Source organism: Adiantum capillus-veneris, chromosome 6, assembly GCF_014529385.1.
Source record: "Adiantum capillus-veneris isolate H3 chromosome 6, ASM1452938v2, whole genome shotgun sequence".
NCBI lineage: Eukaryota > Viridiplantae > Streptophyta > Polypodiopsida > Polypodiales > Pteridaceae > Adiantum > Adiantum capillus-veneris.
The window spans coordinates 165,346,448-165,418,536 of record NC_140936.1 but is presented as its reverse complement, the minus strand read 5'-3'; the positions used below and the strand labels follow the sequence as shown (position 1 = coordinate 165,418,536).

The 72,089-nt window shown below is 41.4% G+C and overlaps 1 protein-coding gene across 2 annotated transcripts; it reads left to right on the top strand.

Moving 5' to 3' along the window:
* Positions 1-30,471: 30,471 nt before the first annotated feature.
* LOC147456653 (mucin-like protein) lies at positions 30,472-58,350 on the top strand. Of its 2 annotated transcripts, none has more exons than XM_086515086.1 (3): positions 30,472-31,091; positions 57,667-57,820; positions 57,909-58,191. In XM_086515086.1, the coding sequence occupies exons 1-3, from the start codon at positions 30,634-30,636 to the stop codon at positions 57,948-57,950; spliced, it is 654 nt and encodes a 217-aa protein (XP_086371212.1). In that variant the 5' UTR covers positions 30,472-30,633; the 3' UTR covers positions 57,951-58,191. The 2 variants fall into 2 exon arrangements, with proteins under 2 accessions (XP_086371212.1, XP_086371210.1); XM_086515084.1 differs by having other exon boundaries at positions 30,480-31,091; positions 57,901-58,350.
* Positions 58,351-72,089: the final 13,739 nt, after the last annotated feature.

Here is a 72,089-nt window from a genome sequence, read left to right as displayed (position 1 = left end):
CCCCCCCTCTCATACTTGGTCCACCTCTCTCTCTCTCTCTCTCTCTCTCTCTCTCTCTCTCTCTCTCTCTCTCTCTTTGTATTATTTTATTATTTTATTATTTCATTTGGACATGTGTCATCTTTTCCCTCTTTGAGAGAAAGAACTTAATTATTTATTTTTATGTATCTAAATTCTCATTGGACATCATGCAAATCATGAGAGCCACATGTGGAGGATCATCATTTGAACATGTGTCTTTTAAGCTTACTAAATCATTTGTTTGAAATGATTACTTCAAGGACATAGTCAATCAAGCAAGCATGCTTCTTTTATGCTTCTTAAGTCATTTGTTTTGAATTGAATACTTCAAGCCTTAGTCAATCAAGCATGGACGTTTTTGCCTCTTGAGAATTTATCTCTGAATTTAACATTTCAAAAACCTTAGTCATTTAAGCATAAAAATCACCTCAAGCTTTGAGCAAGGTTCCCACAACCACTTTAAGCGTCTTAGAACCTTATGCTTGGGTACGATTCCCACCTCGAGGTTAGCCCTAGCTTGCGTAAGGTCAAAGGACAACTTTTGGAGGTCTTTAATGAAGCTAACCCTAAGGTCTTTTAAGCTCCATTAGATGCATGTTGCTCTTTGATAGACTACCTCCGTTTAGACCCCTTTTAAGATGTAACTATCTCTCCTCTTGGTCCCTTGCTGAGGTAAATCTAGAAGCACTTATTGCACATTTCTCTTTGATAGACCGCCTCCTTTTGGACCCCCTAGTAAGATGCAGCCATTTCTCCTTTCGATCCCCTGTTGAGATAGGTCTAGAAGCACATATATATATACACTAACTCTTGTTCCCCTTTTATCTTCATGTATTAAGTGATCAGTTCAATATGAGAAAATCATTTGGTAAAGTTAGATATTATATTTTATGACATTAATTCTCTCTTAAAATCATAGTCCTCCTCCACTATGAGGTAGAGAAGATAAAGCCTAATCATTAGTCCATGCTTCTTAGCGGGTAGAGGATCCCTTTTTACCCTACGACATCATTCCAAAATTGATGACTAATCCATTTGGTGCTCGGGAGACTTAGCTGCCGTAAGCATGTCTGCTCTTTAATCCATATCATACTTCCAAAGTAAAGTGACAAGTTCTATTGGGTGTTTGGGAGACGTCGTCACCACAAACATGATCCTAAGCATGCATACTTCTTAAATTTTGTGCACAATAAAAGAAAGAGAATGAGTTATAAGACAAAAACGTTGTTCATTTAAATGCATTTTCATTTTCTTACTCTAGTGTAGCATTGTAAGCATTGACAAGGTTCATATTATCCTTAAGCTAGGTTCCTTATCCATCTAGCATCTTTAAAAGGATAATTCTTAAACTTAACAGACATCATTGGATAATCTTACCGTTTCTTAGTACCTTGTCTTCGTGTTTCAAAGAATCGATTCGGGCTGTAACACCTCTTCTTGATCTTCGATCTCTAGCGGGTCCTCCATTATTGGTTCTTTTTGCGGATCTCCATTGTAAGGCTTGAATAGGCTCACATGGTTAACATTGTGGATGGCCAATGGTTGGGCAACTTTAATTGATAAGCCATCTCATTGATTGGCTTAAGAATTAAAAAAGGATCATAGTATCTTTTTGCTAGTTTAGCATAATACTCTTGGTGGCCCGTAATAATCTTACCCGTAGTATGCCTTAGATGAGCCTTGAGAAGCATAAGGATTGGTTGGGAGGTAAGCTTCTCTTTGAGCTTGTCAAAAGCATTTTGTTCTTTAGTAGTCCATGAGTACTTAACGTTCTTCCTTGTTAAGTCACGCAATGGTCCTACTATTTGAGAGAATTTTGCTATGAAGCATCTATAGTATGCACACATACCGATAAAGCTTCTTAGCTCATGTAGATTCCTTGGATTAGGCCATGCTTTTATTACCTCCAACTTTGATGGATTCCTACATATACCATCTTGAGAGATAATGTGACCTAAATATTGAATCTCTTGTAGGAAAAATTCACTTTTCTTTTGATTAATGAAAAGCGTATTCTTTCTCACAACTTGAAAATTTACCTGGAGGTGTCACTTGTAATCCTCAAGAGAATTTGAGTGGCCTAAAGATTTTTGTCCATCGTGAGTTTGAATGTGGTTGGAGCATTTGTCATGCCAAAACTTGCAAATAGATCTTCTACCTACGGCATGGGAAATCCTTTTTTTTTTTCAAAAATAGTGATCCTATTTAGTGCTCTATAGTTGATACACATGTGATATGTGCCATCTTTCTTTTGCACTAAAAGCATTGGTAAACATAATGGAGAGGAGCTAGGCCTCACCATCCCTTTTTCCACAATTTCATGCAATTGCCTCATGATCTCCTCTTGTTGAGGAGGTTTATTAGGCGGTGAGCTTCCTAGTAGAAGCTCTATTGCATGGTCATCATCCTCTCGTTTTGGAGGTAGCTCACTAGGGATGTCATCATTGAAAACATCTTGGAATCCACTTTGGAAATTAGAAAACTCTAATTCCTCTTGATTCCCTTTATTGCTACTTGTGAAAATATTGCAGTCATTTACGAATTCTCTAATAAAAATCATATACGCAAAAATAGAGCATTTCATTGACTTATCAAAAGCAAGCGTATTTACCAAGGAGATGATGTTCCTTGACTCATTAGCATCTATGTACGTGCTCTTTTCCCTGTAGGTGAACTAGATTCTCCTTTCAAGGGACTTCATGTTGGCAGCCATGCGATTGAACCATGGTGTCCCTAGGATAACATCCTCATGTTGGAGAGGAGAGATAAAACAAATCTTCTTTGTTGACATAGCTTTAGACATGAAGCCTCAAATTCCCAATCAAGGGAGTAATGGAGGCTTGTTATCCCTTGAAAGTTGTGTCAGCAGCAGTTACAGTATCTCCCATCTCAAAATCTTGAATGCCCAACTTGGTGGCCAACTCGGTTGATATAAAGTTGTGAGTAGAGCCATGGTCAAACAAGATGAAGGCTTCATGCTTCCTTACTTTTCCCCAAGCGTAGGAGAGGAATAAGCCTTTGCAATGAGTATCCTCTTTTGGAGCTTCCACCATGGAAGCTCTGGGAGTGTCATTGAGTACATGTCTTTTGGGGCAAGAATGATAACCATGTCTTTGCTCCCACACTTAAAGCATTTATGGTCTTTACGAAAGGCCTCCAATTCTTTAGGAGAGAGCTTATTTTTACCTTTTTAAGCTCCTTTCTCCTTGGCCTTGTTGTTATTGGTGTTTGTGTTTCCTTGGGAAGAGTTTTGAGCATTGTTCTTTCCTCTAGCTTCATTTCGATCCTTGTTTTCCATTGGCTTGAAATTTCTTCTCGCCCCTTGTTGGAAATCGCGATCCTTGAAGCAACCATAGTCTGGTGGATGACTTCGGTGGTAGTTCTAGGCCGTTGTGAGTTTACATACTCGGTCATTTCTTCAGGTAATACCACACAAAATTGTTGCTTTTGTGCGATGAAGTCTATCCTTTGAAAGATTGTAGCTTTGAGATGTAAATCCCAAAACTTGTTTACGTATTTGTGGATAGACTCGTTAAAGAGTAGCTTCAAACTCTGCCATTTGGTAAGCACTGTGTCCTTTGCATCGCTTGCAAGGAATTGCTTCATGATGGAAACTCATAGAGTTTTCCATGTCTTTGGGGCCTCGCCGTTGCCATGAAGGCTAGCCCACCATTGACGAGTAAATTTCTGGGAGTGCATAGATACATGGTGTGTAACTTGGGGGACTCCGTGAAGCCCTCGTCTCCAAAGGTCTCATCAAATTGTTGGATGAAGGCCAATACTTTGTTGGTGGCACCAAAGGTGCCATCATAGGTGAGAAAAGAGATACTCTTTCCTCCCTCTTTGAATTTCTTGAGCTTTTGGGACTTTGGCATGCATGGTAAGTTTTGCGATGTCCTCTCCTCTTGTATTCTCCAGGAGAATAACTATTGCTTTCGCCGAAAGAGGAGTAAGGTGAAGAAGAAGGAGAATAGGGGTACCTCTTTTTTGCCTTTTTCTTACTTTGTTTCCTCTCTTCCCTTTCAAAGTAATGAGGAGAAGGACTATGGGTTGATCGTTTCCTCTTGGGAGGAGTTGGCGATAGTCTAGACCACCATCTTCATGGAACCACATCTTTAGAGGAACTTAGGGATTCACTTCTTTCTCATTCTTTGGATTCCTCCTCTCTTATGGGAGAGAGTATTCTTTTGGGAGTCTCATCAATAGACCTCCTAAACTCTCTCTCCTCTTGGGGAGGAAGGAAAATCCCATAAGCACGAAGTTGTCGGGTAACTTCGGCTTGCGAAGTAGGGTTGCCCATAGCTTAATGCAACCTAGTAACAAGATAACTGATAAACATGGGGACATCATCATTAGCACCTTCATGTGAAAAATCAAAGTATCAATGTTCATTCTTCTCTCCTGGTTATTGTCAGACATGCTAATTATACTTATGTATTTACTTAGTGTATTCTTTGGCAATTCAAAACCTTAGTTGCTACTCCTCTTAGCCTTTGAAAATAAGCACTTAAGTATCTACACCCACAACTCGAATTGGTTCATTATAGAGAATAGTGGAGTGAGTCTAACATAGCATAAATTGGTTAATTATAGAGAATAGTGGAGTGAGTCTAACATAGCATAATTGCCGAGGGATAGCTCCTTTTGAACTTCTTATGGCTCAATAATGATAAAGCCGTAGGCAAGTCTAAAAAGACCCCATTATTAAGACCAAAGCTCCCAAAGTGTGCACCATAGCCCACGTAATGGGCTCAACAAAACCGATAATAGATCCCACTCCCACTTACCCTAATATAATTAACAAAATCAACCCTTAATAGGCTACTTAAGAACCTCTCTTGTTAAGCAAGAAAAGAGAAACCAAATGCTCTGATACCAGTGTAATTTAAATGGCCTATGAACTTTGAGAATAGTGAAATTAAGAGAATTAAGGTGAGCATTTTCGTGAAATCACTTTGAGAATGTAGAGGGTGAACTTAATAGATGGTAGCAACATAAACATAGTACTTAATTAACTTGTCACGAGCAATACTTTTGCAAGAGAGAGAGTATTAGAGAACATGTCAATAGTTGAGGACCGGATTTTCTTGGAGCCGGCGGTCCCCCCTCCAAAAGGCATTTCTATTATAGATTCTCCCATCAAGAGAGACTTTGTTACAATACAATCTTTGTGTTCCTTGTGACCTTGGTGATGCTATGAAGATGGAAAGCTGCATGTATCACGAGCTTAACATAACCTTTCCAAAAAGCATTAACTATCCCAAGCCTCGGTCCCAAGGCCTCAAACACCTTCGAAGGTGGAGAGAGCTAGCGGAGATGAGGGTAGGGAAGAGGAAGAAGAAACATTACATAGGAGAAAGAAATAGTTCCTAACTTATCATCACTCTTCTTGCTTAGCATAGCATAGCATAATAGCATAGTAATGAAGATGAAGAAGATGGCAAGCTTAACCATTGAAGCATGGCTCTTGGTAGGATTTTCATTCCATAGCCAAGAGTGTTGGTGTAGGATCTCCACTTCTCCACAAGCTTGGAGAAGGAGATGGAGCTCTTGTATTTTGCACTCTACCCAATGAGAGAATCGGAGCTATTGGTTTCTCTTTTCTTGATTAAGAAGAGAGTTCCTTAAGTTGTCCATGAAAGGTTGGAGTTGTTCATTGGAAGAGGGTAAGTGGAACAAGGATTTATTACCGGTTGGAATGAACAAAGTTCGAGGTACACCATTGGCAACTATAGACTTAATAATTGTAAAGGGAATGGCCTATGAACTTTGAGAATAGCGGAATTAAGAGAATTAAAGTGAGCATTTTTGTGAAATCACTTTGAGAACATAGAGGGTGAACTTAATTGACGGTATCAACATAAACATAGTACTTAATTAACTTGGCATGAACAATACTTTTGCAAGAGAGAGAGTATTAGAGAACATGACAATAGTTGAGGACCGGATTTACTTGGAGCCGGTCCCCCCTCCAAAAGGCGTTTGTATTATAGATTCTCCCATCGAGAGAGACTTGTTACAATACAATCTTTGTGTTCCTTGTAACCTTGGTGATGCTATGAAGATGAAAAGCTTCATGCATCACGAGCTTAACATAAACTTTGCAAAAAGCATTAACTATCCCAAGCCTCAGTCCTAAGGCCTCAAACACCTTCGAAGGTGGAGAGAGCTAGCGGGGAATGAGGGTAGGGAAGAGGAAGAAGAAACATTCCATAGGAGAAAGAAATAGTTCCTCACTTATCATCATTCTTCTTGCTTAGCATATCATGATAGCATAGTAATGAAGATGAAGAAGATGGAAAGCTTAACCATTGAAGCATGGCTCTTGGCTGAATTTGCATTCCATAGCCAAGAGTGTTGGTGTACGCTCTCCACTTCTCCACAAGCTTCCACAAGCTTGGAGAAGGAGATGGAGCTCTTGCACTTTGCACTCCACACAATGAGAGAATGTGTGTGTGTGTGTGTGTGTGTGTGTGTGTGTGTGTGTGTGTGTGTGGCAGAGTATACCCTCCCTCTCATGCCTTGTCCACCTCTCTCTCTCTCTCTCTCTCTCTCTCTCTCTCTCTCTCTCTCTCATTATTCTATTATTTCATTTGGACATGTATCCTCTTTTTCCTCTTTGAGAGAAAGAACTTAATTATTTATTTTTATGTATCTAAACTCTCATTTTTATTTTTATTTATTCTTTGAGAGAAAGAACTTAATTATTTATTTTTATGTATCTAAACTCTCATTGGACCCCTTTAAAACCTAACCAATAGCATTCAAGCACATAATGAGAGCCACATGTGGAGGATCATTTGAACATGTGTCTTTTATGCTTACTAAGTCATTTGGATGAATTGAATACTTCAAGGACTTGGTCAATCAAGCATGGACCTTCATGCCACATGTAGAGGATCATTTGAACATGTGTCTTTTATGCTCTTGCACTTTGCACTCCACACAATGAGAGAATGTGGAGCTCTTGCACTTTGCACTCCACACAATGAGAGAATGTGTGTGTGTGTGTGTGTGTGGCAGAGTATACCCTCCCTCTCATGCCTTGTCCACCTCTCTCTCTCTCTCTCTCTCTCTCTCATTATTCTATTATTTCATTTGGACATGTATCCTCTTTTTCCTCTTTGAGAGAAAGAACTTAATTATTTATTTTTATGTATTTAAACTCTCATTGGACCCCTTTAAAACCTAACCAATAGCATTCAAGCACATAATGAGAGCCACATGTGGAGGATCATTTGAACATGTGTCTTTTATGCTTACTAAGTCATTTGGTTGAATTGAATACTTCAAGGACTTGGTCAATCAAGCAAGCATGCGTCTTTTATGCTTCTTAAGTCATTTGTTTTGAATTGAATACTTCAAGCCTTAGTCAATCAAGCATGGACCTTCATGCCTCTTGAGAATTTATCTTTGAATTTAACATTTCAAAAACCTTAGTCATTTAAGCATAAAAATCACTTCAAGATTTGAGCAAGGTTCCCACAACCACTTTAAGCGTCTTAGCACCTTATGCTTTGGTATGATTAATCCCACCTCGAGGTTAGCCCTAGCTTACGTAAGGTCAAAGGACAACTTTTGGAGGTCTTTAATGAAGCTAACCCTAAGGTCTTTTAAGCTCCATTAGATGCATGTTGCTCTTTGATAAACTACCTCCGTTTGGACCCCTTTTAAGATGTAACCATCTCTCCTCTTGGTCCCTTGCTGAGGTAAATCTAGAAGCACTTATTGCACATTGCTCTTTGGTAGACCATCTCCTTTTGGACCCCTATTGAGATGCAACCATTTCTCCTTTCGGTCCCCTGTTGAGATAAGTTTAGAAGCACATATATATATACACTAACTCTTGTTCCTCTTTTATCTTACCATATTAAGTAATCAGTTTAATATGAGAAAATCATTTGGTAAAGTTAGATACTATATTTTATGACATTACCTCTCTTGAAATCACCCTATAAGGAGGTTTTGACAAAAGCGTTTATGTACTTCACCGGTTGCCCACTTTGGACAAGAGAGGCAAAGTCAAACCTCCTTATAGGACCCCTTTGAGAGTCCAAATTTTTCCTATTGGGTTTTGCACATAAAGGTGCTAATAATGATGTCCCCGTGTTTGTGAATTATCTTTTCACTACGTGCAACAAGCCATGGACAACCCCGCTTTACAAGCCGACTTCGAACCCATGGGATTCTCCAAACTCCCCAAGAAGAAAGAGATCTTAGGAGTCCTCTTGTTGAGACTCCCAAAAGAAGACTCTCTCCAGTGAGAGAAGAGGAGGAATCATACAAAACAAAAAGAAGTGAATCTTCAAACCCTTTGGAAGATGTGGCTCCGCAAAGAGTATGGTCCTGGCGATCTCCAATTCCTCCCAAGAGGAAAAGGTCATCATATAGTCCTTCCCCTCGCAATTTCGAGAAGGAAGAGAGGAATCAAAAGACGGATAGGGAGAGAAAGAGGTCACCCTCTTCTCCATCTTCATCATCTTCATCATCTTCCTCCTCTTCCAATGAAAGCATTGGCTTATCTCCTAATGAGTTCAAAAGGAGAGGACATCAAAAGTCCTACGTTGCTTGGAAAAAAGGTCCTACAAGCTTAATAAGTTCAAAGACGGAGAAAAGAGCATCTCTTTTCTCACCTATGATGGAACTTTTGGCACCACAGACAAAGTCTTGGTCTTTATCCAACAATTCACAGCCTTTGGAGATGAGGGCTTCATGGAGTCCTCTAAGCTACGACACGTAGCCATGCATTTTCAACAATGGTGGGCTTTGTCTACGAGGTAATGGCAAAGCTCCAAAGACATGGAAAACTCTAAGAGTTTCCATAATGAAGCAGTTTCTCGCAAGAGATTCCAAAGACAAAGTCCTACCAAAAGGTGAAGCTTGAAGCTATCTCCCAATGAGTCTATTCACAAGTATGTGGACAAGTTTTGGGATTTACATCTCAAAACTACAGTCTACTAAAAGATAAACTTTGGAGAACAAAAACAACATTTTTGTGATGGGCTACCTGAATACATGGCCAAGTATGTCAACTCTCAAAGGTCTAGGACCATCACTGAAGTCATCCACGATACTATGGTTGCTTCACGAATTAATTTTCAACAAGAGGCTAGGAGGAATTCTAAGCCCATGGAAACTAGAGATTGAAAAGAGCCTAGAGGGAAGAACAATGCTCAAAACTCTTCCCAAGGCAACTCTATCTACAACAACAAAATCAAGGAGAAAGGAGTCTACAAAGGTAAGAATAAACTCTCTCCTAAAGAGTTAGAGCATGTTTGCAAATACAACAAATGTTTCAAGTGCGGGGATCAGGGACATGGCTATCGCACCTACCCCAAAAGAAATGCACGCAATGAGCCACCTAGGGCTTCTACAGTTGAAGCTCCAAAAGAGGATACTCATTGCAAAGGATCATCCCTTGCCTATGCTAGGGGAAAGGTAAGGAAAAATGATACCGTTATCCTTCTTTAGCTTAGCTCTGTTCACAACTTCATATCAACGGAGTTGGCCACTATGTTACGCATACAATCTTTTGAGATGAGAGACACTATGACGCTATCGATAGAGCTTTCAAGGGACAACACACCTCTGTTACACCTTTGATTGGGAAATTGAGGCTTCATGTGCAAAGATACATCGACAAAGAGGACTTTTTCATCTCCCCTCTCCAACATGAGGATGTTATCTTAGGGGCACCATGGTTCAACCGCATGGTTGCCAATATGAAGTTCCCTAAAAGGAGAACGTATTTCAACTACAAGGGAAAGAACATGTACATTTACCTTAATGAGTAGGGTCATACTATACCCCTGATAAATAGGCCTGCTTTTGATAAGTCAATGAAAAGCTCAATTTTCTTACATGGTATTTGTTAAAGAGTCCATAAATGATCCTAATATTTTATCAAATCAAAGTGGTAGGAATCAAGAGGAATTAGAATAGTCTAATTTCCTAAATGGATTCCAAGATGTTTCTATTGATGACATCCTAGGGAGATGCCTCCAAAATGAGGGGATGATGACCATACAATAGAGCTTCTACTTGGGAGCCCACCGCCCAATAAGCCTCCCTATTGAGTTTCACAAGCTCAACAAGAGGAGATCATGAGGCAAATACATGAACTGGTTGAGAAATGGATGGTGAGGACTAGCTTCTCTCCTTTCTGTTCACCAGTTCTTCTAGTGAAAAAGAAAGATGGCACATACCGCATGTGTGTTGACTATAGGGGACTAAATAGGATCACTATCAAAAACAGATTTCCTATGTCGCGGGTAGAAGATATATTTGATAAGTTACAAGGGTCAACCTACCTCATTAGTGTTGACCTTAAAAGTGGCTATCATCAAATAAGGATAGTCAATGAAGATTTTTGTGAGAAAATTTTTAGGCCCTAACACAAGTTCATTGGAGTATTTTTTGATGATATCATCATCTACTCCAATTCTCTCGAGGAGCATAAACAACATCTCTAGGTAATCTTGAATAAACTTTTCATTAATCAAAAGAAGAGTGAATTTTTCTTGCAAGAGATTCAATACCTAGGCCATATTATCTCTTGAAATGGCATCCGTATGGATCCAATCAAGCTAGAGGTAATAAAAGGATGGCCTAATCCACGGAATCTACATGAGTTGTGAAGCTTTATCGGTATGTGTGCATACTATAGACGCTTCATAGAGAAATTCTCGCAAATAGCAGTACCATTACATGACTTAACAAAAAAGAACGTAAGTAGACGTGGATTGCAAAAGAGAAAAATGCTTTTGAATGCCTTGGAGCAGTTTTGTTTCAAGAAGGCCATGCCATAGCATACAAGAGTTGAAGATTCAATTCCGATGAGCGAGTATTGGGCATATACAAAAGGGAGCTATTAGTTGTTCTGCATGCCTTTGACACATGGAAGAATTATCTTTTGGGGACTCCATTCATCCTACGAATGGATCACCAAAGTCTTAAGTACTGCATGACGCAAACCAAGCTCTCCAACAAACATATGAGGTGGTCAAAATTTCTTTTGCAATTTAACTTTCATATTGCTCGCATTGCTGACAAGAACAATCAAGTGGCTAATACACTATCACGACAACCAAGGCTAAATGCGGTGTCTATAGTAACTCACAATGATCTATCTTTCATGATAGATGAGTATGCTAATGACCCATCGATTTCAAGAACGTCATTTCAGCCCTTTCCTTTGGGAAGAAAGAGGAACCATTCACCTTGCAAGATGGTTATCTCCTCTCTGGCAATAGGCTATGTGCTATTGACTCACTTCGTGAGAAAGTAATGTACAATCCCATGCTCCTCCTTATGCAGGGCATAGAGGGATTCAACCAACTCTTCCGGGAGTAGAGACCTACTTCTATTGGACCACTATGAAAGTAGACATACAAGAGTATGTTTCAAATTGTGTAGTGTGTCAAAAGACAAAGTATGATAGAGGGAAGGAACCTGGATTACTTAAGCCATTGTCAATTCCTAATTCACCATGGGAGAGCATATCCATAGATTTTATCTTTGGATTGCCCAAGTCTATCCATGGGAATACAAGAATATAGACAATAGTCAACAGATTTAACAAACATGCACATTTTATACCTATCAAAAAGACTATTAAGGCACATCAAATGGCAACTCTCTTCATATCTCAGATTTTCAAGTATCATGGCTTGCCAACATCCGTAGTGTTAGATAGAGATCCTAGAATGACCATTAATTTTTGGAAGGGTCTCTTTGAGAATCTAAGTACAAGGTTAAATTTCTCTTCGGCCTATCACCCACAAATGGATGGCCAAAGTGAAATAGCATTAAACCTTACAATTGTCGATCTACTAAAAACCTATGTTACAAAACCAGATCAACACTCACAATGGAAGAAGTACCTACCCCTTGTAGAGTATGCATACAACAACATTGTACATACTTCTACGGAAAGGCACCTCTCGAGGTGAGAGAGGGAAGATCTAAAAGTCCCTTGCTACTTAAAGTACATGGGAAGATCTTTGTTGTTGATGAGCATAGCCGTGATTTGCAAGAATCTTTTTGAGAGATTAAAGAGGCTATATCCATCTCACAACAAAGACAAAAGGCTGCTGTTGACAAGCACCAAAGAGCCTTAACCTTTAAGAAAAATGATTGGGTCTTGCTAAAATTCCCCAAGGCTTGTCTAAGGCAAACTATAAGCAAAATCCTACGAGCCACCAAACGTATTATGCTAAGTTAGCAAAAAGACTATGGTCCTTTTCAAATCCTTAAACCAATCAATGAGATGGCCGATCAATTAAAGTTTCCCAATCATTGGCTCATACACAATGCTTTTCATGTGAGACTACTTAAGCCTTACAAAGGAGAGCCATCAATAGAACCAATAATTGAGAACCCACTAGTGACCAAAGATAAAGAAGAGGTGCTCAAACTTGAATCCATTCGACATAAAGACAAGGTACTAAGACATGGTAAGATTATTTGATGATATCTTATTAAGTTCAAAAAATATCCTTTTGAAGATGCTAGATGGATGCAAGGAACACATCTTAAGGATAATATGAACCTTGTCAATGCTTACAATGCTACATTAGAGTAAGCAAATGTAAATGCTTTTTAAACAAACAATGTTTTTGTCTTATAAGACTAGTTCTCTTTTTATTGTGCACAAATTTAAGTAGTATGCATTCTTAGAATCATGTTTGTGATGACGACGTCTCCAAACACCGAGTAGAAATTGTCACTCTACTCTGGGAGTATGATATGGACTAAAGAGCAGACATGCTTGCGACAACCAAGTCTCTCAAGCACCAAATGGATTAGTCATCCATTCTCAAATGATGTAGTACGGTAAAAAGGGATCCTCTACTCGCTAAGAAATATAGACTAATGACTAAGGCTTTATCTTTTCTACCTCCTAGACGAAGACGAGTATGGTTTCAAGAGAGAGGTAATGTCATAAAATCCAATATCCACCTATCCTAAATGTTTTTCTCATATTGAACTGATCATTTAATGTGGGAAATGAATGGGAACAAGAGTTAGAATATAGATATGTGCTTTTAGACCTATCTCAATACGAGACCAAAGGGAGAGAAGACTACATCTCATTGAGGGTCCAAAAAAGGATATGGTCTACTAAAGAGAAATGAGAAGATAATAGAACTTAAAAGACCTTAGGGTTAGCTTCATTAAAGACCTCCAAAGGTTAGTGCTAAAATTCCTTAGGTCTAGGACCTTTAGGTACTTTAGACCTTAGGCAAGCTAGGCATGTGTTTGAGCTAACTAAGGTGCTTGAGGTGCTTAATGACTAAGGTGCTTGCGGTGCTTAATGACTGAGGTGCTTGATAACCAAGGTGCTTGAGGTGTTCAAGTCAAACATAGGAGCGGGCGAGCCCTAAAGGTAGGGGTTGGGAGAGAACATTCTCACGCATGCTCAAGGCATGCCCAAGACTCAAGAGGTATAAAGGACACATGTCAAGCCCCTAACCATGTTTCCCTCATAGTGTGCCTGAATCCTATTGGATGGCCTTTAGGGAGGTCCAATGAGAATTTAGATGAAAATAAATAATCAACTAAGCTCTCTCTCTCAAAGGTGGAGATAAGGACATTTGTCCAAATGCTACCTCTATTGCTAGTTATGACCAAAGCCTGTGATTGGCTAGGTCTTGGCATGGGCCGATGGGGTGAAAGCTAGTGCTAGGCAAGAGAGGGGTCAACAAAGGCAAGGGAAGGCTCTCCTTTTGGGATACACTCTTACACACTCACACATTCTCTCATGTGTTGAGCAAGAACCCCATCTCCTTCTCCAAGCTTGAGAAGTAGAGAGCCTACACCAACACCTCTTGGCTATGGAATGCAAATCCAACCAAGAGTCAAGCTTCAAAGCAATGCTTATCATATTCTTCACTTCCATTACTATGCTATGCTATGCTCTAAGAGTAATGATATGTGAGGAGACTACTTCTTTCGCGTTAGAATACATCTTCTTCTCTTCCCTACCCTCACTCCCTGCTTTTGAAGGTGTTTAAGGTCTTGGGATTGAGGTTGGGGACAAGTTCACTACGGGCATAATGTTGGTGCATGAAGTTTACCATCTTCATGTAAAGTGTGAGCTTTGTCCTAAGGTGTGAGTCAAGGAGAGGAGAGTGGATCTATCCCACATACTGTGGAGAAAGGTTGTAGAGCTACTTAAAGATCATTTCTTGAATGAATAAACAACAACTTCATTTTGTACTACATGCTTGTCTATGGTGAGCTTGTGCTAAGCTAAGTCAATACTCAAGATTGTGTTTATGAGTCCAAGCTAATTCTATCTTGGAACCTAATTCACTTGAGTGATAACCTTGCTTACACACACTCACACACTTGCACCATGTTTCTCTTTCATCCATTATAGCTAGCACGATCCAATTCCTAACATTTGGTATCAGAGCCATGGTGTGCTAGCTAGGATTTTCATTATGCATTAGTGTGTGTTAATCATTAGCATCTCCATTAGATCGATTAGCATTTCATTGTCACGGCCCATTAACATTCTTCATAACTAGTTGCATCTCACTAATTAGGCCCTAATCCAATTATGTGTGGGCATGTCCTTGGCACACCCAAGAGGCCACTACCCTCCATGGCTAGATACGCTTGATTAGGGAGAAGATTAGCATCCAATTTTTTGCATTTCTAAGTCATTTTTGTGTCAATTTTCTAGTGATTTGCACCTCCAATTAATCTCTCCACCTTTGAGATTTCCTAACAACATTAACCTCATCTCGAAGTGCTCGACACAAGCTCTCCGTGGAGCCTTCAAGCTCTGCAAACCGAGCCCGAGAACTCCATTAAAGCTATCCTCAAAATTGCCTAAAAATAGGTGTGTGTGTGAGTTTGTGTGGGAAAGGGCCTGCCGAGTTGAGCTTAACAGCTTGATTTTCGGAGGATTCTTCACAACCAAGCCCGTGGGCTTGTTGGCTAGCCCAAAGTAGGTTGTTCATTCTTGGCTTGTGGGGTCCGAAGTTCAAATTGGGCATACCCAAGTGGGCAAAGCGGGCGGACCCGAATTCTCCTTAGGAAAGGATTTTGTGAAGCGGGCAGGTCCGCTGGGGAGGAGTCCCACGGCCACGCGATAATCGGCAGCGCGCCTTTTTTTCTTGTCGGCTCCTTGTAAGCGGGCCATCCCGCGGCTATCCTGCCCTGTTCTGCCCCGGCTTACCCGACCCTGTTGGGCCCCCTTCCCACAGCGCTGCCTCAAGAGCCTCAAGGGCCAACTTCCAATTCCCACTAGGGGGTGCTCCCACCCTATGCACTGGCTCCAAGGCAAACCTCCAAGAGACTTCAAAGCCTCCAAGAACCCTGTAAGGGCTTGCTCCCACCAAGCTGTAGCAAAGCACCCTGCCAATCTTCAAGGGCTTTCCCAAGGCAAATAAACCCGAAAGCTTCCAAAGCCTCAAAGGCATCAAAGAACTCCGAGTGGAAGAGGATAAAGCAACCAAAGGCTTTGATATCAACAAATCTTGTCCGAAGAACTTCAAAAGGCTTCATCAAGATTCTCCAAAGCACTCAAAGAAAATCTTCAAAGCATTACCAAGCATCCAAAGGAGTATTACTTCATTGTGAAGAGGGGCTTCACTAACAGTGAAGAGGAGCTTCACATTGAAGGGAAACTCCAAAGTGCACATTAATCTTGCAGCCAAGCACTACAATTTCTTGCAATGTATGTAATTATATTTGTCTACATGGATGACATTATGTGTTTTTGTAATGGGATAGACATTGGCATTGGAGAGTCTCCAAATTGCTAAAATCTCTCCATGTGTGAAGAATTTGTGACAAAGTGTTTGAGAAACACCGCATGCTTGGGCTCTCGGAGTATGACCAAGATGGAAGAGAGCATTAATTTTTGCATAAACCTTTTCATAGGATATTTTAGCATATTGTTGCATGTCATTATGACGCATGGAATAAAGACTGATTGTACCACAAAAAGGGGGACAGAATTACTCGTCCGAGGGGAGGATACGAAGTCAGACCATGAAGCACTTGAAAGCAACAGTAGAAGCAACGAAGGCAAGAGACCTGGCAAAGGATTAGCTTACATAGTAGAAGACAAAAAGGACGAAGACGAGAGCAGCGTTGGCTTTTATGAAGACCCATTTTGAAGATACAGACTCTGTACTTGTAGGGGAGAACTTTTTCGTGTGTGGATACCAGCTTATCATCCTGTGTGGACATCACCATCCTTTGTGGATTTTTCTTGTGTGGATTTTACAATCCTGTGTGGATATCACCATCCTTTGTGGACTTTATTTTCCTGTGTGGATATCACCATCCTATGTGGATTTTGTTAGCCTGTGTGGATCATGCATCTTCAGTATCTTGTCTTAGTCCAAACCTCAAGGGGAGGATTGTAAAGTGTGAGCTTTGTCCTAAGGTGTGAGTCAAGGAGAGGAGAGTGGATTTATCCCACATACTGTGGAGAAAGCTTGTAGAGCTACTTAAAGATCATTTCTTGAATGAATAAACAACAGCTTCATTTTGTGATACATGCTTGTCTATGGTGAGCTTGTGCTAAGCTAAGTCAATACTCAAGATTGTGTTTATGAGTCCAAGCTAATTCTATCTTGGAACCTAATTCACTTGAGTGATAACCTTGCTTACACACACTCACACACTTGCACCATGTTTCTTTTTCATCCACCATAGCTAGCACAATCCAATTCCTAACACTTCATATCATAAACAAGGTCTCAAGGAACACAAAGAATGTATTGTACCAAGTCTCTCTTTATGGGAGAATCTATAATACAAAAGCCTTTTGGAGGGGGGACCGGCTCCAAGTAAATCTGGTCCTCAAATGTTGTCAATTTCTCTAATTCTCTCTCTCTCTCTCTCTCTCTCTCTCTCTCTCTCTCTCTCTCTCTCTCTATTGTTCACGCCAAGCTAACTAGGTATAATGTTTATTTTGCTACCTATAATCAAGTACTCTCCCTATGTTCATTAAGAATTCTCTTAAGGAAATGCTCATGATCGTCACTTTAATTCTGCTACAATCAATGTTATTAGCTATATTCTGTTACAGTCTATAGATGACAAACATGCAAACGACAAAACTAGCTCCTTGTCAAAATTCTAAAGTGAATCTTCAAAGTAGAGACAAAATAAATGAAAGAAAAAAGACCCACCAGATTGTTGAACAACACCTCTTTACTTGACCTTGAAAATTCGGCTCACTTTTAAAAATTTAACCATTGCATAGTAATATAGTCAATAATCAACAAAAACCTTCTGAGCTAAATAAAAAAAGATGCGCATAATTCAAGCACTCCCCCTATATATTGTTCACACAAGGAGTCCTATTCATTCGATATGCACCCCCAGATTGTGTACAAAATATATAGTATGATTTCTTGAAGACACAAATACTTAGCGATCTTTGATAGATTATATCACCATATCATCCAACAAAAGCTGTAGGGTATGGGCTACGTCCTATGGACCTTGATACAACCCTACCTTGAAGAACTTTCTTAGAGTTTCCATGTCTCATCTCTAGTCGAGCTGGAACCTATGTGGCATAGAGTCACATGACACACCATGTGTAACCGTTTGTACAATGACCCTTTTGAGGTAGCCTGTGGTGCATTTTAGGGTTAAGATTTTTTCGACTAGATGAGAATAGCCTTGAGTAGCACGTCTCGTGCTCCAGATCACATCAATATAGTGCTATACATCCCACTTGGCCTATCCAATGGGAGAACATTCATAGCAATTGTGTTTTGTAATTTCAACAGTGCCAACATCCACCTTCACCAGAAACCTTCTCGAGTTGATGGTACTTGAGAAGGTAAGTGGAGCATTTTGAGGTGCTTTCTCCATTCATTAGAGTACTTAAAATTCCTTCTTGTGTTCATGGAGTTGCATTTTGTTCTCGTCAAAGTCCACGATCGGTGGTTTGCGATCTGCAGTAGCCGTACATCTGCTGACGAGATTAAAACACGTATTCCAGGCTGCATGCTATTGATGCTTGCCAACTCACTAGTCAAAATCAGTACAACCAGCAACCTCTTTCTAGCTGATACATCAACCCATGGAGCACTCTCTAGTGTTGACACATCAACAGACAGAGTGTTGAAAGCAACACACCACTAGCAATTGATTTTTTTTTTCAATATGGAGCAATTATTGTGTGCCAAGTCAACAACTAGAATTTGTCACTGCCACCTACACATTCAACTATCACACTATCACTTGCACTATTGTCGCCCCCCTCCCGTGGACATTTGATGGTCGGGAATGGTTATCCACAGAACCTTTCTTCAAAGGAAGGGCTCCCACATTTAGGTGCACAAAAGGTTCCATGCTTATCACCCGCTCATCATAACTCAATGTTGATTGGCTCGACGAGTCCTTGATTGAAGCAACTGTTTCACACTGGCCATGCAAGGTCCGCTTGCACCTTTTCAAGTTTTTTGGGAAAAACAAGCAAAAACAAAATAAATAAAAATATGTGGTACATATTTAAAGAAGGCAACAGGAAAAATACACCTCTTGTTGACACTCACCCTTTTTCTCACTAAAGAAAGAAGGCATAATCAAATTCTCTATGTGTTCTAGTCCACTGGCGATGCTAGGCCTAGACTCTAATAGCATGCCAAAGTGCAACCGGTGTAGTACCATGTGAGGTCCCCACCCCGTCATCTCAAACGACAGTTCTGATGGTAAACCTAGGGCCACTAGATCTATAGCAGAAGCAAACAAAGTGGTTTAAGGGATCAACTAGCGGACGAGCTCTCATCACCAAGTGAATTGAGTCGAGCTAACTAGCAACGAGATCTAGTTCCACCCCGCAGGGGAAAGCGTGTCTAACCAATTATCGGTCCTAAGACTCACCTTCCAGAAGGAGAGAAGTCTCGAATGCCTTTTTCCCCATTGCTTTCAAAGGCACGTACACTTCGGACTTCACTGCTCTTGGTGCAATGAGCAATTCTAGCGTCATTTACCGTACTATGGGGATAGAGAGTTTTCGACCAATCGGGACCACCCTTCTCATAGGCATTGGCAACCCGAGCCAAGCCCCCACTTTCCACCCCCATACTCACACTTTGTCTTGTGTGTCCTAATTACTAACATATTTGTTGTTCAACATATATATTCATTGATTAATTTTGATTCACAGGTTGTGTTAAGACAGCCCTTCAAACACTGTTTCAAAGTGGCACCAAAACAATCTTTCTAGTAAAAATTCACTCAATAGCTCATTTCATTTAAACTTCCAATGTCCTGGAGGCATGAAATCCCCCAACGAGTGTTAACTCCACCCATTGCCACCTAGTTTCCCATACAACTAGATTTGTCCACCGCATAAAAAGCACGAAGTGGACATCCCACCGCAAAGAACACAAGTCCGTGGGTATCCATCGCAAAGAACGCAAGACGTGGATCAACACCCTAAGCTAAGTAATCCTAGCTACTGCGAGAACCTCGCGAGCTGCCCCCTGATCAAGAGGGAGATCAGGACTAAATCAACATTGGAATTAAAAATGAACTGGCCGAGTTAATTTTCCCTAGCAAACGGTCTTTCATACTTCAAAAAGTTTATTCCAAAAACATTCTTTCCTACTTGAATTTAAATACACTAATTAAAATGTTGTGGTCTCCGTTGGATTACCAACATGTTTGGGGTAATGATATTTTTCCTATCTTGCCGAAATGCAATGTTATTAACTGTATTTGAATTAAAATTTAGGTCTACCTCGATAATTTCCTCCTCATTAATTCGTGAGATGACCGGTACTTGCTCGACCATGGGAGCCTTCCCCTTTCCGTTGGTGTTGCTCGTCCCGGCCTCATGGACATGAGATCCACCAAAACGGGTCCTCTTTGGGGCCATTTTTACTCACTACTTAAGAAGATGATTTCGGAAAAGAGACTAGAGTACGATATACCATGACAATCCGGAGTTGGTCAGATAACAACATGATTAACTTATGAGAATTGGCCTTAAAATTAGATGTTTAGTTTGGCAATTGGAAAATTCAGTTTTCTGTGATTACTTGCTTAATTAGAGTAATTGAATGATGAATTTGCTATACTAATTGCGTCTCTAAGATGAACAAAAAAGTACAAAATTATCTTGTGCACATGCAGAAGAATTTCCTTTTCTATAATGACAATAATTTAAGAGGGTGATTAATTTCTCTAATTTACACATTAATCTCTTGTAATTAGAGTTTAATCCTTCTTAATTAAATTGATTCCTAATGCAATGACCAATTGAAGTCGTTCAATTCACTACTTTGTTAGAGATTAACTTATTTCCATCATTCATGCATTGAACTAATTAGCTGGCAATTCACTATTATTAATCATGGATTAATTGATGATTAAGAAAGTTGATTTGATGCATAATTAACTAATTGGATTAAGATAGTGAAATAGATTAATCACATATGTGATTTAGAGAGTTTACTACTAGATAGAGTAGCTAGATTTTGCATAGAATTAGCGGGAGATAAGGAATTCATAGAGAAATCGAAATGAAAACATAAAATTGACTTTGGATTACCGTAAATCGAGCTAATTAGGCCAGAAATGCTGATCCGATGAAGCCTAATTGACGAGAGATTGGCAGCACCTCCTCCTCTTAACCCGCCTCTAGAGATTGTATATGTCGGCAACACCTCGCTCAGTGTGTGTGTGTGTGTGTGTGTGTATTGAGTATATGTGTGTGTGTGTATGTGTGTGTGTGTGTATGAGCAGGTCCTTATATAGTGCTTATTCTCATGCATATCGAAATCTGCTCCTAAACGCATCTGAGTGAGCACTTGGTCTTGCATAGGCAGCTTGGGTGCATGGCTTGCAAAGTGTCCAATTAGCTTTTCCAACTGCCTCTCACACTCTCTCTCATGCTTGGTAAGTCTCCCACGAGCTCCTAGATGAGTGGGGGCGCCCTCTAGCTACTAAAGCAAGCCTCCAATGGCCTAGAGCCTGTGCACACACCAGCCCCCGAGTGCCGGTGCCCCTGCTAGCCTTTTAAAAAAAAATTATTTTTAACCTTAGACGGTCGTTACAGTTTGGATTTTAATTCCAAAACTTGTTGTGCTAAGACGGAACTAAGGTGCATCATCCCGTGTACTTGGCATATTTAGCAGCTTCCGGTGTCCGAAAATGCATTTTTTTAAATTATGGGTATGGGTGCAGTTTGTCGAGCCGGTCAAAACTAGATGGGTCGGGTGACCAAAAACTTACTATTTTAGGAAAAATTTCACAAAAATTGTTTTTATTCATTTTTGAAAGCTCTATAACATTCTAAACATCTTGGCACCGACGAAAGATTTAGCAAAACTACCAAAAATAGTAACTTTTTTGTAGTATGATTATTTTGTAGAACAGGGGTGCTCTTTAGCTCAGGGTCAGAGATCTTACATCCTTCCCAACGTGAAAAATTTAAGATGTCCTCATCTCAAGAATTTATTAGGATAATCCTTTATGAACGTTGGTTCGTCCTCCCAAGTAGCGTCTTCTTCAGGATAATCTTTCCACTTCATAAGGTGCTCGATAATTGTCCTGTTTCGTAGCTTTCTTTCCCTTGATTCAAGGATGTAACCAGGTTGAAGTTCGAGAACTCCTTGTGCTGGCATAACTATCTGATCTGAGTCCAAGAGTTGATCGGGGTTAGGAATGTAGGGTTTGAGTAGGCTGACGTGAAATACATCGTGAACCTTTACGTTTGCGGGTAACTTGAGCTTGTAGGCCTGGTCACTCACAACCTTAGTGATTTCGAAGGGTCCACAATATCTCGGGCTTAGTTTCTTGTACCTTCCTAATAATAAGTTGCTTTTCTTCGGTCGGACTCGTAGAAAAACTTTTTCTCCTTCCTTGAAGGTCTGTTCTGATCGATTCTTATTTGCGTAATGCTTTTGTCTATCTTGAGCAGCTTGGATATCTTGGCGAATGGCTTTAGTCCGAGCTTCCATGTCTTCTAGCATCTTCTTAGAGGCTTGTACCCTGATGGTTGGGTTTGAAAAGTTAAGCGGTGCTATACAGTCTTGTCCATAAAGAGCTTTGAAGGGTGACATTCCAATGCTTCTGTGTTTGGAAGAATTGTAAGTATATTCTACCAAAGGAAGATATTGTAACCACTTCTTTGGCTCTTGCGAACAATAGGACCTGAGAATGTCCTCAATGACTTGATTTACTCTTTCAGTCTGCCCATCTGTCTGCGGATGATACACTGTGCTGAAGGCTAATTGTGACCCAATAAATTGGAAAAGAGAAGTCCAAAACTTTGATGTAAACTTGGCATCTCTATCACTGACGATACGCTTGGGTAAACCATGTAACCTAAAAATTTCCTTGATGAATACTCGGCTAATATCCGAAGCAGTAAAGGTCGTCTTTACAGGTATTAGATGAGCCACTTTTGTGAGCATATAAACAACCACAAATACAGAGTCATAACCTCCTGTAGAAGGTAATCATGTAACAAAGTCCATACTGATGCATTTCCATTTCATCTATGGGAATGTCAAGAGATTGAAGTTGCCCTGGTAACTTGATTCTTTCGGCTTTTATCCATTGACAAGAAATACATTGCCTCACATAGCGAAGTATGTCTCCTTTCATTCCGGACCAAAAATAACTCCTCCTGATAGCATGAAGAGTCTTAGCATAACCTGGATGTCCTGATGTAGGGCTATCGTGTGCTTCATATAGAATAGTCTTCTTTAAAGCTGGGTCTCTGGGTACACAGAGTCTATGTCTGAAGTAAAGACACCCTCCCATAAGAGAGTAATCTTTAACTTCAGGCATCTTATTCTGTTGGACTAATGATACTATACGTTGGTATTCTGGATCTACCAAAGATGCTTCTTTAATTCTATCCCAGATAGGGTTATTTGGAATAGAGATAGCTCCGAGAAAAGATTTTTGGCTAAGTCCATCTGCAATGGAATTTTCCTTCCTTGGTCTATACTTTATGTCAAGGTCATATTCTTGTAAGAGTTCTATCCATCGCCGTTGTCGCATATTGAGAATAGGTTGAGTAAAAATCCATTTTAAGCTCTAGTGGTCTGTAACTAGCTGAAACTTGCGTCCAAGAAGATAATGTCTCCACAAATTTAGCGCATGTATAACCGCTAAAAGTTCCAAATCATGAGTAGGGTAATTCTTCTCATGATCCCTCAGCTTTCGTGAAGTATACGCCACCGGTCTTCCTTCTTCAGTAAGAACTCCGCCCAAAGCAAATTTGCTAGCATCGGTCGCTACTTCAAACTCCTTACTAAAATTTGGAAGCTTTAAGATAGGAGCTGAGACCAAGAATTCTTTTAGCTTAGCAAAACTAGACTCGTGCTCGGTCTTCTACTCGATCCTCATTCCTTTCTTCAGAAGTTTTGTCAAAGGTGCAGCAATACGTGCATAGTCCTTGACAAAAATCCTGTACCATCCCGTTATTCCAAGAAATCCTCTTACTTCGCTGACGGTGGATGGTTGAGGCCAATCAACGATATCCTTGACTTTATCTGGGTCCACTGAAATCCCTTTGGCCGATATGATAAATGATAATTGACCTTTGGTGAGCAGAAGGTACACTTGCTCGCTTTAGCATAAAGTTGGTGCTCTCGAAGAAGATCAAGTACTTTGTGAACATGTTTTTCATGATCTACCTCGTTCTTAGAATAGATCAAAATGTCGTCAAAGAAAACCAGGACAAAATCGTCTAGATAAGGTCTGAAAATATCTTGCATAAGTCGATTGAAGCTTGCAGGAGCATTTGTTAGACCAAAGGACATTACTGTGAATTCGTAGTGTCCATACCTAGTGTTGAAAGCTATCTTTGGAATGTCTGATTCCTTGATCCTGATTTGGTAATATCCTGACCTTAGATCAATCTTTGTAAACATTTTGGCACCATGGAGTCTATCCAGGGTTTCGTTAATCCTTGGAATTGGATACTTGCTTTTGACAGTTACCTGGTTCAGTCCACGATAATCTATGCATAGCCTTAAGGTCCCATCCTTCTTCTTCTGAAAAAGAACTAGTGCACCCCAAGGAGAAGTACTGGGTTGAATGAATCCTTGTTCAATGAGTTGCCCAAGTTGTTGCTTGAGTTCTATGGCCTCTGGAAGTGGCATTTTATAAGGTCGCTTTGAGACAGGTTCACATCCAGGGATAGTCTCGATCTCATGATCTACCTCTCTATGTGGTGGAAGATTCGTAAGGTCTTCAGGGAATACATCATCATACTCCCAAAACCAGTTTGGTCGAAGTCTGGCGTCTAATTGGTCCACCTTGTTGAGCTTTACCGCATAAATTTGCTGCCCCTTTCTCAGTCCCTTCAAAAGTATGTTGGCCTTAACTAGAGTAGCCCTAGGTCTCCCATCTTTCCCCTGGATTAAGACTTCATTACCCAAGTTATCTGTAAAGGTAAAGTTCCCTTGTGTACAATGGATGTGGGCCTAATTTTGCTTTAGCCAGTCCATCCCTAGTATCCCATCAAAGAATCCTAAAGGTAGGGTTCGAAATTGAGCAGAAGTTGGGTGTCCCCCTAGGTCAAAGTCGATTATACCTACAAAGTGTTGAGATACTACTTCCTTGCCGTTTGCTAACTCTACAACTAATTTGCTTGTTGGATACTTATCTAGCTTTACCTTCCTCATGCATCTGAATGAAAGAAATGAAAGAGTACTACCACAATCTATAAGGAAGTTAACTTGTTCACCTCTAAGAGATCCTGGCGTATGAATGACTGCGTATTGCTCGCAACCATTGGGTTGTCAATTGCAGCATGCAAGGTTGCTCTCTCCTTTGCTTCATCTCCCACAGTTGGTTGTACCACTGCAGCATTCACTCTGGCGGTAGCTCCATGCCCTCACCCTCTGTTTACCCTTCCACGTCCTCCTCTCCCATTAGGTTGTCCTCGCCCGTAGACATTTAGAGGTATGGCATTGGTGCTGGTTGATCAAGTCTTCTTGGGGCATTTAGATCAGTAGTGCCCGAATTCGTTGCACTCATAACAACGTACTTTTGGAAATTCCATAACTGCGATAGTGGCTACTATTGGGCACTGTTCGTATGCTTGGTTGGTTGGTCTATTATTCCAAACATTTGTCCTTGCCCTTTTCACCAAATGATTCCTCTTCTTCTGATTGACCTTCTGAATTTCCATAGCTAAGGGTTTAGCTCTTAGCAAGGCATCTTGAAGAGTTGCCGGTCTGAGAGCTTCAAGCCGATTGTTCAAGGGGTCGATGAGCCTTTGGCAGAATCGTGATACTTGCTGATCCAGGGTCATTCTAGGAGCATATCTTCGAAGAGTAACAAACTTTGAGTAATACTCCTCGACTGAAGAAGTCGACTGACAAAGGGAAAGGAACTCGTTCATCTTCAAGGTTTTATAAGCAGGTGGTAAGTAACGCCCCATCACTGCAGCCTTGATGTCTTCCCACGACTGAGAAGATCCCTTGATGTTCATATCTCTACAATGCTGTTTCCACCAAATCTTGGCATTGCCAGAGAGGCAGAACATTGCGAGCATGGTCTGGTTCTCGGGTTGAGTCCCTGCAGCTTCCAAATAGTCATCCATTGCTTCCATCCACACTTTCGCATCTCTCTCCACATTAGCTCCCTCGCCCTTAAAGGTTGGAGGTTGGGCTTGTTTAAGGAGGAGCTTATTTTCTTGTGCTGTCGAATAGAGAGTGACAGGTGGTGCCTACACGGTTTACACAGAATTTGATACGATTGCTAGAATTCAAGATTTAAACACGAGACTTTAATAAAATCCAAGTTTCAAATCACCGAGAGATAAAAACTCAGAGACAAAAACTCTTCCTTTATTGATAGAATTTTTTTTACAATCGTAACCTTTTGAGGTTTATGATAACTTTTGATCAATTTATTACATGGCATTCTGGGATATCTATATGATACGTCTGGCAGGCTGTCCTAGGATATAATGATACAGACAATGTTTATGTGTCATCACATTCTACAATCCTCTATTTCTCCAGAGAAATAGTCCCTATACTTATCCTTAAGCGGGTAGTAAATTATGGTGTTCATACTCTTGGATAAGTGTCGTGGAACACCAAAATTTCTAACTCTATTTGCTGGAATTACATGAGTGACCTTGTCCCAAAGCCACTCATTGAGGGTTTGCTCGGTGCCATCAGAAGTAGCAACAGTGAATGTGAAGGCAACAAGTAGTATAACTGCACTACTCTCAATTCTTCTCCCCAACGGATTTTCTTTAAGTCGGTAGCCAGACATACTAACTTCCGAGCGTTGATGTAGTAAATCCCGCCTTCGTGGGTCCAGTCGATCTCCCATTCTTTATCAATGCAAGTGGAGTGCGGTGTATTGACCTTTAGCAGCATCTCCATCACGTCTCGCCGAAAACAATAATTTGGGGAACGACGTGCTTGCTCGTAAATAAGCTTAAAGACTTCAAATTTTTGGTATTCAAGTGCGGGATCTTCCTGCAACACCAATGCAAGGAGTTCGGACTAACTACCTAGATTTCCTTAGTTCTAAAATTTTCAACAGTACGAATTTTAGTTCCCAGTCTATCCTAACCTTGCTCTGATACCAAGTGTGAGGTCCCCACCCTGTCATCTCAAACGTCGGTTCTGATGGTAAACCTGGTGGCCACTAGATCTATAACGGAAGCAAAAAAAGTGGTTTAAGGGATCAACTAGCGGACGAGCTCTCATCACCAAGTGAATTGAGTCGAGCCAACTAGCAACGAGATCTAGTTCCACCCCGCAGGGAAAAGCGTGTCTAACCAATTATCGGTCCTAAGACTCACCTTCCAGAAGGAGAGAAGTCTCGAATGCCTTTTTCCTCGTTGCTTTCAGAGGCACGTACACTTGGGACTTCACTGCTTTTGGTACAATGAGCAATTCTAGCGTCATTTACCGTACTATGGGGATAGAGAGTTTTCGACCAATCGGGACCACCCTTCTCATAGGCATTGGCAACCCGAGCCAAGCCCCCACTTTCCATCCCCATACTCACACTTTTTCTTGTGTGTCCTAATTACTAACACATTTTTTGTTCAACATATATATTCATTGATTAATTTTGATTCACAGGTTGTGTTAAGACAGCCTCTAGCTACTAAAGCAAGCCTCCAATGGCCTAGAGCCTGTGCACACACCAACCCCGGGTGCCGGTGCCCCTGCTAGCCTTAAAAAAAATAAATTATTTTTAACCTTAGATGGTCGTTACAGCTTGGATTTTAATTCCAAAACTTGTTGTGCTAAGACGGAACTAAGGCGCATCATCCCGAGTACCTGCCATATTTAGTAGCTCCCGGTGTCCAAAATGCATTTTTTTAAATTCTGGGTATGGGTGCAGTTTGTCGAGCCTGTCAAAACTAGATGGGTCGGGTGACCAAAAACTTACTATTTTAGGAAAATTTTCACAAAAATTTTTTGTATTCATTTTTCAAAGCTCTATAACATTCTAAACATCTTGGCATCGACAAATTTAGAAAAAACTGCCAAAAATAGTAACTTTTTTGCAATATGATTATTTTGTAGTACAAGGGTGCTCTTTAGCTCGGGGTCCTAGATCTTACATACCAAAGGAATTAGGGTTACTTGGAATTCTCTTTGTGTTCTAGCCCACTAGACGATGCTAGGCCCAGACTCTGATAGCATGTCAAGGTGCAACAGGTGTAGTACCAAAAGAATTAGGGTTACTTGGAAAGGTGGGATTCCTCATACTGCTGGGAGAAATTGGAAAAATTTATATATCTGAACACAACAAAATGACATAGGGAATTGCATAGTAACTACAAGATTGCTTCTCAAGTTCTTTATTGTGATTTTCTTTTTCTATTGATTTACATGGATAACATGAATTTTTATTTTAAACTTTGTGTAATAGGTTGTTGACCTTTCTAATCTGTTTGTAACAAGGGAAATAAAAAAATGCATATTGTGCATATTGTTAGAGCTATCTTGAACAAATGCATACTCTCTCAACCGGCAATGCCACTCGTCTTGTGGACGCCTTGTTTCACATGCTTCATTTTTTTGCACGTTTGTGTTGTCTAATTTATGGTGTTTTAATTTAGACTCCTTCTAAAGGCAGATACCCTATTGTTTCCCATTCTTTAGATACGGGCAAGATTTTGGGGTGCCCTTCCAACACCAAAATCACGAAAACTTTGACCTTCACATGATGAAAAAATTCATTTGCAGCCTTAAGGAAGGGATTAGTTAACTTTGTTGATTTGAAATTTGCCTTTTCATTCCCTTGTTTCCCAACTAAAAGTCGAGCAATGATAGAAAATTCAAACTCATCAGAGTAATACTAAACGTCCACTCATCCTATGTGATGTTTATTGAAGTATTTGGCGAATTTTAGAGTTATAAAAATTCTATTGTTGTGCCTGTTTAATATGAAAATAGTTTTTTTTAAATAGTGAGATAATATTTAAAACTGTCATTGTCAAGTGGGGTTTTGGTTAAATAGCGTGACAGTGGGAGTGTTGCTTTGATAGATGTGTAGGCTTCCTAGCGACCACGCTTCCTTTGAATGTCATCTTGAACATACTACTCATGCAAGGCAAGGTCAACAGGCTCTAGGCTATTTGGGATTGTATAGCCATAGTTCTAGGCTATTTGGGATTGTATAGCCATAGTTAATCTCCAATGGGATCATTTATGCTTGCATTTCTAAGGCATGCACCACAACGAGGCTAACAAATCCATGATAAGATTAATAGTTTGGGAGAACTTGAAAATAAAAAGTTTTACATGGTAGAGCTTGGATATACATGTATGTGAAGCAAGCTGTATGCTGAAAGCATGCACCACAATGAGGCTACCAAATCCATGATAAGATTAATAGTTTGGGAGAACTTGAAAATAAAAAGTTTTACATGGCATAACTTTGATATACATGTATGTGAAGCAAGCTGTATGTTGAAAGCATGAGAAGCTTTTTATTGACAATGTGGAATATTGTCTCTTGGATTAAGGGCCTCTCTCTAAATAAGATTGTGTGTACATCTATTTGACATTAAGTTAGATTTTCACATGAGTAAATTTTTGATTTTGCAAGAATGCTTAATGTTAGAAGTTGAATGTTGTTTTTATTTTGTTTACAAAAATAACTTTGTCTACGAAGCGGACAAAGAAAATATTTTGGGGAAGGGGATGCCAAAAGGCAACATTTTCCTTCTTGGACCACCAAGATATAGGCGAGACGTACTTACACTTGTTAAGACGTGACCAATGGAGCTTGGAGGAGCGGGGTGGGGCACTTGCCAGCTCAACACTATTTCCAGCTTCTCTCTTTACATTGGCACTAGGGGTGGGGCCCAAGCCACTCTTGAGCAAAGGTGCGCGAGGCTGGGTCTGCTATCATGGGTTAATTGCTGTGAATGCACAGCAGCCGTTGGCCCATGCCACTCTCGAGCAGAGGCGCGTGAGGCTGGGACTGCTATCATGGGTTAATTATTGTGAATGCACAACAAAGGTGCAGCCGTTGGCTTGTGCTGGCAGCCCCCCCCCCCCCCCCCCCCCCCGCGTGTTGATTTGGCCACATGCTCACCGTTAACCTTATCCTCACCCTATCCCGACTCTATGTAAACATCTCATGCAACCTCCAGTTCATCAACAACCACCATAGCCTCAACTCTTGAAGCTTTGCCATAGACTTGATAATGTCCTGTAACCAGCAGCTCAGTACTATGAAGATTGGGTGATTAGTAAATGCCTTATAATTGTCTCGGTTATGAGATGAAAGCTGAGAGAGAAAACACTTGAAATACTTGAAGAAGAGGCATACTTTAGGGATATTGAGCTCAAGGTGGATGCATGACATGACACAGTGGTTGGAGGATGGAACATTTTTATTTAAAAAGAGCCAATATGTAAATGTGAGCATGAAGAAGTATGTAGGAATTGCTATTCAAGGAGGACAGAATGAAGTGGGCGCCATTTTGTCACTCATGCTCCTTTGCCAATTTCCTTGCCTCATCCACCACACTAGATGTTACTGAACAGAGGCGAGCTGGTGTGCAACATGAGAGCCAAACAAAGAGAGCAAGAGGTGACATGTTAGAAGGTGCAACACTTGATAGAGTATGTGGGTGGTAATTTAATGACAATAGTTTATGCAAATGACGGAGGAGACAACACTAGCTAGCAAAGTAGTGGATCAATTGGAGTTTATCTCGTCCTGTTTTGTCTTTGGGAAGTTATCGGAATGCTAGTAGAGAGATCGTGTTCCAAAGTTTTTGTTATGGGGAAGAATGTGTGACCATGTGCTTACTCAGATTATTTCATACGCGAAGCGCAAAGAGAATCGGAAAAGGAGACACACTAGTGCTAAATAAAAAGTAGAAAAGAACATAGACTTTACCATGTGGCCCTACTCAACAAGCTTAATTCAATGGTCAACATGTGTTCACAACAAGCTGATTCCAACGGTCCACAATTGCTCCCAAGAGTTCGAGGACTGTACTAAGGCCTCATATAGGCCAATAACTATTGCAAAAGTTTATGTGTATGCCACTCCCACTGACGATCATCCATGGTAAGCTTCTTCTAATAAGTGGGCCGGTTCGTGTGTTATTGAGAGCATCCTGAGGCCGGGCAGAGGTAGCCTACTACCATTAGAACAATGAAGAGGCTCACAGGTTCATGCGACCTCGCCCGCATTTTGACAAGGCCACGACACCTTTACTGGCAAAGCAGGCAGATGGTCACCACTTGTTATGATGTAGAGATGGCCAGAAATGAGCAACAGGAAAACCACAGGCTTGCAAACCCTCAGTTTAAGAACTTTGCTAGCACGAACACGTCCGCGCTTGGGCATCCGATTGGTGTGGGTAATTCGAATGTTGGGGATGGTCATATTCAATCAAACAGCGTAGCAAGCAGCTTGGCTAAGTTCGCTGACACAAAAGCTGAGAGTTCTAGAGCCGTTAAACCTGACTTGCCACCAGAAAAACGAAAAATCCGTCCTGATGAGTATAATGTACAGAAAGCACGAATACATGCAAACTTGTGGCAACAGGAGATCAAGAAACATGTGGGAGAGTCGACTTCTATTGATGGAGATGGAGAGTCTGGATTGAGGTGAGAGAGAGAGAGAGAGAGAGAGAGAGAGAGAGAGAGAGAGAGAGAGAGAGGTCTTTACAGTTCTTTAAGATGACAAAACTATGGGATGCATCCATGTCAAGTTACATTTGACTTCCCTAGTTTTTATTATCGATCAAGTTTATGTTTTGCTATTGCCTAGTATTATTCATCGTGATTATGTGTTGCCTTGCATTGGATGCTCGACTTTTCTTTTAAGGCTTTCCCTGTTTTGCAAATTGTACACAAACATATGACCCTTGCGTCCGTGACTTCTGCCAATCCTTTGTAAGCTTCAAGGGGTGTTAATTGATGTGCATTCCAAATTGGAGTTGCTTGTAGAGACCTGGATTGATTCATCACTATTCTTTTCTTTGTGCCTGTGAAATACCCAGCTTTAGCTTTGACTTCAAAAGTATGAAGGTTTCATTAAGTCATTTGTATCTATGTTTCATGACCTTTCCTGCGGCTACGGATACATGTGATCATAAAAGGGTGCTAATCACACTAAATCATCTATGGCATGTATATTTGGCATGCAATCGAGGACGTTTGTGATTTCAAGAGGGGGGTATGTCATGAGGCTATGGCAACCACTAACCTTAGTTGTTGGTTTCGTTCCCTTGATTTTTATTTAAAATTTTTTTGAAGTCACAAATGGCCAGACATTTTATGGCCAGTGTGAAACTGCTGACGGCCGAGAGTTTCACCCGCATTAGTAAAAGCAAGGTCGCCACGAGCTGGTCGGACCAATCGACATTGAAATCTGAGCAGTAAAAGGGTGTCTAGGCTCAGTTCAAAGTCATTTAGGCCCCTCGCTACACTTTATAAGTTGGTGGGTACTATGAATTTAACTCAAAAGAGGCAAACTGGACACATGGCAGTAGGAGAGCTTTCTGCAAGCCTAGTCAGATGGAGGCGCCCATTCCAAGAGAGGAAAATCGACTGCTCCTTCATTAAGTGAGCCTACTGAGTGTGTGAGTAGTGGGTGCAGGTGATCACAGCCTTAATGGAAAGCTTGCCTTCTTCCCTGTTCTATGTAGCACGATGATTCCACTCTCGTCCACCTCTCTCCCCTTTTGAATATAGAATCGTGATGTCCAATTCAACTTGAGCTTTCCATCTGTATGTACAGTTGTGTGGGTTCATGCACGTTTGCCGAGGCAAGAGCTTCTTGCACAGGTATTGGATTAGCTAATTGCTTATCCCCCTTATGTACAGTTGAATTGAAGAGATTTTACGCGAGAAATCTCGTCCGATTCAATGGGCAAGTAGCTTTATAGATGCGGGAGCTTGAGGGCTTGGTACAAATGCGATTGACCGGCGAAACGGAGCCCGAGACAGTAAATTACAGCCTACTGTGTTTTTTGCAGGTTTAGGGTTTTGACCCTTTTTCATCCCTAATACCCCCAGGAGCTTTGCGAAAGCGAGGGGATCACTGTACAGGTGATTTGGTGCATTTTCGGGTCAGAAAATAGAGAATTCAGCATGTTGCGTTGGGGAAAGTGCTCGAATGCGTTGGGAAAGTCACATTTTGCTTGGGGATTTTGTCTGTGAAGCCTCCTCTTGCAGTTATGCTGCTACAATCGGGCTAGAGTAGGTCATTTTCAGCCCGATAAAAGTGGGACGGCTCGTAGGAATTTACAGGTTTTCTCCAAAGCTTTAATTGAATAAAGAAATACCGAGAGGGGCGCCAACCTTTGGGGCCAATGTGGTGCCACTGTTTGCTTGGAAGCACTCTAGCTCCCAGACCGTTTTTTGTTTGAAGTGTGGTTTTAGTCACATGCTTATTCGTGAAGTTTCTTTGTGTCGTAAAGCTTATGTCATGTGACACATCCAACCCTATGTGTGTCCGTGGACAAGCTACAGCATGACAAGGGTTCAGTTCTGTAATGTGTAGCGGAATGAATGTTGAACTTTGCTCAAGATGAGTGCTCCAACTGTGCTCAAGGTTCCTTTTACTTACGGATGGGAGAGCCTTCCGTTCCTTTAGTGAGAGAGTGCAATGGACACAAAGAAAGTGGATGAACACTGTGAATGAAGGTACATGAGACTGAGAGATAGAGAGAGAAGAACACGACACCAGAATGTTGTCCAACTCTCCTCCGAAGGCCCCACTCTCTATGGCGAGAGCGGTCTACTTATTGCACAAATCTCTACAATGCTTGGACTCGCCGACGATGTCGGCGACGAAGAGACTGGCTGAAATCTGAAAATGCTAAGGCTGAAATCTGCAAATCTTTATCTGCTGAATTTTGACTCTATGTCGATGAGGACGGTGATGACGACAATGCAACGACGACGTGCTGAAAACGCAGATGCTGAAATCTGCGTTTTCCGGGCTGAAACTGCAAACTTCGATGGATCCCACCGTGCGGCAAGAAATTGTTGCAGGAAGGTGAGATCTGCGAGGTTCGGGACTTCTTCTGCGATGTTTGACTTCTAGGGCTGAATCTGTCACGAAGATCTGCAGAAACGCTGGGGCTGATTTGCAAACCAAAACGCTAGGGCTAAAAAATGACCTTGCGGAGAAATCTGCTAACGTTAGGAAATCTGTTGTGTTGTTGTGGGAATTTGCTAACGATAGGGCTGATCTGTTGTCTACTGTGGCTGGGAATCTGCAAGTGCAAAAACGCTAGCTGATCTGCTGCAAAGACGCTAGGCCTTCTGCTGAGAGAAAATGCCAGAGTTGTTGCGGGGGTTGGTCTTGCTGAGAAGTTGCCCGTTGAGCAAGGTGCTCATGTTGCTTCTTTTGCCAGAAAGTGCTAGCGCTAGGTTTCTATTTATACAACGTAGCAAACAAAAGTCACTTAAAAATAATAAGTGAAAAATGTCAAAAATAGGGAAAATAGGTGTATGCTCTGTAAAAAAGCTCTTGATGGAATCTGACGGAAATTTGATGATCATGCTATGTGCAACTAGAGGTTATGCATCTAATCTAAGTGACTGGTCATGCACGGTTTGCGAACAGACTCACAGAAGTGCCAAATCACTTCCTATCTAGACTTGCTTGACTGAACTGAACCCTTGTCATGCTGTAGCTTGTCCACGGACACATTGGGTTGGATGTGTCACGTGACATCCCCTCCTTTTCAAAGTGAGGTACTGGTACCAAATTGTATGGCATCGAGGGAGATCGCCAATAACATCCAGAATCCTGGAAAGGACCCTTCGCCGGCCCACTCTGAGGCGTGGGTCGTGCGATACTTGAACTTCATAAAGGTCTGCAATGCCTTCTTCTTTGGGCCGCGCCGAAAGCGACACAAAATCTTCTGTGGGTCCTTCCATGCTTCAACTTCGTCTAGAGTCATGCTTCTTCCTTCTTCAAGAATCTCCATGGCTGAAAATTCCTGAAACCACTTTCAACACAAAACCATGAACATATCTATTCCATGTAAAGTGTGAGGAAAAAATCTTGTCTTTTGAACAAACTGCGCATGCAATGTAGAGGAACAAAGTGACGGAGTGCCAAACCGTTCATCAAACATACGCAAACAATGAGATCGAATCTTGTCTTTCTGATCTATATCAATCAACGGTGGCAAATCACAATGGAAATGTCCATGCTTGGTGCTCATACTTTCAGGTGCTCTTTCTACGACTGTGTCGTGCCAAGGAAGAGACATGGAATGTGACTTCCTTGAATGCCTACCTTTCAGCTTTTCATGAATAATCCGCATACATCCGCGCTCATTTATGAGTGAAACATGCTCAACGTACAATATGTCATGCCTAGGAAAAGGGATCACATAAAGACGCTAACTAAAATACAGGAAACGATCACGAATGAAACACTCGTACAATGCGTGCTGACTAATCATTCAAACACATAGTACTTCCTTCTTTGGACCTAGGCTCGTGAGCCAAGATCGGATCTTCCTGAGGGGGTTCTCTGGACCTTGACTCGAGAGCCAAGATCGGTTCTTCGTGATTGATTGAATCTGCAATGAGGTTAGCTTCACTAGAAACAATATCTACTAACACATCATCCTTGTGACAATCACGTCATCTTTATCGTGCAAATCATTATGCTTGTGAGAAATCACATCTTGATCATCATGCAAATCATCATGCTTGTCAGTGTCATCTAAATCATCATGCTCATCATTATCATGCTTATCATCATGCAAATCCTGTGTGTCATGCTTGGGAGAAGAAGAGACTAAGAGAGTTTCCTTTTCCTGATTCTGTGCAAACTGTGCCTGCACAATAGGAAAAAGTCGCCACAACTCTTTCATTTGTTGGTCGCCTTTCTCTTGTCTTGCTTTGTTCTCACGATCAAATTTTGCTTGTCTTACTTTGGCTTCCAAGCGTGCTTGCTCGCGCTCACGCGCTATGGCTGCCAGTTTGTCTTGGTATTGGCGATCAATTTCTGCCATTCTTTTTGCTGTTCATGCTTCGCGTTCTAACTTCCTTTCCATAAACATTTGGTCTAAAGTCTCCATAGTAGTTAGTGCAATCCTTGACGTAGATGAGGAAGGGTCGGAAAAACCTCCTGGTGGGGAAAATTCTTCTTTGCCTCTCTCATGCCCATCACCTCTAAGCGAAGTATCCATTCCGCTTCGAGTGATGACCATCCACTGAAGTCATGGGTTCTTGTGGTCTTGGGTTCTCAAGTTCACGAGGAACTTGGGTTCTTGCGGGTCTTGGGTCTTGGGGTTCTTGAGGGTCTTGAGGTTCTTGTTGTTCTTGAGGTTCTTCTTTCACTTGCAATCTATGTTCGAGAAGGATCTTCTCTTCACCTGAGATCTGCTCTTTTCCGCGGGTGCACCCCTTGGCGGCCTTGCGCTCACACCAAGGTTTCTTCCTCACGTTGATTGGCCGGCCGCTAAGTGCACGGTCCGCTCTCAATGAGTGAAAAGAGGCACAAGGGGAGGCTGGACAAGCCCTTCTTTCTTGGGATTCCTGTCACTCTTCAAAAACACGATTAGGAATCGATGCGCCCAAGTGAACTTGGGTTTGTGCGACCTCAACAAGCAAAAAAAATTCTTGTGATTCTTGTGGTTCTTTTCTTGAGTGATACAGAACACTCCAAAGCTCTGATACCAATGTAAGGTGCAGCGGAAGTGAATGTTGAACTTTGCTCAAGATGAGTGCTCCGAACTGTGCTCAAGGTTCCTTTTACTTACGGAAGGGAGAGCGTTCCGTTCCTTTAGTGAGAGAGTGCAATGGACACAAACAAAGTGGATGAACACTGTGAATGAAGGTACATGAGACTGAGATATAGAGAGAGAAGAATATGACACCAGAATGTTGTCAAACCCTCCTCCGAAGGCCCCACTCTCTATGGCGAGAGCGGTCTACTTATGATTGTACAAATCTCTACAATGCTTGGACTTGCCGAGACGATGTCGGCGATGATGAGGATGACGACGAGACGGGTTGAAATCTGAAAATTCTAAGGCTGAAATCTGCAAATCTTTATCTGCTGAATTTACGGCAATCTGTACAACTGCCAGTGCAATTTACGGAAATCTGTACAGCTGCCACGTAATTAGCCAGCGCAATTTTCGAAAATCTGCCACGTCATCAATTTTTCATGTGTGTGGGTCTTGCTTTATTTTAATCCTTTATGTCACTTGGGGCCCCATCGAACGGGGTCCCCATAAGCTCCATTCTTTAGGCTTTGACACGTCAGGAATTTGTTACAGATGCTCCACAAGGTCATTGGTTTATGACTGGGCAACTAGACGAGAATGCGTTGAGGGTGTTCAGTGTCACAACTCAGTGACGTGGCTGCCCCATACTCGCACACCCCCGCTGGCTGCTCTTGGAAAGGCCCTGTATGACGGAAATGCTGACGTGGCTTGCTGTACGGACGCCCGCGTTTGGCGGGGCTGTTGACACGTGGCAGTAGCGTACGGATAGCAGCGGCAGCTTTTGGGGACAATTTTTTTGGCTACGCAGGAGTTACGCAAGAGAGAGAAAGCCTTTAATTTACAAAAGCCTTGCTTTAATTTACTAAGCCCTGTGAGAGGCTCGCTTTTAAAAATTCACAGCTTTTGATTTTGAAGCTTTTGGGCTCTGCTTTTAGCATCCCTTGTAAATCTATATATTAGTAGTTTGGGCTCTCACTTCTGAGAGCATCTGGACGCAGAGTCTGAGAGTGAGAGCCTCCCAGTCACTTGTACTTTTGCAACAGATTAATACAAAAAGAAATACCGAAAGAGGTGCCAGTCTTTGGGGCCAATATCTCTAGGCACGGAAATCCGTCGGGCCAATGTCGAATCAATTGTGAACTGTTTTGAAGTGAATTCTTGTGGTGTTGCGGTAGATTCTTGACTTGGAGTGTCCCAAGTCTGTTACAATGGTATCAGAGCATGGCCGATTTCTCTTCTACGGGAAATCCGATCCTTTTACGCGGCACCTATGGCTTCAGACAAAGATCAATCGACTTCCTCTACATCCGGAGATGGGGGAAGAGATCACAACGAGGATTCACGCGAGGAGTACGGCTCGCCTCGGCCTACTCAGGCGGAGATCGAAGAGATGGAGAGTCGACGATTGATCAGCGATGCAACAAAGATGATGCTAAATTTTGCGAAGAACCCAAAATTTGCAAAATTTATGAGCCAGACCTCCTTTGACGAGGTGCATGCACAGTGGCGGTAGACCACAGAACCACCCCTCAAACCGGCACTGAAGAAACCTCCTACTCCAAGGATGTACATAGAGCAAGAATTAGAAGAGGTGGTTGATGCACAAATTGCTCAGCTTTTTGATGCGCAAAACGAAGCAGAAAAGCACGACAAAAAGCAGAAGAAAGGAACTGACTTCTCGGGTTATTTGGGTCGTCAGTCTACATTTGCGTCGGCAAGAAGACAAAAGAAGCGTGTTCGATTTGAAGGAGTACCCAGTTCTTCTTCTTCTTCTTCTACTAAGAGTTCTTCTAGCTCCTTTGACTCGAGCGAAGAAGACAGAAAGGCAAAAAGCGAAGCAAAAAGCAAAGATTTGGAAAGGGTAAGCAAAAGGCAAAGAAGCCTAAATCTCACCCAGTGATTGACGGTTCTACAGAGGACTCGTCTTTGGATAGCTTAGACTCTGACGACAGCAGCTTTTATTCAAAGAAGAAGAATTCTTATAAAGCCAACTAGTATGACTTTCTGGAAGAGAAAAGCAAGAAAGTCCAAAGAGATGGAGCGTCGACGATTGATCGGCGATGCAACAAAGATGATGCTAAATTTTGCGAAGAACCCGAAATTTGCAAAATTTATGAGCCAGACCTCTTTCGACGAGGTGCATGCACAGTGGCGGCATACCACAGAACCACCTCTCAAACCGGCACTGAAGAAACCTCCTACTCCAAGGATGTACACAGAACAAGGATGTACACCTCCTACTCCAAGGATGTACACCTCCTACTCCAAGGAGGTGGTTGATGCACGAATTGCTGAGCTTTTTGACGCGCAAAACAAAGCAGAAAAGCACGACAAAAAGCAGAAGAAAGGAACTGACTTCTCGGGTTATTTGGGTCGTCAGTCTCCATTTGCGTCGGCAAGAAAACAGAAGAAGCGTGTTCGATTTGAAGGAGTACCCAGTTCTTCTTCTTCTCCTTCTTCTTCTTCTTCTTCTTCTTCTTCTTCTAAGAGTTCTTCTAGCTCCTCTGACTCGAGCAAAGAAGACAGAAAATGCAAAAAGCGAAGAAAAAAGCAAAGCTTCAGAAAGGGTAAGAAAAAGGCAAAGAAGCCTAAATCTCACCCAATGATTGACAGTTCTATAGAGGACTCGTCTTCGGATAGCTCAAACTCTGACGACAGCAGCTTTTATTCAAAGAAGAAGAATTTTTATAAAGCCAACCAGTATGACTTTCTGGAAGATAAAAGCAAGAAAATCCGAGAGGTCAAAGAAGGTGGACAGTCAATTAAATTTGACACGTTTTCTGGTCATAGAGATGCTTCGAAGGCTTTGTCTTTCATACAGCAGTTTGACATAGCTTTCTCTAGAGGGCGTTACTCAGAGCACTCCAAGATTCGGAGAGCTGCCTCTTACTTTAAGGGAAATGCCCGAACTTGGTGGTCCACTCTTCTATTAAACAAGACGGCGCCAGTTAAATGGCTGAAATCAAAAGGCTTTTTATTTCTTCTTGGCTAACTCGAGAGTATGAACGCGACATACGAACTGCTTGGAACCATCTTCGGATGACCAAGAAGGATACATTGGACGCTTATTGCGAGAGATTCTGGAGCTCTTTTCTACCCGCCTCTTCGTTTAAGAAGATCTCATTCAAAGAACAGATTGAGCGGTTTACCTTGGGTCTTCCTACAGAGATCCAAGATCACTGCTTAGAACAAAAGTCAGATTCCATTTAGGAACTGATGAGTCATGCGAAATGGGGTTTAGCCATTCACTCGGGCAATTTGACCTACCCCACAGATGAAATCATGACGCAAAGAACCAAACAGACTTCGAAAAATGAAAGTAGAAAGAGGAAGAGTAACCCAGAAAAGAAAGAAAAGGATGCACGATCCAAGCTCACTCCTCAAGAGAGAGCTCTTTACATCAAAGAGGGGAAGTGCTTTGGATGCGGAGAAACTGGGCACATCTCCGCGAAGTGCCCTAAGAAGGCACTGAAAGAACAGAATGACAAGGATGAAGACATGCCTGAAGGTTCGAGAGCAGCTGAGGAACGTGGACGAAAAGGCAAGATGAAAACAAGACTGGTTTTAGATTGTGTGGGTACTAACCCAAGCATGATGGACGAGAGTACAGAACTTTGCCGAGCTTGGGGCAAAGTGAAAGACCAAGAAGCCCTGATCTTCTTTGATGGAGGAGCCAAGGCCAACTTCATTTCACGTGAATTGGCGGCACGGCTCGAGATCACACCCGAATGGATGGGACCACTAGCAGAGGCAGTTCTAGCGGCACCCGGCAGGGACGTAGCCATTATACCTGTCATTGGCAAACTTCGGTTGCATTGTCAGGGGTATTTGGGGCATGAGGACTTCTACATAATGCCTTTGGAAGGTTGTGATGTCCTCTTGGGAGTTCCTTGGTACCACGAACAACGCCGTGGTCGACTATCGGGCGAGAAAAGCGACTTTGACTACAGAGAAGGGCAGAACCATTGTACTAGATGTAAAACTTAAGGCGACTCTATCCCTATTGTATCGGCTTTGGCCATTTCAAAATTAATGAAATCCAGTCTGTTTGTTTACTCGATCTTCTTGAGAGAGATGAATGATGAGAATAGGACAAATATGTCTGAACTTGATAAAGAACGCTAAGATTTTCTCCACACTCATGCCGATTGCTTCTCAGAGGGCCTGCCAGGCGAGTTACCACCCGCTCGTCCTGAAGATCATACCATTGATCTGATACCTGGAAGCACACCACCAAACCGGCCACCTTATCGTGTGAGCCGAGCCCAGAACGAAGAAATTATGAACTAAGTGAAAGACCTCTTGGAAAAGGGTCTTGTCCAGCCTAGTACTTCACCGTATTGCTCTCCTGTGTTGTTGGTTTTGAAGAAAGACGGATTTTGGAGAATGTGCATCAATTATAGAGCTCTCAACAAAATCACCATCAAGAACAGATTTTTGATTCCTAGGATCGATGATATACTTGACCGACTATAAGAATCCTCGTGCTTTAGCATGATCGACTTGAAAAGTGGATATCATTAGATCCGAATTGCGCTGGGAGATGTCTACAAGACAGCCTTTCGGACGACTTTTGGGTTATTTGAGTTTTTGGTGATGCCTTTTGGCCTAACCAATGCTCCTGGGACATTTAGCCGGATGATGAACATGATTTTTCGAGAGTATAGACTATTTGTTGGCACTTTCTTTGACGACATCATTGTTTTCTCCAAGGATGAGGTAGAACATAGAGAACATCTGCTTCAGGTCTTTCGAGCATTACGAGATCACAAGTTGGTGATTTATGCGAAGAAAAGTGAATTTTTCCTACTAGAGATACACTTTTTGGGACACATTGTCTCAGCAGCAGTAGTGCAGATGTACCCGGCCAAGATAGAGACTATCCGTGATTGGCCCGATTTGAAGAATGTCCATGAAGTTAGAAGCTTCTTGGGCTTGTGTTCGTACTATAGGCGGTTCATTAGAAAGTTTGCAGAGGTTGCTTCCCCTTTTCATATCTTGACACAGAAAGGAGTCCCTTTCTCGTGGGGACCCACAGAGGTGACTGCCTTTCAGACATTGAAAGGGAAATTGACTACAGGACCCGTTTTGACTTTGCCGGATTTGTAGAAATCATTTGAAGTATATTGTGATGCTTGTGGTCGTTGTCTGGGTGCGGTCTTAATGCAAGAAGGCCATGTCATTCCTACGAGAGCCGATTATTCTCAAGGCCGGAATTGACAGCACAGATTTATGAGAAAGAGCTTTTGGCGGTTATCCATGCTCTTACTCAGTGGCGACATTACCTACTTGGAGCGGATTTTACTGTCTTTATAGACCATCAGAGTTTACGCTACTTCTTGTCACAGAAGCAGCTATCAGAAAAGCAGATGCGGTGGGCGAACATCTTGTCACAATTTCACTTCCAGATTGTCCATGTGCAGGGACAAAAGAATTTGGTGGCAGATGCTTTGTCTCGGAAGCCGTTGGTTCTGGCTATTTCCGTGATACATCATAGGAGCTTCGAGGATACGGTCGATCAGTATGCCACAGATACAGATTTTGCAAACATTTTCACACGGATACGGGATGGGAAGACAGTAGCGGGATATTCCATTCGGGATGGCTACTTGATGAGGAAAACCATGTTGTGCGTTACACAACCGTTGAGGGAAAAGGTTATGATAGAATGCCACTGTCCACCTTTTACGGTTCACCGCGGCATTGCTACCACCTTGAAAGGGGTAGAGAGATACTTCTTTTGGCCGAGACTCAAGAAGGATGTGGACGAGTTTGTGCGTAGTTGCTTGGTATGCTAGAAGGTCAAGTTTGATAGTCATAAAGCACAGGGATTGTTACAGCCTTTGCCCATACCCATGCGCCCTTGCGAAAGTATTGCAATGGATTTCATTTTGATCTCCCAAGAACACAGAGTGGGCACGATGGTATCTGGACTGTTATTGACAGATTTAGCAAGCTGGCTCATTTCATTCTAGTGAAGAAAACAGTCAAGCCGGATCACTTAGCGAGACTGTTTGTGGCCCAGATCTCCATATTACATGGCATGCCCGAGACGATTGTCTCCGATAGGGTCCCCAGATTCACGAGTTTGTTTTGGAAGGCAATTTGGGAGAACATTGGCACGCGGTTACAATTCTCGTCATCTTTCCACTCGCAGACTGATGGGCAATCTGAAATTGCTAATTCAGTGGTACTAGATTTGTTGAAGTCTTACATCTCGGATTAGAAGACTCAATGGGAAAAGTACTTACCTTTGGTGGAATTTGCCTACAACAACACGATACACTCTTCAACGGGGAAGGCGCCATTTGAGATTATTGAAGGTGCTGCGAAGGTTCCACCCTTCCTAAGCACGAAAGATAAGATTTTTGAAGCCGATGAGTACACGCGACTTGGACACGGCTTTTGTGGCGAGGCTTTGCACAAATCTCAGGAACGACAGAAAAGGGCAGCAGATTGCCATCGTTGCAATTTGAAAATGAAGGAGGACGATTGGGTGCTCTTACGTTTTGAGAAGGCACTCCTGAGAAAGAAAAAGGGAAAGGATAGGCTTTTTCCAAAGCTTAGTCTGCGATACTACGGACCTTTCCGGATCTGCAAAAAGATAAAGAATGTCTCCTTTCGTTTGAAACTGCCTAAAACTTGGAGGATTCACAATGCTTTTCATGTGAGTCTCCTGAAGCCTTTTAAAGGTGATGTGCCTGAAGATCCCTAATGAGCAACCTGAAGTGGAAGAAAACGAGGAGATCCTTGTTCCAGAACACATTTTGGCACATAAAGAAAGAAAGATTAAGGGTAAAGTGAGAAGGCAGTTCTTGGTTAAATTCAAGAACAATCCTGCATTGGATGCGAAGTAAATGGAGGAGGAGGACCTAGCAGATACTCCTCAGATATGAAACTTTACCTTGAAGCTTTTGATTTAGCATAGTCTATTCCAAATGGAACCCCGAATTCAGCTTGGCCGGATATCTGGTGCAGTGGGTATGCACAAGAGGGGAGTTACTCCGCTCCTTTGTCAACAGATGCCTCGATATTTGAATACTAGAGTCACTGATGTCTCTTTGAGCTTCAGGGATAGTGAGAGTTGACAATATTCTGATGTATGACTTTATGAAATGGAATTCCGGGTAATATGAAACTGATTTGTTCTTGACTTGTTTAGGTGCAGGAACTGATAGACGAAATGACTGCAGCATTTTGGTCTGAATGATCTCGATAGACATAGTTGCAATAGGGATTAGTCAATCGGGCATCTATGAGGTCCTGAGTGGATTTAAATGCGATTGCTAATTGCATTGCCGATAAATCATGGTCTGAGATCCGAATGAATGTTCAATGTGATTTGTCATGTGATGTCCTGTGATGTGACTGTTGATTTGGTACATGTGCTAGATGTGTGTTCTTAGTGCGTCGGTACTAACAGTCAGTGTCTGCTAAGACAGTTTATGGCTTTTGTCTGTTTTGCAGGCGTAATCGAGGGCGATTACAATGCTTTAAAGAGGGGGGTATGTCACAACTTAGTGACGTGGCTCTCGGAAAGGCCCTGTACGGTGGAAATGCTGATGTGACTTGCTGTACGGACGCTTGCGTTTGGCAGGGCTGTTGACACGTGGCAGTAGCGTACGGACAATAGCGGCAGCTTTTGGGGACAGTTTTTTGGCTATGCAGGAGTTACGCAAGAGAGAGAAAGTGTTGCTAAATTGGCTTTATCTTACAGAAAAATAATTCTAAATGAATTATTGGATTTATAAGTGAGAGGGTTTTCTCGCTTGGAACACCAAGGAAAAAATAATTCTAAATGAATTATTGGAATTTTAAGTGAGAGGGTTTTTCTCACTGGAGACATCCGAGTACAAAGTATTCCTAGTGCGTCATTTAAAGTAATGACGGGAACACTGAGAACGGGAATATCTGTAAGGCCACCAGGAACGGGTACTTCTGATGCGTCACATCGGATGGGTGACAGGGAGCATCAGAAAGAAGTATCCGACCATCCGGGAACGGACATCTCTGATGCGTCATAGGATGGGTGACAGAGAGCATCGTGAAGGAGATTGTACCGTAAGTTCGGTAGGAAAGGACTAGGTGATGGGTATTCCTGATGCGTCACAAGGTGGGTGACGGGTGCATCGGAAAGGGAATATCCATAGTCGAGAGGAAATTCCGAACTGTGTTAGAATTGTGCACAAGGAAAAAGCAAGCACTTGAATGAAGATGGGTTCAGTGGAAACTTTGAGGAAAAACAGATGCTTTCTGAGAAAGCGGGATTGCTTTTCGGGAAAGCAGATGCTTTCCCGCGAGGAAGTTTATGTTTGCATTGCAATTGTGCGTGTGATTGCATCCAGGGACGCCTGGGAAGTGCTGTGAAAGCATTGTTTTTAACTTATAAGGTTTTATTGAGTTTTTGGGCAGGTTCAGATTATTTTTAAAATACGCCGGCCGTCCACTTAATAAGTGGGCAACCATCTGATAAATAAGGCAACAGATCAGCCAGCGTTTTCTCTCTCTCTTTTTCTGGCAGAACAGAAAAAAAAAAAAAAAGGCCGCGATCTCTACGCGAGCAGCTATTCGTGCCCGTGGCTAGGAGCTATAAAAGCATCACATGCCCTCACTCAGAGAGGAGGACCAATCTTTGCAAGGAGGAGATGCTACTGTAGATTTCAACCATAAAGAAGACGTTGCCAGTGATGCCCATGGCTGCCCCAAGTGTACCAGATGTCGCCAAGACCCAATGCGCGAGTTCCCTCGCGAAGAAGTGCCTACGAAGCGTGCTTCCATCGCGACAAGTTGCTGTTTTTCTCTGTTTTCAGCCCATAAACATCGTAGACGGGGCTGATTTACGAGAAGGAACCCGAGAACACACCTCTTTTGTGTGTAGGATTGGAAGAGAGGATTTTTCTATGTAAAGATCTCTTCCGGGGAATTGCTTTTCGAGAACGGAGTTGCGTTTCGAGCGTCGAGACTTTGAAGGTAACGTTTTTCATGTTATGATCTTTGAGTATTTGATTGCAGGTGTACTTCCTCTTCGTGAGGGAGTAGGAGCAGAGGAAGGCATGAGCCTCTGCAGGAGAAAAGCGCTCTGAGGAACTAGAGCCAGATCAGCCCAAGGGTTTCGTACCCGAGTTTGGGAAGAAGATCCACGGATCGGAGAGAGGTAGTCTCTCAAGTTGAGATCCGGAAGTTGGGATTCCCAAGTAAGGACTTCGTGTCCGGGAAAGCAGAGTTTTTCTGCGGGAAGAGGACTCTAGAAAGAGAGTTAGAAAGAGTTGCAGGGATGTCATGCCCTGAGTCTGGAAGGTGAGATCCAGAGGCGAGAACCTTGGTTCTCAAGGATTTGGAATAAGGAACGGAAGTTCCTTGGAATAGGGTTTTGCCCTAGGAATCGGAAGCTGAGGCTTCCGGGAACCATGAAGTCTTATTCTAGAACGAACGTGGTAATACGTTCGGTTCAAGTGCTTGTATAGACTTCTCCTCAGTAATAAAGATACTATTACGGAGGGGGACCAGCCCATCTTCTGGTTCCCAGTACTGTGTCTATCTTCTCACTCTCTATCTCTCTCTCTCTCTATTTATTTCTCTCTATATCCTCTGGCTTCAGTAATAAGTGATAAATCCTATTTATCCGAATGTATTTTATATTGTTATGCGCTCCTGTTTGTGACAGACAGCCTTTAATTTTTAAAAGCCTTGCTTTAATTTACTAAGCCTTGTGAGAGGCTAGCTTTTAAACATTTACAGCTTTTGATTTTGAAGCTTTTGGGCTCTGCTTTTTAGCATCCCTTGTAAATCTATATATTAGTAGTTTGGGCTCTCACTTCTGAGAGCATCTGGACGCAGAGTCTGAGAGTGAGAGCCTGCCACTCACTTGTACTTTTGCAACAGATTAATACAAAAAGAAATACCGAAAGGGGCGCCAATCTTTGGGGCCAATATCTCCAGGCACAGAACTCCGTCGGGCCAGTGTCGAATCAATTGTGAACTGTGAACTGTTTTGAATTGAATTCTTGTGGTGTTGCGGTAGATCTCCACTTTGAGTGTCCAAGTCTGTTACATTCAGGACAGGTTGGTTGCTGCTGAGAATGTGTTTTCTCGGTTGATGCAGAATCCTAGGTTTATGTAATATCTGGAAGCTCCACCAGTGTCACAGTAGACAAGGAAACTTTCTCATGCAGGAGAGCCCATTGAGGCTCACAAGCCTAGGTCTCTTATGTGTCCCAACAGGGCTTTATCTCTCACATGTTGCGGAGTCAGTTGGGGCTCCAAGACAAATTTCTTCTGTCCACGAACAGGTGGTTAGGACGCCGATTCCAAAGGCTTTGTTAGTTCAGCCAGCCACCTTTCAGAGTCCAAGTGTTGCATTAAATGGACAAGGAACGAGTTTCCAAGCTATGCAACAGGTTCTTCCACCACCCACGTTACATCTTAGGTATTTCGAGGGTGGATCTGTGTTTCAGAGCATGCCTGGTTATGTGCTTGGAAACCAACAATTTATGCCAGGAACAATCTTTGGGGGTATGCAAGGCATGATGCCAAACCCCATGTATATTTATATTGGCATGCAGCAAGGGTTTCAGTGCAACTAGGCAATTTTGGCATGGTTGGTTTTTCCAACTAGTAGGCAAATATGGCACAAGTGACTTAGAATGCCAATGGCCAAGGGGCACCGATGATAATTTTACAGAAGCCTCCAAGGTCAGGAAAGCTGCCACTTTCTTGACAGGTAATGCATACATGGTGGACGACAATGTTGATGCAAGGACGGCACCCGCACCCGCCACATGGGTTCACTTCAAGCAAATGTTTGCATCTACGTGGCTGTCAACGAATTTGAAGCCGAAATCATGACAGATTGGCACCAGCTCACAGCGGCTACTTGCAAGAGCCTAAAAGAATACAATCGGAGGTTCTGTAAAGCGTTGCTCTCAGTAACTGACAGAGCAGATTGAGAAGTACTGTTGTGGGTTGCCTAAAGGGCTTAGAAACTACTGTACAAAGAATAGAGTGGCCACCCTTACTCAACTTATGGAAGTTGCCAACACTAGTCATGCCTTGTTGAAGGGAGAAGATAGTGGGTTCCAGGGCAACATGAAAGGGGGCCAGACAAAGAAAAATTCAGCAAAGAAGCCCTTTGTGAAAGTGACTCCTGAAGCGTCCCAAGGGTCAGAAAAGGCAAGAAGTCAGCCGAGACGTATGGAGTGTTAAGAGTTCATCTTCCTGTCCGGTGGTAGCTGTGGTATCTCCCAAGAGCAGATTAGGGAGTGAGGTCTGTTTTGTCACTTGTTACTGTGTCCGGCTGTACGTGAGGTAGACGTACCTATTCTCGGCGGTACACATCATGGTATTGCTCACTCGATAGGATGGCACGAGGTAGGACCCCTGTTCCTAGGGTTTCTCGGGGTCAGAGTCTCAAGTCATCTACACTTAGACCACTAAATATGTGTTCTTGGTCACTTTTAGTGAGTTCACATATTTAAGGGGTTTTCTAGCTGAGTAGGGCAAACTGGAGTTTGCCCTATATCTGGCGAGCACTCTCTCTCTAGCGTTTTGACTTCTCTCTCTAGCGTTTTCTGCAGGTAGTAAGCTTAGCTTGCAATCTCTCTCTCTCTCTCTCTCTCTCTCTCTCTCTCTCTCTCTCTCTCTCTCTCTCTCTCTCTCGCGCCCTAGCGCTTCCCTTTTTGGCCTGTTACCGCCGCTCCGTAGCAGTGCATCTCCGGCAAGATCATTGCGCGTTCGATGGGCGGTACGTGCTTGTTGTAACAGACTTGGACACTCCAAGTCGAGAATCTACCGCGACACCACAATAAATCACTTCAAAACAATTCACAATTCACAATTGATTCGACATTGGCCCGACGGAATTCCATGCCTAGAGATGTTGGCCCCAAAGACTGGCGCCCCTTTCGGTATTTCTTTTGTATTAATCTGTTGCAAAAGTACAAGTGAGTGGGAGGCTCTCACTCTCAGACTCTGTGTCCAGATCCTCTGAGAAGTGGGAGGCTTGCCCACTTATTTAAAGAGTTTACAAGGGATGCCAAAAGTAGAGCCCCAAAAGCTGTTTCAAAAAGCCTTTTAAAATAAAGCTTTCTCTCTCACAAGCTTTGCAAAAATAAAGCAGCTTAAAAATTCTCTCTTTCTCCTCCCGTAGCTTAAAGCAAGCTAATTTGCGTAGAGAAATAAAGCAGTCAAACTCTGTCGTACAATGCTTTTCCGTACACAAGCTACCATGTCAACATTTCCGTACCCTGCGCCGCAAAATCCGGAATCCATACGCTGCCTGCCACGCCAACTTTTTATGCCCGCCAAGGACTATCCCATGCCAAGAGGGGGGGGGGGGGGGGGGGGGTTGTGTACTGGGCAGCCACGTCACCGGTTTGTGACATACCCCCCTCTTGAAAGCATTGTAATCGCGAGGGAATTCCCAAGAGGACATTACAACCTTCCAAAGGCATTATGTAGAAGTCTTCATGCCCCAAATACCCTTGACAATGCAACCGAAATTTACCAATGACAGGTGTAATGGCTACGTCCCTGCCAGGTGCCGCTAGAACTGTCTTTGCTAGTGGTCCCATCCGATCGGGTGTGATCTCGAGCCGCGCTACCAATTCAGGTGAAATGAAGTTGGCCTTGGCTCCTCCATCAAAGAAGATCAGGGCTTCTTGGTCTTTTACTTTGTCCCAAGCTCGGCAAAGTTCTATACTCTCGTCCATCGTGCTGTAATCAGTACCCACGTAATCTGGAACCAATCCTGTTTTCATCTTGCCTTTTCGTCCACGTTCCTCAGCTGCTCTCGAACTCTCAGGCCTTTCATCGTCCTTGTCGTTCTGTTCTTTCGGTGCCTTTTTAGGGCACTTCGCGGAGATATGCATAGTTTCCTCGTATCCAAAGCACATAAGATGGTTTCGTGAACTCAACCCTCTCATTGATTGGGAGGCTAACACTCTCTCTTTACATGCCAAAACTGATTCCCCCCTCATCATTCTTGCTGAGGAGGGCTTGCATTCTTTGCCTATCATCTCTCATGTGCAGGTAAAGCGTGAATTACGACGAGGAGCACAAGCGGCATTCATCTGTGCTGCTCCAGTTTCCCAGAGCATTCAGGCTCCAACTAAGTATTCAGAGTTGTTTACGAAGTTTAAACATCTCTTTTTGCAGGATGATCTTCCACCTCGTCTCCCACCCGAGCGGCCGGAGGACCATCGCATCGATCTTATGGAGGGGGCACAGTCGGTCAGTAAGGCTCCCTATCGATTGAACAAGACATAGGAGGAAGAGTTAGAGCGACAACTCACGGAGTTGGTGGCTAGAGGATTCATATGCCCTAGTGTAAGACCTTTTGCTGCCCCTGTTTTGTTTGTTCGCAAGAAGAATGGTTCGTCTCGTTTGTGTGTTGATTACAGGGCATTAAACAAGATGACCGTCAATAACAAGTTTCCGATGCCTCGTATTGAGTATAACCTCGATAAGCTCAATGGGGCAAAGGTTTTCAGCAAGGTCGATCTCAAAAGTGAATACCATCAGGTACGGGTATTCAAAGGCGACATTTGCAAGACCGCTTTTCGCACCGAGCGAGGGCAATGGGAGTATATTGTTATGCCTTTTGGATTGACAGGTGCCGTGGGTACATTCAATCGTCTCATGGTAGGTCGTTTCGGCGATATGGTCGGTGTATGTGTGTTCATCTTTTTAGATGATATTCTCATTTTTTCTGCATCGTGGGAACAACATGAAAGAGATGTCGAAAGGGTACTAACTCGTTTGGATGAGTGTCAGTTGTACATTGCAGCTAAGAAGTCTGAATTTTTTCTTACTGAAGTCACTTATCTGGGTTATATCATTTCTGCAGAAGGTGTCAAAGGTGGAACAAGTTCGTAATTGGGATTTACCCAAAACTGCATATGATGTGCGTTCTTTTCTTGGTTTATGTCAAGCATATAGTTCACACATAGAGAATTTTGCATGCATTGCTGCACCTATGACTGACGTTTTGAAAGGGGTCAAGACTCGCCATTAGCGCGTAGACTTGCCCGAGGCAGCCATTGAGGCTTTTCGCAGCTCTCAAGGTTGCGGTGACAGAAGCACCGTGTCTCATCCTTGCCTCTTGGGATGATCCCTTTGAGGTATGGACGGATGCGAGCAATGTCGCCATAGGCGCTGTGCTTCAGCAGCATGGTCGTCTTGTAGCTTTCCTTAGCCGGAAGCTCAATAGTGCGGAAAAGAATTATTCAGTTTATGATAAAGAACTTTTGTCTGTCATTCACTCTCTTAAGCATTGGAAGCATTTTCTTTATGGTAGAGAGTTTACAGTGCGCACAGATCATCAAGTCCTCAAGTGGCTCCAGTCTATGCCTAGTGCACATTGGAGTGATCGCCAAGCACGGTGTTCATAATTTATTGAGCAATTTGGAGGTTTGATTGAGTATGTGCCTGGAAAAGCTAACCCTATTGTAGATGCGTTGAGTCGCAAAGGATAGATTTTGGCTCTTGAGCCAAGAACCACATTTTCTATTTAGGGTGAGTCTTTTGACAGCATGAAGAATCAATATGCGGATTCCGAGTTTGGTAAGCATTGGTTGCAGGCTCTTGCTTCCCAAGGGCCAAGCAACTATCTCATTCGTGATGGATTGTTGTTTTTTCGTCAACGCTTATGTGTGTTGCTCTCTCTCAGGCCAACCATATTGCATAATGCATATGATTCTCTCAGGAGTGGGCACAGGGGAATGAACACTACATTGGAAAAATTTGCAATATTTTTTTATTGGCCTAAAATGCGAAAAGATGTGTTTCGTTATGTCACACAATGCACTATATGTCAAAAAGTAAAAGCTCCTCGGGGTAAGCAGCAAGGCCTTTTGCTTCCGTTGCCTATTCCCAATGGACCTTTTCAGGATATTTCCATGGATTTTGTGACTAACCTACCACCAAGTTTGCATGGATTTTGCATTCAAGTTCCCCCCTCTCAGCAGACTCTCCAAGACCCCTTGGCGTTTCCATCACCCATCAGCCCTAGCGTTTTGCATCATCGCTAGCCTCTCCATTGCCTTGGCGTTTTCAGCAGATATGCATAGCTTCACCCCCATTTGCATTTAGCGTTTTCAGCCTTGACCAGCAGCAACTAAAACCTGCGTTTTCAGCCTTAACCCATAGCAGGACAGCAACGTTTTTCAGCCCTAAAAACAGAAGTCATCAGCGTTTTTATCAAGCAAATTCAGCATCCAAAAACACAGCCAAACTCAGCGTTTTTCTCAGCCCAAACCTGCATTTTTCAGCAACACAAGATCAGCCCCGAATTGCAGCAATTCAGTTGCAGCAGAATTCAGTAGTTAGCGATTTTGGACAGCAGTTAGTTTCATTCAGTTTTCAGCCCCTTTGTCGTCATCTCTGTCCTGGTTATCATCGTTGACATAGACTAGATCTGCATCAGTCCATGCATCATCATTGTACCCGTTTGTGCAATCAATCATAGACCCCTCTCGCCAACAAGAGTGGGGCCTTCGGAGGAGGGTTTTACAACGTCTCTGGTGTCGTATCTCTCTTCTCTCTATCTCTCAGTCTCATACACTTGCACGCATAGTATCCACTCACTTTGTTCGTGATCATAGCACTCTCCATTAAGAACGGAAGGCTCTCCCTTCCATAAGAACTAAAAGGAACCTTGAGCAAATATGGAACACTCATCTTGAGAAAGAACAACATTCATTCCGCTGCACCTTACACATGTATATGGTAACAAATCCCCCCTGGAGTGATGCGGTGAACGAGAGCTGGCACATGAGTAAAGGGAAGTGCCATGCCCTGAGGACATGATCAATCTACAAAGGGGAGTAAGCCCAAAGCTTTGCGGAAAGCTTTCAAGCTTCTCACGAGAATATGCCTTTGTGAAAAGATCTGCAAGGTTGTCCTGTGTTGGCACATAAGCCAAGCTGATCTCTCCTGCCGAGAGCCTCTCCCTGACATAGTGGTAATGCACCTCAATGTGCTTTGTGCGAGCATGAAAAACTGGGTTCCTCGCAACTGCCAATGCGCTCTGACTATCAGTGTAGATACTGTTGGCAGTGTCCTGTCCAACACCCAAATCAGCCATAAGGCGTCTGAGCCATATACACTCAATCGTAGCTGTGAAGACTACCATGTACTCAGCCTCACAACTCGAAGTGGCCACAGTAGGTTGCTTCTTGCTCAACCATGATATACATGAACTGCCAAGCATGAAACAAAAACCACTTGTGGACACTCGCATGTCAAAAGAACCAGCCCAATCTGAGTCTGAAAAAGCATATAAGTCTGGCGGCAATGATCCCCCCTTGGGATAAAACAAGCCAAGATGTAAAGTGCCACTAAGGTAGCGAAAAATCCTTTTGACAGCCTACCAATGCTTAGACCCTGGGCTATGCATAAACCTGCTAACGTGTGAGACTGCAAACTGAATATCCGGCTTCGTGTTGCATACATAAATGAGGCAGCCAACAGCAGTTTGGTAAAGAGTGACATCAGCAGGATCACCAGCATCATGAAGACTCAATTTCAAACCTGTTTCCATGGGAGTGGCAATAGGTTTGGAATCCTCAAGTCCAAACTTACATAGCAATGTCTCTATGTAACTTTTTTGACACAAGGCAATACCACCATCACACTGCTTAAACTGTATACCCAAGTAATGATGCAACAGCCCCAATCTTTCATCTTAAAAGTAGCATTCAAATCAGCCTTAAATTCAGCAATATGTCTCTCATTTGGTCCAATGATCAACAAATCATCTACATAAAGAACCACAATGAGAAGTACATCACCCTCATGCTTTACATACAATATGCTTTCTGTTGGACTCTTATGAAAGCCTTGTTTGACCAAATGAGTGTCAGCTTTCTCATACCAAGCACGAGGGATTGCTTCAATCCATACAAAGCCTAGTACATGACAGCAAGGGTTGAACAAAATCTTCCACAAAACACTACATCCCATGAAACCAGAATACGCTTTGTTTGTGGATGATACAATCTGTAACCTTTTCTTTCAGTACTATAACCAATAAAAATACATTTGACAGCCTTCTCATCCAATTTTCTGTGGTGTGTTTGTGACACCAAGGCATATGCCAAACAGCCAAAAACACGCATGTGCTCAATAGAAGGCTTTCTATCATGCCATGCTTCATATGGAGTAATAGACTGCAAAGCTTTCGTAGGACACTTGTTTAGTACATAAGTGGCACACATGATGGCCTCAAGCCAAAAAGAATGCGGCAAAGCTTGACTTTTGACCATATATCGTGCCATTTCCGTAAGTGACCTGTTTTTCCTCTCAGTAACACCATTTTGCTGAGGTGTATAAGGCACTGTACATTGGTGTTTTATCCCACGACTAGCCAGAAATACATTGAATTCATGAGACATATACTCCCTTCCTCTATCGGAACGTAGGGTGCCCATAGTACATTTCGAGACATTTCAGCCATAGCCAGAAATTGTTTGAAGCACATAAAAACTTCGGACTTTGGTTTAAGTGGAAATACCCATGCATGCCTGGAGTAATCATCAATGAAAGTCACGAAGTAAAGGTAATTGCCCAAGGACGGAGTTTGCATGGGCCCACAAACATCACTATGTACAAGCTGCAACCTGCATGTGGCCCGAGCTGAACCATCCTTTGGAAACTTCGAACGCTGCATCTTACCCAAAATACAGCCTTCACAAACATGTTTGACAAGTACTTCAAGAGATGGCAAAGAAGCAACCATATCAGATTTTTGCAAACGCAGCAAACTGACAAAATTCAGATGACCAAAACGTGTATGCCAAAGTTTTGCATCTGAAATAGCTCTTGAATCTGCAACTGCATTTGCAAAATTTTGTCCACACTTGTCATACAAAATGAGCTTATACAGCCCATGGCACCAAAACTGAGATCATGAACTGTACATTTGTCATCCACAAGTTTGACTAGAAGTCCAAGTCTAGCAAGTCAGATACAGACAAAAGATTCTTCTTGATCCCAGGTATATAAAGTGCATCAACAAGTGTGAAAGAACTGCCATTTGCAGCAGTAAGCATAATCTTTCCAACTCCTTGAACCGGATAAGAGGCATTGTTGGCACAAGTGACTGAATTTCCATGAGGGACAGACTTGAGAGAGGTGAACAATTCACGTTGTGAGGTGATGTGCTTTGTAGCACCACTGTCGAAATACCACACATGTGAATCTGCAGAAACTGACATGCATGCATCATGGACAACAGGATTGTCAGTGCACTCTGCACTAAAAGCCCATTCTGCATCAACATCAGCATTATAGTTTCCTTTTACAGAAGACTCAACAATGGCTGCATTTGTAGTGGAACCAACATTTGCAGTGGAACCACCCTCTTTCTTAGCCTCTTTGGCCTTCAACTTAGGACACTGCTTGATCAAGTGATCATTAGCTTTACAATAATGGCAACGCATCTTCTTTTTGCCCTTATCACCAGAATTGCCAGATGAAGTGCTGCCAGCAGCAGCATTGGGAACAGAAGTTTTGCCACTCACAACAGAACCATAAGAAGTGGCTTCATTGCTGTTACCACCCTTTCTTTGAGAAGCAATAAAAGCCTGTTCAATTGCACGTTGTCTAGTCTTTTTTTTTCTGGAAAACAGCAATGTGCATAATGTATCAAACTCGACAACTTCTGGATTTCCTTGGGTCATAAGTCTCCAAGTACTAGCAAAAGTCTGGTAAGAATCTGGTAAGGCATCAAGAACAGTCCGCACAAGGGAAACTGTTTGAAATGACTTCACCTGCAGAAATAAGTTGCTCATTGATATCCTTGACACCAACAAGAAAAGTGTCCATATCATCTTCCTCATGCATAATCTTCGACTCCAGCTCTTTACGCAGCATAGCAATTTTAGCCTCATTGCGGCTTGCATAAAGACCAGCTAGAATATCCCAAGCATGTTTTGCAGATTTTGTTGAACGAATGTGAGGAACAATGGTGCGCTTCACAGACAACACAATCAATGCATGAGTTGCTCATCCTTTACATCCCAACGAGCTTGTTCTGCCGTAGGCAAAACAACTCTAATAGCAGCAATCCTTGCAACAAGACCTGCAACATCCTCAACATCACCTACATCCTCAGAACCAGGACGTACATCAATGCCCTGCACAATATTTCAGAGGCCCTTTGACACAAGAACGTGTTGCATCATTTAAGCCCACATAAGGTAATTGTCCCCATCCAACCTGTCCTCAGCAACAAACATCTTGAACACATCTGTGTTGTTGTTAGCCATGGTAAATGCTGCACCTGATGTGAAAACTGCCCAAAAAGAGGAGAAACGGAGCGGAAACAACACGTGCTATATAGCACAAACCGTAGAAGACTGTAAGGCATCTGTTATGCAAAAAACGGCACTGACAGAAATTCTGCACAAAATGACGAAATTGCCTGTGCAAACCTGCCTGTATGGAAACGGAGGGCGAAATGAGCCCGAATGAGACTTGCCAATGCTCGCCGAACCTCACTGAAATCGGAGAAAGTGAGCGGGCGTGTGCTGGAGCAGCTGGCGCCTAAGCCCGCGAGGACGCAACCTGCTCCGATACCAATTGTTGGAATTAGGGTTGCTGAGAACGCACACAGCTTGGAGAAGACAAAGGAAGCTCAAGGCACACAATAGAGAGTGTATTCCTTAGTGTGCAATGGAAAGATAGATAGCCCTAGAGTGATGGGCGTATATACAATGCATGGGTCTATACCTTGCACTTTCCTTTAAGGGTGAATCTGGGCTTATCGTGGATTCATCTAGGTGTATATACAATGCACGGGGGGAAAAAACCTCCTAAAGAGGGAAAAAATGCCCCGGCGGTCCTATTGTGTTCACGCACATCACTACCACATGTATATGGTAGCAAGGGGGACAACTTTTCCCTTCACAGAGAGGTATTTGGACAACAATGGGATTTTTTTCCAACGCTTGTGGACAAGCTCCTATGGCTATTGTTTCCGCGAGAGATGGATTGGCTGATTTGCCATGTCTTTTGCAATCATTTTTTGTCTTGGAGTTGTGGAACCCCGTGGAGGATTCAAGATGTGAAGCATGCTGGACTGATTTGGTTTTCCCAGATGGAGTTGTTTTTGCCATGGCTTCTTGCAAGAAGAGCAAGCATGCAGCTTCTGGATCTAGAGGGGGAGACAACTTTTTTCATTAGAGAGAAGTGTTTGGACAACAATGGGATCTTTTTCAACACTTGTGGAGCTGGTTCCTATGGCTATGTTTCCTTGAGAGATGGATTGGCTGATTTGCCATGTATTCTGCAATTGCACTTTTTTGCCTTGGAGTTGTCGACGGAATTATCTATTTGAGGACTTGATGGAGGCTGATTTGGAGTTATAGCGGGTCAGTCCATTCCCATCTTCATGGGCATGTTGCAGATCCCCTAGAAGGTTCCTTTACTTCCCCCTTGAGTATTGGTAATATGTTGTGTGTCGGATATTGATTGCACAGTTGTGGGGGTACATTTTCTAAAGCGCAAGTGGAAAAGGAGAAAGTTTCAACGAAGATTCTAAGGAAGTAAGTTAAACAGTAGGAGTATATGAGCTCTTTTGAGTTTGTATGGAGTTTGGCATAGTGTATTGGATTGTCCCTACAAGTTTGACCCTCTTGTATTGGGCACCCATTGTATCAGTGGTCACACATAGCCCACACAGTTCCAGCTAGTAGCACTTCTAGAGTCATTTTAGTCTCTGTTCTTTTTTTGTACCCAGACATGGTATCAGATTCACCAGTTTTTAACAGATTGGTCTCATAGGTCATTTGTGCCTTTTGAAGACGTTAATAGATCATTTCATTCTCTCTCTCTCTCTCTCTCTCTCTCTCTCTCTCTCTCTCTCTCTCTCTCTCTCTCTCTCTCTCTCATGTCCTGGGCTACAATCCCCTTTCCGCCACTCACTGACTTCTCTCTTTTTAGGAAAACTGCCGATGCTTTCATGTGCTATGTTTCACTCACTTGCAATCCAACAACTTAAGGGAACTGAAAAACCAGAATAACAGCAATTTTTCACTTATGGCATATGTGCGGGCAGTGTCACCAAGAGGTGAAACTTGGTGTCTATTTATTGTACTTTATTTTGTTTTATTTTTATCTTAATTTGATTTCTTTTTTGTCCCCCGAAGCTCTTGAAGGACATGACTAGTGTTTGAGCCAGTCAGCACTCAAATCCGAGGTAGATATCAGAATAGGCAGCGGAAGATGCAATGAAACAGGGATTGGCATCTGATCCGGTTGACACCTCGAGTCCAATCTGACTCGGCTCCACAGGAACCTTTGACACTGGAACCCCTGAGGCGTTGTACACACTCCCATTTACATGTGAAATAGTTATCAATGTACTGTCTAGAGATCGGTGCATACCTCATGCGCCAAGCACAAGGACCTGTAGCTTCATTTCTCACAAACAATTTTTGACATTCTTCATTCATAATTTATTGCACTTTCTTTCGCAGGGGAGACTCTGTTTGGGACCCCAGAAAAAGTATGCCAGAAGATTGGGAAAGCTTTGACCCTTCAGAGGGTCATTACCATGAAGAAAATCCTGCCAAGGAAGAGGCTATGATGCTGGAAGAGTTCCAAAAACGCAGGGAACGCAATCGAATACAGGTGTGCTTTCTCAGGCTGATTCTGTCTGTACCATTGACATATTTAGCTCTGCCAGAATTACAAGGTTTTCTTTCTTCAAGATTGCCAGCTTTGTGAAGCAACATCTTTATGGACGGCGAAGACCTGTTGATGGATGGAAGTACATTATAGATAATTTTGGTAAAGATGAGAAAGGAGCTCGTGGAGAAGGACAAACAACTGGAAATAATGAGCTGGAAAAGCTAGCATTAAAGAGGGAGAGTGGTCGCCTAAGCCGGAAGGGTTAGTCCTTTGGGATTACTTTGCCCTGAAGACTTATGCCCTATCGCTTGTTTAGAGGGTCCAATTCTATATATGTTTCCAAAAAACAAGTTTGTTTTGGGTTTAGGATTCATCGAGTTCGTTTTGGGTTTAGGATTCATCAATTTTGTTTGCACTTGTTGCTTGAAAAATCTTATGTAGTTCTTTGATAGACTAAGTTGCATACTCGATTGTTCAAAGACCTCAGAACAGGTTCTTTTGCATTTATTTTAGTGCTTGGGCATTTACTATGGGAGTGTTAACCTTTTGTTTAAGCTTCGTATATTTGGAAATGCGTAAATAAACTTGAAAGAGACGGAAACCATTGCTGATAGGGCATTCTTGGATCACCATGCATTGCTTTAGGTATCACTTTTATGCAAATTCAAGAGTGAACATTGAGCTGAATAATTTCCTTAAAAGTGCTTAATGAATCACTTCCTCAAGCTTAATGGGTTGTTAAGAGGAGCCAAACTCAAATCAAAAGCCATTGTTGGGCAATGTCTAGAATTTTTACATCTTTATTTGTGGGATACAGTCCAATAACATTTCAATCAAATTGGCAGCTTTTCAAGGTGGTCAATGAGTGAGAGAGTCCTTATCACTAAAGAATATTTTTTGGTTAAGGTTCACTAAATGGAAGAAGGTAGCCTGTGCTTTCACAAAGTCAACATAAAAGATGCTGGAACCAGTTTGAAGATACCCAAAGGGACATTGGATATTGGAGTATATATTAGGTGTATTCTTGAGTTGAGATTGGTGTAAAGGCTCATGTTGATGCTTCCAACCATGTCAGCATTGTGATTTATGCTGGTGGAGAGAATTTGTCAGGGAAGGTAAAGTCAATGCATACTTGATATGCAAGCATCTTTCATTAAGAGAATCTTTCTCCCAAGGCTGACCGAATAGTCTAAGAGCTTTCTAGCTAGTGGAGTTACACATACATACTATTAGGAGGTTCTACGATTCTAAAGTTGATGGAATTGAAAAGAAACTTTTGGCATCTCCCATTACTCTTTGTTTGCGTATTTGGTTGTGATATTGTTATAAAGACATTACTTGGTTTGCCCGGGGTTCAATGCAACTTAAGTGGTCTACAATCATGGCTTCATCCTTCCATTTTAGCATCAATCTCATGAATATTTTATTAGTGTAAGAGATAAGTTTCCTTAGGTAAAACATTCTAGTATCCATGGTAATAGTCTTAAGGATGTAAGATGTAAATGTGGGTTTTTGCCCTGGGTTCAATGCAACTTAAGTGGTCCACAATCATGGCTTGATCCTTCAAAGCAACTCAAGTGGTCCACAATCATTGTTTGATCCTTCCATTTCATGAATATTTTATTAGTGTAAGAGATAAGTTTCCTTAGGTAAAACATTCTAGTTTCCATGGTAATAGTGTTAAGGTTGGAAGATGTAAACGTGGGTTTCTGACATGAGATTCACTTGTTCATTACTCTCTATATTTTTGTGGGTAGTGATTATGGTTGTTCCTTTCCTTTACCTTGGTCGAAAAACACATATAGGCTTGTCTTCTTGCTTTTGCAAGGAAGTATTTCGGAAGGTTTAGACCTTAGAATTACTCTTACGGGAGCACAACGCAAGGCTACAAAAATGGGTTGGCCATTAGCTCGAAAGAAAAGACTGGAATTTTCACTCAATGCATTTGACACAATAATTCTGGTTGGAAAAGTCTTAGTTTAGTGCCCAAACATGTCCTTGAGTACAAATGGCATAATCTATGGAGGTTTATAACTAGCATCATTAGGGAAAATATGAACCCTCTAGGGGTTCTTTGGGATTAAGGTTAATTAGAGGCCAATCAATAGAAAGAGGGTGGACACTTTTTAGGACAAGGTAGCCTTACATCTCTTAATGGCTTAGTGAGAAGGTAAGGGAGGTGGTTAGGGGAAAGGGATTTGGGATTGGGGGGGGGGGGGTGCGCACTTTGGCCTCCTTCCCACTTTTTGGCTTGGATTCAAAGATATATTAAAAATTTAAAATTTTCAAAAAAAAAAAACTCTATTTTTCCTCTTTAAAAGCCCCCCAAATCTATTTTATGATCAAGCAAGCATTTTTTGACCTTTAAAAGTAAAAACGTGCACTTAAAAACTCAAAATTTATTTTTTTCAAAAAAAAAAATCACTTTCCACGTCCAAAGTCTTCCAAAAACTATCATATAGCTACAAATTGATTTTCTCTCTACAAACCTTTTTCCAAGCTCTCCATTGCTGCAACAACCACATGTACCTTACAATCACACCTTCTCTCTCTATTAACTTTCTTCAGCCTTCATTGTAGCACCAAGCAAGCTCCTCCCCCTTTTCTTCCCCTTGTCCACCACATATTTTCACACCAAGCTAGCTCCTCCCCCTTCTCTCACCTCCATTACAACATGAAACAAGATCATCCTCCTCCTCTTACTTTCATTCACTCACATTACATGCAAAACTCTACTCTGGAAGGTAGCAAAAGGATGGGCTCAAAGGACTTGTACGCCACAACAAGAGGAGATGTAATTGGTGAGTGGACATTGCAAGGGTTCACCTCCAACATAAGGATACATAAGGATAGAATGGTAATGAAATTGTCATTGTAGCTTACATTTAGAGCTTGACATCATCTCGATCTCTAACTTTATCATGCTAGAGACAAACAACCTCTTTATGGCTTTCAACACCTAGGGCTTCACACCTCAATCAACAAAAGTAAGCAAAGTTCCTCATAATATTAGGGTGTGATATTTTGTTGGTGGCTTTGGTGCACCATCTAGTATTACATAACATATATTGAATCTTATAATGCAAGTAAGTTACATTATCTATGGAGCGTTGTCAAAGCTTCTCCTTCTAGTTTCTTCTTTGTATAATTGTCACTAGATTATTAGAACTAGTACAGTCGGTGGCCTTCGGCTGCATCTCTCTCTCTCTCTCTCTCTCTCTCTCTCTCTCTCTCTCTCTCTCTCTCTCTCTCTCTCTGCGTCGTTGTGTAGCTGGAGCCGTAGAGAACACTACCGGTTTAAGGAGTTGTTGCCACGTGTCGAGAGGGGGGGGGATCCCTCCTCCTTTTATAATAGTATATGATATCATTTTATACGCTATCCCTGTATCCTCACAAAATTTGGTGTTTTCTTATAGAGTCAACTTGTTTTGAGGGGAAATGAGCAAGCAACCATGTGTAGAGATGGAAAAAACTCTATTCTTGGTTAGTGAGGAACCTTGCAATACCTCCATGGCAATACCAAACGGCCTCATCCCCTTATCCCACCTCCATTGTAGTACCAAAAAAACTCCTCTTTCTCCTTCTACTTTCCTTTACTCTTACGGGGCATCTCTACTCTCCAAAGAAAGCCAAAGAATGAGCTCACCGGATTTCAATGCCACAATAGTAAAAGTGTAGATAGTGAGTGGCTACACAAGAGTTCTTTAAAGGTGTTTCGGTTTTCAAGGTGGAGGATGAGAAAAACAAGCATATCATGTCCTTGCATAATTGTCCTTACCTTGCTATCAAACAAGTACCACATGCCTCTCAAGAATGCCGTGTTGTTTCTAATGAGCTCCAACCTCTTTAATTGAAGATTCTACATCATGTTGATGATGGTGCTATGTAAAATGTGTAACACTATAATTTCTTATTTCTAATTACAACTTGCCTTTATTGTGAAGATCAATTCTATGTTTGACACTTTATTTGGTTTGTAACAAGGTATGTGAACTACTGGTGTAGATCTTTTCAAATACAAAATGCTTCCTTGCTTTAACTTTCAACAATAGACTTGTGGTAGTCAACTTAGAGACATTATAATCATCACCACTATCTTGGATAGTTTTTACGAAATTTTATATCATCTTCACTAAGTTCATTAGTGCTCAATAGTTTGGTGTAGAAAACTATTCCATTATGGCACGAGATGGAGCATGGTATATTTCCTATCGCATGCTTACCTTGGATCCCATCTCTTGGCTACTATCGCCGAGGGGATCCAAGGGGGGTTAGGCGATAGCTATCTAGACCCTCCTTGACAGGGGTGTTTGGGAGCAGCGTCCCCAAAGGCCGAAAATAGATACATTTTGGAATATGATTTTGTATGTGTTTTTTATAAAAATCGGATGATATTCACCATGTGATGAGAAGGGTCTCAATACTCACTTTTTTATGAGAGATTGACACACATTGCATCTATTGTAATAAAGAAACACACTTCTTTAGCAAGATTTCTCCAAGAACATAGCTTTCTTACTTCTTTAACCACAATAAATCAATTCAAGAACCATTCACTAACTTATAAGAGATTACAATATAGCAACAAAAAGAAAAATATTCTTTTACACAAAAAAATCATGAGAGATATGGCCAAGTCCACGGCTTAAAAAAAAGGATCCTAAAACCATGATAGGGCCCTAGGGACCTTCAACAAGAGTGGACACAAGGATGCGCAAAACTGCCAAGTAGGAACCCTGTCTCACCATATGGTGCTCCTTTGTGGCCCCTCTTGTTGAGGCCCCCCTAGGGCCTTAGCATGGCCCTAGGGCCCTTTTTCTCTTATTTAACACAAACTTGAATTCTTCTTTAACCATCATGATCAATTCAAGAACCACTTGGAAGAGATTATAGTATAGCAACAAAAGAAAACTTTACACAATAAATTTATGATAGATATGGGAGCCAAGTCCATGGTTTTATTTAGATAAATCAGAAAAATACCATTTCTCAAATGCTAAATTGGTGTATTCAGATCGTGCTATTCTACTATGTTTAACCTCAATTTGTCCTTATTTTAGGTAAGATGTCATGATTCTAGCACTCAAATTTGATTTTTCTATATTAATTTATATAAGAAAACTTCCAATATAGATTTTTGCAAAAGGATTTGTATCAAAGAGATGTTTTAAAGCATCAATCAAAGCTCATAAAGATGGATTCTAAAAAAAATAAGGTGTTAAGACACACCAAATGATGTGACTACTAAGTAACAATATTATGCCAACAAAAAATATAATATATAGACACAAAGAGCATTGACAACTCTTATTATAGCATTGGTCACCTTAATCTCAACTAGGAGAAAATAGCTAGTTCCAATTTGAAAACACTATCAAGTTTCAACTGCACTATAATATGTACAACATCCAAATTAACATTTGATAATTAAAAAAAAGCTAAAAAATATTGTGGAGTAGCTATGGCCCTAAGACCATAACTTTTCATCTATGGCACCTATAGTGCCATTTAGAGTAAAAGAATATATGTTTGTGCCAAAGAATCTATATTAACATGCCACATTTTCATCAATAGATGGTCTCTCAAAACTTCAATACATGCTTTAAAATTTCAATAAAGCTTCAAGAGATGGTGCCTCAAAAAAAGGAGGTGTTTAAAAACATCATTGATGTGACTAATATGTAGCTTATGATATGATCACACCAAATCTGTACGGGTTGCACACAAATATTGCCAACAACTCATTTTTTAAAATTTATGATCTTTATCTATTTTTTAAATGAGTTTTTTTTCTTTTGTTTGAAAGAACTTTGTAGTAGCTGATCAACCCATTGCTCCACTTTGAATAAGATACTTGATATAATATGAGAAGAAACTCTTCTAATTTATGACATTATAATAGCAGCACCCCTTTCAAAACATGCCTTGGAATGATAACAAAAAATTAATTGAATAGTTTTACTCCAACTCACAACAAATCAAAATGTGTTTAACAAACAATAGAGCGCAATCCACATATAAGACTTAATGTCTTTGAGGTCATAGGATACCTTCTATGGTGGGTCCTAATTAGAGCACTTTCTTGTATATGGTCTCAAGCTCATAGGGTTATGATACTATATGGTGTGGATATGTTGGCTTGCATAGACCTAGGATCATAGGGTTCTCTGATTCCAAATGACATAAATGCTGTGAGATTCTCAAATATTTTTCTTTTTTCTTGAAAAGCTAAAGGTCTTCCTTTATAAGATGTCAATAGATAGAGCTTAAGTGTAGCCTAAGAGAGTTAGAATTTTCTTTGTAGTTTGCAAGTAAGAGGCTTGTGCTTTTCATTATGTAGCCCAAGCTAGTCTCCCATGATATTACGCATAAAGGGTTCTAATTCGAAGCTACACATGGTAAGCGATTTTTGGAATAACATATGTCAACTTATGGCCTTGTGGTCATAGGGTGCTAATTCTATAGGTGCAAATTATGTCGCTTCCTATGACCGCAATTAATAAAAGTCCTGTAGAAGATGAGATACCAATCTTTGGTCTTAGGCCCATAGAGTTTTCCATGGAGAAACTAATCTGGCCATATGTAGGATCATGCAATGCCAATATTCTGGCTTCATATGGCCACACTTTGTTAAAGTGGGCCCAAAATCAAACAGATCCCTATGAACCAAAGGCCACAAGGTGCCATTTCTAAATAACATAAAGGCACTTTAATAATGTCAAAAAGAATTTTATTTGTTCTAAAAGTCCCATGCTTTTTATTGAAGCTATTTATATAGGGATCTTAAGTGCCTCATTGAAAACCTTAGGATCTTAGGATGCTTATTCTTGGCCACCATTAGTAAGTATCTTGTGGAAGAACATAAGCCAATGTATGGTTTTAGCTTCATAGGGTTAATACTATAGGGTGAAAATCCCCTAAAATGTAGATTGTCCTTGATGGTGCAACGGACACAGATTGTAAAACAACAAACATTTGAATCTTTTAGTAAACTAAAATTAAGCATTTGACACATCAAAGTCAAAAGCTATATATAGCATTGAAAGACAAATTTGCATAAGCACTCTGAAAAATACATAAAGAACTTTTGTAGATTCCATAATATTATAAAAATCTACTCTATCATCTCCTCAATGGAGATCTATTTGAGATTATAATAAATCTTTAACTATTTTATATAATTCTTGGCTTCATATACTTTGATAGCAGGCTTTTGAAGAGTATGAAACCTTTATCAGCCTTAAAAGGTATTGAAGCAATTATGCTTGCCCAAACATTGCGATACAAGAGTTGTTAAGAGTTTCTTATCTTGACTTTGAGGGGACATTCCAATATTGCTAGATGTTGCACATTTTTCATCGTCATGAGGACGGGAAGCTTCGGATAGTCTGTGTGTAGAGTAGGTTTTCCCTGGATAAACCAAATTTCTCTCCTCCCACTTTGCAACACCATGTGAACATGATTATAAAGTTCATGTCCTTGTACTATGGGTGCTTTTTCATACAAATAAGAGCTTGTAATTGTGTGAATTCGTTAACATAATGAAGAGCTTGAATATATGGCAGCATATCCCCTAAGGAGGATATTATCCTCTTCGTCAACATTGAATGATGGCGGAGAAATACAATTTAAAGTAGGATTAGGACATACCCATAATGGTGCATCATTTACTAGAAGCATTCTTATTGTATCAATCCCAAATTTTGTTGATGCAATAGCCAACAATTTGAAAAGTTCTTCTACTCCTGGATTATCTGGGGAAGCGATTCTTGATTCTTCACATGATTGACATTGGCTTTGCTCCCAAATAATAAAGAATGAAAAATTTTCTCCAGCCTCCTTCTCTAAAATCTTGATGATGTCCATAACATGTGTATCATTAGTAGCTGACCATATCCCAACATTGAAATTGCTAAGTAGAGTCTTCAAAATCCCAATGCATCTTGGCTGTAGAACAATATACTCATGATCAAACTTTAAGCTCTTCATTTTTTTGGACTTGTGCTAGCTTCGTCTCAAAAGTAATCCACCCAAGCTCACTATTACAGTTAGCATTGGTCTGTTAGTGGATGAAAGGTCCAGATCACCATGCATTCCAGTTCCTAGATCTTGAGTTACTAAAATGTTTTGGATGGATTTCTCTTCTGAGCTTGTCTATGTTTTGGAACTTGCATCACTCTTCAAATTCATCTCCAATGGCTGCAATGATTCACCTTCAGGAACTTGTAGGTTTTTGTCAAATTCTTCAAGAATTATCTCGTTGCTATGGAGATCCACAGACTCTTTCTCAAAAGGTTCAATAGCTTGAAAATCCTTTATACCAACAATCTCAGGTGAAACTTTGTCAACCGCAATATTCTGTTGAAGGACTGCAAGTTTTAAAGAACACCTGTTGTTAGCTTTGGAAGCACCTACAACTCGGATGGATTCTTTTGTCACACTTTTAGAGCAAAATTAGAGAGTATCCAAATGACAAATTTAATATCTAAGAATACATCTAATAGATATCCGAGAGTACATTTTATAAGACAAAGGATGCCATTGCAATTTAGCTTGTAGAAAATTCAAGAGACCACCCTAAAAAGACTTATGGATGCATGGTCAACTTTGACTACAAGGTGTTGACAATAAGTTTCTTGAAGAAAAACACATTTTACCATGTGGCATGAGGGTCATAGGGTGAACTTTGTAGGTATCTTGAAGACACTGTGGGAGCTTAAAATATGCCTTCTATGGTCTTAGGTCCATAAGGAACTTTCTTTAAAGGTAATTAAAATAAAAAAAAATCTATAGTCTTAAGACCATAGGGTACTTTATATCCTCTAGAATCTCTACATTGGCACAATTTGTTCTTAGAATTATAGGGTATTTTATATATAATCCTATGACCATAATATACTTTGTTTTGAACCTAAGGGACCGCAAGCTCATTTTTTTTCACCTCTATACTGGTGCTCTATGGCCATAGGGATTCTCATTATGTTTTCTAGGACACGTGATATTGATCATAGGTTTCTTGAAGAAAACCACATTTAATCCTATGGCCTAAGGATCATAGGGTACTCTCAGTAGGTGTCTTTAAGACTTTGCGAAAGATTAGAATACATCTTTTTATGGCCTTAGGACTATAGGGATACTATTTTTTATAGGTATAAAAATAAAGATAACTTTATAGCCTTAGGACTATAGGATGCACCTATATATTTGCACCATGTGGCCCAATGGCCATAGGGATTCCCCTAGACCACAGGGTATTGATAATAAGTTTCTTGAAAAAAACCACATTTCATCCTATGGCTCTTTGTCGGTATCTTTAAGAACCTTTGAGAGCCTAAAATATGTCTATCTTTGGCTTTACGGCCACAGGGATTGGGTTTTTTGTAGATATATGTTAGCAGCAAGCTAACTTGGATAACTTTCTTCGGAGCTTTCATTGTAAAAACACTTATTATTTTGATGAATCTGGAATATTGTAATTCCTACTTTCTAGATAAACAGTGTAATTGATGAGTCGGGGCTACAAGTTTCCAGATTGTATCAGCCTCTCTTTAGTTAGAGTTCCCAGATTATTAGTTTTGACCACAAAAACCTTGGCTAAGGTATAAAAGCCAATTTTTGTAAGTTTATTGTATGTTTTTGGATAATAGAAACACAGCGTGAGCTAACGGCGCTCACTTCTCTCCTTCTCGCACTTCCAACTCCCTTCTTGGTTGTCACATTGTAGTACCGTCTGTTGCGTTGCAACCGCCGCAGGTAAGAGCTCTACGCATTGACGTAAGCATTTCATGGTAATCCGTAGCTTTGGCATCACCGACCTACGGCCTAATTTCATCATAAGTAGGAATTTAAGCTTCAAAATCATAAACTAAGTATAGGCGGGGTATTGGGCATCATTGCTAAGCATTTAGATGCATTCAGGTTCGCAAATGACTAGGTCAAAAACTCACTACTATTAATAATCGTGATTTTTACACTTGACCTAAAGTGAGATTTGAGACCATAAGCATGTGTGCTTAGGTCTTATAAACATGTCCTAGAAGTTTCATAACGTTTGGATGTCGTTTGATGCTGTAACGATTATCATTTGTTTGCCGATGAGCGAGTACCTTTTGGTGATTTCTGTCATTTGAGTGTAGCTTGAGTTAGATGCGATTTGTTTGTTGTTTTGCAAGAGATTGAAAACCTCTTGTAGCCTCTATGCACCAGTCAAGTCAGCTTGGGCCCATGGATTGACAATTATATTCGTGGTTCTCGCTATGTCTGCAATAAGATAGAAGTGAGGTTAGCCCGTCCCACATTTGGCGCCGCTGTCGGGGATTGAAGAGACCTAAACTAGGGAAAAACACGAGCATCTTGTGAAGTTATCCTTTAACTTTCTCTAGGATCTCTTGGAGTCAAAACTTTCTTTTTAAAACCGCATAGCTTAAGATTGTCGTATTTTGCTGTGTAGAGGTAGCTTGGAAGTAGGTTATACTTGCTAAGTATCTTCTAGGATTATAGAATGATTGAATTAGATTAGAATTTTGAGAATGATTGATGAACAAGACAAGTCATAAGATCAAGGCTCAAGAAACCATAAAAAACAAGAAAACAAGTGTTTGTGGACACTTTCCACAACCCCATTGCAGTAGAACCTAGGAGTAGGGTAAGTAGAATCCAAGGTGGAATCTTAGAACATTGCTCTATCCAAAAGAATCAATTGTGAATTGTTTATGTGAAGTTGCAGAATTTCAGGTCTACGGCTAGAAATAGCACCAGAAGACTGTCCACCATTGAATCCGACTGGAGAGTATGTTTTAAAAGTTGTATGAACCAGTGGGTAAGCTTAAGGACGCATTTGAGATAAAATTTCAAGAATTTTCAAAAACTCGGATTATTTACTTTTTCTTGACATTTTAGGCCAAATTAAGTTTTGACTTGATCAGAGGCTTAAAATAGATCATAAAAAGACTCTCCGGTGAAAAAATTGAAAAAAGTGCTCATTTTAAGCCTAAACTAAATAATCATGATTATTTACTTTCAACTCAAAAGTGACCAAGGTTGATACCAGAGACTCTATGCATGTGTACAAACATCTTTTGTAAAGGCCCATAGAATTTGGATCACCAAACTGACAAGAAACTTGGTAGAAACTAAATTCTGCACTGATTGTTGAGAACTTCAGTGTAAATTGGAAAAATTTTGTTCAAACTCAGTGGAACTTGACTCATAGGCTTATATTGAAGTGTTAAACAAGTGTACATGCTCAGTTGACCAAAAAGATGCAAAAATTTGCTAGAAGTAAATAATCGCGATTATTTTTTTTGTCCCATTTTCCAACTTTTTTGACCAACCCAGCATACCACTAGTTTTAGCATGTTATATTAAGCCCACAAATCAAATTTGGTAAGATTTGGATCATTGGAGTGAAAATTGGGGCCAAATTTGCAAAGTCAGTATGTAGACACAAAATTGTTGACCTTTTGAACAGGAATTATCCAAACTTGATGAAACTTGTCCAGGGAGCTTAAGTTAAGCTAATTAACAAATCTATGTCAAGATAGTGACAAAAAATTGCAATAAAATAGCAGGAGTAAATAATTGTGATTATTTACATATGCTACAAAACTAGGCAATTTTGCATATTTGAGTATACCACAAGGTCAATCATATCAAGTAGACCACACAAATCAAATTTGGTAAAATTTGGATCACAAAAGTGAGACTTAAGGTAGATTCTTGAAATTGAGTATGCGGCGGACACGAAACAGTTGTTGATAACTTGAACAAATTTTATTCAAACTAAGTGAAACTTGTCCAGAGACCTTAATAAATTAAGTACTTGGAAAATCAAGCCAAAAAGTGTAAAAATTTGAGAAAAGTAAATAATCGCGATTATTTACTTCTAATAGGGTTCAATCGGATCAAAATTAGTACATGTTCACTCAGTTTACAGATTTCAGATTAATCCTTTGACTTTTTGCAAAAGTAGAATATGAAAGTCTTAAGTGCTGACTCACTTAGCTCAATTTGAAGAGATGCACCTAGACCAGTCACAATAGTTAGCAAAAATTGTACATTCTTTGTGAAAAAATAGCTAACTTGATTAAAAATGATACAGAAATCAAGTTGCAAACAAGGAATTGAAAGCTTGACAGAAGTTGCAATCAAGTCAAGTGAAAGAAGCTGATAACAAGTCAATCCAACGGTAAGTACTCTATCTAGGGCTTCACAAGTCTATATGAACCTTAGATCTAGTCGTATACTAGCAAACCAAGGCATATTTGGAGAGACCGCTAGTAGAGTATCCACCGAAGAGAGTGTGAATCAAGGCGATCACTTGGACACTATCTTTGAAGAAGTCTCGGATATTTTTTCAGAATCAATATCTGAAATATCTTCCTATTCAACTCATTTAAAAACCGGAATGACAGTGCGTTATAAGCACATACTCACCTTTTATAAGACTAATCGCCATGGAGCTCAGGTTTACTTGGATCCTAATGAAGAGTATGCTATTCGCATTGATGAACATGACATGGAGTTTGAAGAGGAAATCAGGGCAAAAAAACAAGAAAAATGTATATGGATAAAAACGAAACTCAGTATTTACAAGTTGAAAACACTAATGTGATAGACAAATGAGGGTTAGAAGTAAATACCACAATTCCATATATGGCAACAAAAGAAGGACCACCGACTTTAGAATTCGAGAGATACGATCAAGTTGATTTGAAGCCTTTGAAATGGCATAGTACGGATAATCCTAGGATCGGAGTCTACTATTGGGAGGATAGAAACGTCAAAGATCTTCTATGGAATTCTCATGCCCAATCAAGACAGTTAACACCCATGAAGATCATCTATATCTTCAAAATCAAAGACAAGGGTTCAGTAGATCTACCAACCTACCTATTTAGGGATTGTTAAAACAATAACTTTGTTATGATGAGTCCTGAGGAGGTGGAACAAACCAAATACCAAGGGTACTCCATAACAGATTGGATATTGGGCCAAGGACCACAAACTATTCTAAGAGATGAACTCCACGAGAGATCTTTTGAGAGTAATGTTAAAAAACCAAAAACTACCTCATCACAAAGAAAACCGGGCGACACTAAAGCCAGTCATGGGCTACATGAGTCACTATTTCCAACAGATTGATTTGAAGGACTCGAAACAGGACCAACTGCCACGAGACCGGGAGTTGAACCGATAGACATGTCAGACCAGCTGATTTTTTAAAATGGGTCAAAAAATACAGTGGATATGGGGATCCATATGAACACTTAGCAAGCCCTAAAAAAAGTGCTAAGAGCAGAACGCATATTTGATTTCCATACTCAATTTGAGGGATTTAGAATGACATTAGAAGGAAAAGCAGTGACATGGTTCCAAAACATTCCACCAAGGTCAATCATGGACTTAAATACATTAGCTCAAGGATTTGTACCTGCATGTTCCAAAACGGGGATCAAACATAATTTGGTAGCTCAAATCTATAGCTTCAAACAGAAACAAGGTGAGTTTGTTAGGGATTATGCAACTAGAATGAAACAATACATTGCAAGATGCCCAGAACTAGAGATACCTGCAGAAGAAAGATTAGTATCATTGTTTCTAGTGGGACTGCTAAACAAAGAACTTCATGCTATATTGTATAGAAAGAAGCATACGACCCTAGAAGAGTGTGTGTCAAATGCTATTGACTTAGGAGAAAATTGTGATATTTTCAATGAAGAAGATGTCCCTAAGGATAATCAAAGTGAGAAAACAACATCCACCAAAACAGCACAAGTGGAAACGACTGCTGCAGCACCGCTTACAGCCATAGAAGACATGCTCAAAAGGATGAATGACATGATGAATAACATGCAAAAAGCACATATGAGGGGACCAGGGCAAGGGATACCTCAACAGGGACAACCAATTAGGTCGTAAAAATGGTGTGCAATCGAGGATAAATTGACCAACCATTAGACCAATGAGTGCTATTACTGATCGAAGTATGATGGGAATGTTCAATATGTGCCTATGAGGCCACAAGGACAACCCATGTACAAATATCAGTCTCATATGGCCCTAGCTCAAAGACCACCGATGGGTATGGAAAGACCTCAACCCGTGTTGGGTCAACAACGTCCATATCCAGAACATAATGCAATACATGTAAAGTACATGCATTCAGAGGGAGTCATAGATGAACAAGCACTAGTGCCTGTTACACCCTATGCTGAGCATAGTCCATCTACAGTAATGGTAGAAGGAGATTGGTATAATTCACATCCAC

Coding starts and splice junctions, on each gene's coding strand:
- LOC147456653 (XM_086515084.1), top strand. CDS start 30,634: ATGAAGAGGCTCACAGGTTCATGCGACCTCGCCCGCATTTTGACAAGG. Junction 31,092..57,666: donor GATGGAGAGTCTGGATTGAG/GTGAGAGAGAGA, acceptor TTTCTTTCGCAG/GGGAGACTCTGTTTGGGACC. Junction 57,821..57,900: donor GGGAACGCAATCGAATACAG/GTGTGCTTTCTC, acceptor TCTTTCTTCAAG/ATTGCCAGCTTTGTGAAGCA.